This window comes from Quercus lobata, chromosome 10 (assembly GCF_001633185.2).
Source record: "Quercus lobata isolate SW786 chromosome 10, ValleyOak3.0 Primary Assembly, whole genome shotgun sequence".
In the NCBI taxonomy this organism is placed as follows: domain Eukaryota; kingdom Viridiplantae; phylum Streptophyta; class Magnoliopsida; order Fagales; family Fagaceae; genus Quercus; species Quercus lobata.
This window is the reverse complement of record NC_044913.1, coordinates 54,608,794-54,680,882: the sequence shown is the minus strand read 5'-3', so window position 1 is coordinate 54,680,882 and position 72,089 is coordinate 54,608,794. Positions and strand designations below refer to the sequence as shown.

The following is a 72,089-nucleotide window of genomic DNA, read 5'->3' as shown; positions in this document are numbered from 1 at the left end:
ACACATAAACACAATGTACATATGCATGACAAAAAGACTGCATGATATTGATGCACAATAATACCCAATTTCAGGCAATTATACCCAATTCAACAAAACCCCAAATTCCACGAAGAACAAGATTGGCGAATGAACCAACATGTATACCAAGATGTTAAAATTTTGAATATAAACGATAGAGAACATCTCGCCAACATGCATACACAGCAACCCAACCAGTTCAGATGAAATGAAGCAATACATCAAAATCCTGAAATTCCCAATATGAAGACATGAACTCTAATTTTTCATTTCTCACAAATCATGCGTTCTTTGCAATTAAAGGGTAGAAAACGTGTGTACAACATCCATACAAAAAAACCCATTACCTATTTCATGTCAAAACACCAACACCCATGAAAATCCCCAAATTCCATATTAACACATGAACCCTAAATTGAATGGGCTTGTAGAAATCAGCTATGTTTATGTAATTAAAGGCTACAAATCGTATGAACAACATGCATATGTAAAAACCCATGACCCATTTCAGACCACAACACCCAAAATCATGAAAATCCCCACACTTGCATAGTTCGAAATTTCAGCTTTCACAGGGAGATTAATGCAGGATTTGAAATTAATTTCAATGGGAAGCAAGGGTAAAAGAGTCATACTACAGTTGAGGATCGATGTTTGGAACCCGGGAAGTCGCTTAGGAGCTTGAGGAATCGAGAGCAATCGACTGCTGCTACCGTGGGAGTCCAATGCATCCAACAGCTACTATTTTAGTTCTTTTTATGAAACAACAGGTAACACTGAACTGATATGAGAACCACATAACTCGATAATATAAGAATCGAGGTCCATAGTACTCGCTGAACGAAAAACCGAGTTATATAATTTGGACCGATCGTGCACCAATCAAGTAAGAATCGATTCTTCCAGACAACTTTGGCTGGAGTTGTGATGGATCGCAGATGTACTCGCTTTCTAGGATATCGAGTACTATATGTAACTCGATTATTATATTATCGAGTTACTTATTAACTCGCTTTCTTGGAGAGCGAGTACTTCTGGTTAGATTTTTCAGTCACCAGTTAGTACTCGAACATATTAGAATCGAGTTTTATGTTTTGGACCGATCGTCCACCAATCAAGTAAGAATCGATTCTTCCAGACAACTTTGGCTGGAGTTGTGATGGTGCTAAATGTACTCGATAATAAAATTATCGAGTTAATTAAAGTAACTCGCTTTCACGGATAGCGAGTAATTTCTACTCGAAAATAGTATCATCGAGTTTTATGTTTTGGACCGCTCGTGCACCAATCGGACAACAGTCTGTTTTTTCAGACAATCATGGCTGGACTCATGACTTACTCGATTGGTCGTGTAGCAATCGAATGACAATCGATTCTTACAGTCACATATTGCAACACACTCCTATGCATTTCGATGGGTCGCAGCCAGTTCGACTGATCAATTTTTTCTCCAGTAATACTCGATTTTTGTGAAATCGAGTTATTGATGGAACTCGCTTAATAGAAGATCGAGTAACGTGTTCTTGAGAGACGAATACATGATACTCGAATCTTGAGTTCCCGAGTTATTAATTGTACTCGGTTTTAATATAATCGAGTTTTATAGAACAGCCTTCCACTACATATTACAACTCGGCCTGCATGTTTTTTCCTGTTGCAGCTGGGTCAGTTTTTTACACCAGCAGGTATGTTCTGTTTATTACAATGTCCATGGAGCAACAAGTGGCATGCAACACACTCTTATATTGTTGCTTTTGAGATTGCCCCTGCTATATAAATATGAATGCAACAAAGTTGGAGAAGTTGGAAATCATACTAAAATAGCTTAGTGAAACCCCATTGCAATAACTTCGTTTTTAACTGAATTGTTTGCTTGACCGGCTTAGTAAAACCCCCATCAGTACATAACATTAAAGGCACTAACAAAGTGCATGACTACATAAGTACAAACTTTAATATCAACTTCTAAGCAAAAAATGACCAATATCATTTGTCTTCTCATCATGGGCCTGTTCAACTGGTGACGTTCGGTTGCTTCCAATTAAAGAGGTAGGGATCATCCTGGCTGCGCAACGTATGTCCGTTAGCTCCCATCCACCTTGGCTGCCGTACCTACTGTAAATAGTTAAAAAATGTTATGCACACTGGACTTATATAAGTTATTAACACACAACATAGGCAGAAGAGGAAAAATTTTAATGACTTACGTCGAATACTGTAACAAAAACAACTGAACAACCTCATTTGCCTATACATGCATGAACACCAGTGTTTGTTTCATGACTAGTCCATATACTTACGATGGCAATAGAGAACAAAGACACTACTACTGAGTTCTTAATAGTGCCAATTTATATATGACAAAAGTTGTAGGAGATATATGACCTTTACCTATGATGCAGCTCCACCGCTAGTTGACTCCGCATTTCGAGTAGGACATGTTCTACGGTTGTGCCCCTCTTGGCGACAGAACCCACATCTTGACTTGGGTCCATTCTCGATCCATAGGGAGGTCGGCAACTCCCTATCATTCTCGTCCATCTCATTGCGGATTCGTGTGGACTTTGGCCAACCTTTGTTCCGGATCAGGTGCGGATTGGGCATCACTACTCTAGTTTCTTCAGGATCCGGCCATGCTAATCTGTCTTTCAACGGTTGGAATACCGGTTCATAGCTATGGAACCTATGACTCACGCTATAGCAAGGATCAATAAACAGCTGTGCATCATGCTTATACTTAGCACAAATTGCTATTACGTGTGAACACGGCATCTTGTATGCTTCCCATTTTCCACATGTGCATGTCATACCCCGAAGATCAACCCTATGCGTGTGTCGTCCGCCCCCATTACCTAGAGGATTACCTTGTGTGTCAACCTGATATAACTGCGCTTGTGTGCACATCCGTGTCACCATATGGTCCTTTGCCTTCGTTTGGTTTTTTTCGAACTTCTCCATGGCATACTTGCACCATTGTTGACCCGCTTCCAATTGCTCTAGAGTGAGATTACGACGAGCGTCAAAGTAGGAGTTCAGTTTGAAGAAGGTGTACCTCACCATTGCCGTGATTGGCAAGCTGCGTGCACCTTTCAATACTCCATTAAAACACTCCGATAGGTTGGTTGTCATTGCTCCGTATCGACGCCCTCCGTCGTGTGCAAGTGTCCACTTTTCTTTGTTTTCATTTTCCAAGTACCTGTGTGCAGCCGGTTTGACATTGCGAATTAAATCCAGTGTGGCTTGAAACTTTCTAACTTGATTCGCGCTTGCGGCCCTCCATACCATGTTCTTCAACTCCGGAATTTTCCATTTTGTGTTCACATTGCTAACTACATGGCGGAGGCAATACCGGTGATGGGCCTGGGGAGGCTGCAACCAAGTCATCCTTGTGTCATCAAAGCAAGCTTTTATACCCGAATGTCGGTCAGAGATGATGCAAAGATTTGTCCGGTCCGTAACATATCGTTTCAGGCATGCCAAGAACCATCCCCATGTCTCCTTGCTCTCACTCTCAACAACGGCAAACGCGAGTGGATAAACCTCGTTGTTAGCATCCGTTGCCATTGCTATCAACAACTTCCCCTTGTACTTGCCATAGAGGTGCGTTGCATCGATGCTTATCACCGGCCTACAATACTTGAACCCTTCTATACACGGACCAAAAGCCCAAAAGGCACAGTTAAATGTGCAAGTTCCCGGCACACTACGATGGTCGCACTTCAACTGTGTCACTGTGGTTGGATCTGCATCTTTTAACGCTGCCAGGAACCGAGGCAATTCTGCATATGACTCATCGAAACCACCGTAGATGGCTGCAACGGCTTTCTGTTTTGCATCCCAAACCTTATAGTGAGACGCCCAATGGCCGTGCTTCGCATGAAGAACACTACGTAGGGTTGCTACTGTTCTTGAAATGTCTTCCCGTACGTATGACTCAAGTGTGATGGCAATGAACTTTGAATCCATCATCCTTCCATCATGATCCACTTGGAGTGTCGAGCAAGTGTGGGGACCCTTAGATGTTGTGATCATCCACAGCTTGTGCCTTTTGCTGTAGATAGCTCGAATTGACCATAGACATGCATCGTGTACACACGTTACAACCAGTCTCTCGGGGTCTGACTTCATGTACTTAAATTTTTTATTGAGCCCAACGGAGAACATGGTTAGCGCGTGCTGAACCGCAGCTTTATTATTGAATAGCATCCCCTTGCTCGGTTCATCCCCTGGTCGCCAACTCAGCAGACCTGTTTCCAGGGAAGGTGATGGGTCATTAATGTCATCCCATGTGTTTGACGTGAACCATTCGGGGTTAGGGTTCAGATTATTTTCTGGTTGTAGTTCATCTAACAATTCTGGATTCTCTACCGGTCCATCGTTATCAACGAACTCCTCATACACATCTCGAGTCTCATCCATTTCGGTTGCCTCGTCCAAGTAGTTTTGGATATCTTCATTTCGGTGAGTATATCCTTCATCCTCATGGGTATGGATAGACCCTAACACTTCGGCGTCTTCAGTATTGTCCATTGCAACCCCATTCCATGGTTGACAGTTATAGGGCAAAGATGTCTCGGGTGTAACTGATGGGTGCACAACGGTTACAGGAACTGATTCTTGCTCTCCAACTCTACTGCCATATTGCGAACCCCCGTCGACATTGAACCCAACAGTGTGGACAGTTACATACAAGTCAGAACCTATGAATTGCCCTGCCCGCTTTATCACTCCCCACATTATATTTGCATCATTGTCGCATTGTAACGGAATTGAATTGTAGAACACTTGGGTACCTACTAGTTGCTGCGGAGCCCGAAATACAATGGAGATGTCGTGGGTATCCTTGTCTAACCCCATAGTTGACATTATCTTCCGTTTAAGTTTTCTCGTGTGTATCCCACGTTTCACTTCAATAAGCGTCTGCTTTTGGTTCGGACCTTGGTATGATAGCCCGTGCAAATCATTAATATATGCCTCCCCCACGACCTCCCCCACCACGGCCTGTAGCCTGTGTGCTCGCCTCAGTCACCGTGGCACGCGCATTCTCCAATGCCGCTCGGCTCATCTCTCCGACAAGGTCCAGCGTCCTCTTCAGGTGATTGTACACTGCGGAGTTTGGTTCGCATTGCAATAGTAATTCCACAGTGGACTCAACCTGCAAAATAAATGAGTCCCGTTAAAACTTCTTTGTTTAGTTTTGTGTTGTGCAACACTAGGCCTTTAAGTCCACAGCACTAAATCTGTTTTATCTTTATTTTTTTTAAGAAATAATTTATATATATATAATTTTTATTGTCCCCCAAATAGGTTGTCTTTGAAATTATATACTATTAATATTTAATGAGACTAACACGGACCAAATTTGGGGTTATGCATACCCGTGAAAAAAGAAGTACGATCTATAAGATATTGAAAGAGCTAATCCTACTTGCAATTATCATTTTTACTATATTCCAAGGTATCGCACACTATTGCAGTGTCTTTAAAAACTAAATGAAGAAACAAGACAAAAGACAATCTTAAGGAACCAAAGAAGGCTTTACTTGACAAAATTTAAAATGCAACTTTCATTCACTGTTATTTGACAAAATTTAAGTAAATTAACATGACCAAGTAACTTACCACTACACACTCTTGGTGTGATGGTCACTCCACAAATTTACTACACTTAAATTAGGTTCATGTAGAATTTTTATCTCAAAAGAAGGGGGAAAAAAGATTAGGTTACTTTCTTCCTCTTGTCTCTCGCAAGAACTTTTTTAGGAACCCCATTATGATAAAAAAAATTATACAATCCTATGTAATTCAATCAACTTTTGCAAGATATGGACTGGGTTTTCCGAGGAAAACACCAAGCTAGCTAGGGACGATACTTTAAAGTACCCATAACTAATTGGTACTCATTACCGCATGTTCAAAAACAATTTGTCAAACCTAAAAATAAATAAATATACCCTAATGAATATGAAAATGTTCTCTAAAATGAATATCAAAATATTGATCCAATGGCTCCATAAAACTTAAATTCTCGTAATGCATGCAGCAACACACATATATTGTCAATCCATAAAAGAAGCATCAAATTGTTGCCTTACCATGATTTCCCAATACGCCGAGTCGCGTGTAATGTACCGTCTCGTCGTCTTTCGGTACGACTCCATGTAAGCAGCAAGGTATGTCGTGTCCCCATCCAATGCCGGTGCGTCAGCAATATGTTCCTCTCTATGGGCCCATCGGTCAATGTAGACAGCATGCTCTTGCACCCAATCCTTATCTAGTTTACCTTGGAGGGAGATTTTGTGGAGATGAACGGACGTATCTACAATATCCGATGGCACTTGCTTCATCTCGAATTGACGAAAGACACGTTCGGGATGATGATCCTCTACTATCCAAAAATAGATCAATGGCACATCGGCCCTCCATATTTGTCGGCCGGCAGTGCAATATGGGGGCAACAACTCTAGGACATCGCTGTAGGGCTCCCAAACAACCTGCAGAAATGGTCAACAATAAGATGCCTGCCAACAATAAGAGAACCTCAGAGTGCTACCGGTGTGGCAGCCACATAATAAAAAGCTATGATGTTTGAATCAGAAAATATGATGAAGGAGAGAATTACTTATTAATTATGGCTGTCACCTTATACCTATGTATGATTTCAGTTCTTTCTTAGATAGAGTTGTTATTTCATGTCATCAAAAACATTTTCTTCTCTGTATACGTATTCCTTTATTGGCTCGAGCTATAACTTGGCATCAGTAATATGTCTGCAATTATAGCATGCATGCTTACTTTTTATGTATCATTGAATTTCCAATAATTTTATATTTATGGTCATGACTCATGATATGCATGAATGTGGTTCCCCACTAATTATCTCTGACTTTGGCAAAGGTTTGTTTGTCGGATAAAGTGAAGGTGACTTGAGAAAATCCTGATATATAATTTAGACTCTCAGACATTGATTCACAATCAAAATTAAACGTAATTCTTCTCCAAGAATTTCTTATACTGCTGGATTTATGAGTTAACATATTATTCTTTGCACTTCAATTAGAACAAACAGTATCACTTGACGATCATATGTGGACAACGTGAAAAAAGACAAATTAGTTGTACTTGTCATGATGACTACTTTGATAACTCAGCTAGTGTGTCCTACATCTTTATCATGCACTTCAACTTTATGAAAGAATTGATGGTTCTTGCATTTATATGATTGTAACCAAATCTAATACTATATATAATAGCAGAAGCCTTTAACCACGTGCTGACACATTAGCAAAAAAGCCTATCTAAAAAACTGACACGTATAGAGTTAAACTTAAAAAAACCCGGACGTTGCAATGTTTAACTTTAAAAAGTGGTACATTGCAATGTTTGGTAACGTTATAACACTGATTAAAAGCCCCTTGGTACAAAAGGAAACTAACCACTTTAAAAAAAAAAAATTGCTACAGGAGAAAGGAGAAAGCGAGGCGATAGATACAGTGATAGAAATAGAGAGGCGATGAGATTTGGAGAAAGAAATAGAGAAAGAGGCAGAGTCATCTCAGGTCAGTACCACCGTCGGACTCTGACCACCAAAATCCGTGCTTCCTTCAACCGGCAATGTACTGTTACAGAATGAGTTTTCTTTTTTTGGCTTTCTTTGTTTTTTGATTTTTTATAAATTTTTATAAGTAAAAACCTAAATCTTGTGATAGCTATGATTTCATGTTTACTGCAATTTGGGTCGCTCGCCAGACTTAAAACGTCGGAACTGCAAGCATACAGAAAAAAACCGTTACTTTAATTGAGTTTTTTTTTTTTGGTTTAATGGGTTTAGATTTAATTCATTTTTCTTTTGGGTTTTTGGGTTTTCTATCCAAATGTTTGTTTGCTCAATTTTAGATATTTGCTTTTGTTTTGTTCTTTGTTTAAAGATTACTGAAATAACTTCATTGAGATTAAATTAAGTGTAAGATTGAAATCATTGGTTATTTCCATTTCTAAAATTTATTTTCCCTTTTCAATCTTATTTGAAATGTGGTATCGTGATTAAATTTGGGCATATTGTTTTATTGTTGTTAATCTTGCTTTTTGGATGTATTTGGGATATCCTTGGTCTACGAAAACCAAATCCTTTGCCAACATCTTTTACTGTTATCCTTGATGATACTTTATCTTTCATTTCTAACATCTTTTTTCTAATTCTGCTAATAGAACAACTTAATTTTTCATATACAATTTGTTTGATAAAATTACTGATTTTTTGTTTTATTCTAGAACTCTTAATACATGGAGGTGGAAAGAAAATAAGGAGCATGATCTTGCAGGTTATAATGATATACCATTTTATGGTAGACACTGTACATGTTTGTATTTTAACAGAGAGAGTTTATTTCATTGTATTGTATTATGTTAGACACTATTTAACTAAACAAAAAAGGATTCATTGAGAAAAACAGAGATCAATGGAGAGAGAGAGAGAGCAATTTGCAGGCAGGCACTACCGTTGCTCTCCATACAACAAAAAAATGGCCTCCCTCCACTGTTTAACTACTACAGGTAAAGGTTTTTTTATTCATTTTTATATTACACCATAACTTGATTTTTATGTTTAGTCATTTGGTTGGATAGGTTTGGATTTATGTATTTGAGTTAGATTTGGATTTGGCTACGGTAATTGGGTTAGAATTGTTTTCTACTTAATTTAATTTTTTTAGATTGATTTTGGTAATTTTTCACAGGGAGTATTTTTGAATTCTTGCCTTTTGGAAATATGAATTCTAATTTGTGATTTCTTTTATTGATTTTTTTTTGGGCAGTAATGAGCATTTTTAAATTTGTGTCTTTGGTTTTTTGCTATATCCTAATTCGAAATCTTGGTTTCTCTATTTGTGTTTGCCTTTTGTTGGAGCCTTCGCACTTGTGGAATTATAAGGGTGTGGACATAAACCTATTAATGTTCCTTTAAAGTTTTTTTTTTGATACCTCATCAGTTCTTTCTTTGTTTTAGAGTTATGATTGAATTTCAACCTATGGTATCTACTGTTTATGTGTTATTAGACAACAAACTTTCTGTTTGTCTTATTAATATTTCATTCTACGCAGAGAGCAAAATACTTTATCGGGGGCAGAGGAACAAAAAAAGGTTTCAGAAATACCAGATTGTAACTGTTAAATGCTGATTGATTTTGAGTAACTTTTATGATATGGGTCTGAATGATTATTGTGTAGTAATTATTATTATTGTTATGGTATCCTTAGCTGTCCCAGTAGACATTCATGATAAAGAAGAAGCTGGCTAAGAAGATGAGGCAGAATAGGCCTATCCCTCACTAGATTCGCATGAGGACTGACAATACCATCAGGTTCTCTCTATTTCCTGCTTCTTCGTCTCTGATTCTTTGTTTAACTCTTACTCTTCCTATTGGTTATGTTTGTTTTTTGTTTCAGGTACAATGCAAAGCACAGGCACTGGCTCCGTATGAAGCTTGGATTCTGACTGAGGTGTTTTTGGTTGTTTTATTGTCATTGCTTCTTTAGCATACTTTCAAAAACAATGTGTTTGCAAACATGTTTATTTACTATTTATAGTGGGCTTTCATGTTTTCCATTTCCTTTGTATGGAATTCATAAGAGTCCCTTCCCTTCCCAGATCTTTATTTACTGTTTTTGACTAGATAGGAATAAGACTGAAACTGAATCAGTCACCATTTGCTGTTATGTAGTATTTTAGGATTATAAATGTTATTTTGAGCTATGAATCTAAATTTGTATGATGTTCAAAGGTATTTGTTTTTCCACTACTGTAAGTTTAATTTTTTCCCCTTATTTAAAGTGTGTTAGTATATGTAACTATGATGAAGTATGATTTGATTTACTTTTGATGATGTTAAATAAGAAAGAAAAATACTTTTGAGATGCTATAAAAATGCAACAAAAAAATTTTAAAAAAATATTTAAATAAAATTCCCGTGCATTTGCACGGGTTAAAAGCTAGTAAAAGATAAAAGACAAGGTATCCATGATGAAATTGGTCATAGGTCGGAGTACAGTTTATCATGAATTAGATTATGCTGATGTTGTGAGTCCATATGAACTCACCACAGTGATTATGTTATGTTACCAGTCAAGGTTGTAAATTTCTATCAATGACATCCAACTTTTTCAGTGGATAGCAAATACACAGTTATCTAGGTTTCCTATAGAACAAACTGCACTCCTTTTTTGAGAAACTATATTTTTCCTTACACCTTTTTGAAGATTTTGATCGTATAAAACTGTGGTTTAAAGCTAGCTAGTAAGGACATCATTCAAAATCTGCACACATAATAACATGAGAAATTTTCTTGAATTTAAATATGAGAGGAAGTCGTTTGAGATACTTTGATTATTTTAGAGGAAAATGATTAATGCACTAATTACAACAAGTGACTTGTTTGAAGTTGGGAAGTAAAAAAAGATAGAGGAAGACAAAAATGACATTAATAGAAGTTGTAAACTTTGATATGTCCATTAAGGAAGTAAGGTAACAAATAGTATGATTTCGATTCAATAAAATGACCAGCAAAAAAGAGTTCATATGGTCGACCTGACTAATTTGTTGAGTATATCTAGAACCGACCCAAAAATTTTGAAACTAATGCTTGATTGTTGTTTTTGTAAAAGGAAAAAGGATTAAAAAGGACTAGAACAGATTGATCTTGTTGAAACCACAAGCATTGAACAAATGAAAAGGGTGTTCTTAACTTCTTTTTGAAGTTATATTAGCAACAATTGCTGGTGGAAGGAAGAAAACACCAGTGGTTAGGAGGTGAGAAACTAAGTTGTCTTTAGAACCTTAATTAAGATTGGCAGTTAAGAAGATTCTGGTTACCAAATTAAGGATATGACTATATATAAATATATATACTAATAAATAGTTAGATCAAAATCACTTTTTCTTTTTCTCTTCCCATGCTTTCTTAGCTGCACCCAAATGTACTTTTCAAAAGGACCTAATGTTGAGACTTTATGATCCATTGCCCCACTAGATTATGTCATGACCTCATCAAAGAATCAAATTGTGTATTATTGAAGCCACTTCTTGACTGATTAACTGTATTTCAGTAATATGTTTAGAGGTTGCTGACGAATCAAGCTAATGCTATTCTCATGACAACTAGAAAAGGAGCACTGCTCACTGCTCTCTGATTGATGCTTTTAGCAGAGTCATCCTATCCAAAAAATTTTCTTTTCTGTTGGTTCACAAGACATGGGTAGTGGGTGTTTGGTTTCTGATGAGCAAAAGTTTTGAAGTTGTTAGGCTAACTATACAGCTATCCTGTCTTGTTCTTGATGAATTTAACTCGCTTTTTGTTCTGACTCATTTTCCTTTCTATCAAGTCAAGGTTCTGCAACTTGACCACCATGTTTGACTTGTTGAGGCAGTGTCGACATAAGCCTAGAGTTGCAGTAGCATTCAAAATTTTAATTGTTTCACAAAGGCTAGCTAATTCAGGATGCAGCTGTTTAATTAGTAGCAAATGATCATATGTTAAAGCATATTTGGGTGTGCCGACACTTTTTCTTAACAAGTGAAATACGTACTTATTTGTGTCAATCCTCAATGTGAGCACACATGTATAAGACCATTGAAGAACCACTTCACTAAAAATCGTAAGACATTCTTGACCTATTTCCCCCTCTTATTCTATTTCCCCCTATTATTGGATTTGACATGGTTAGATGCACCCGGATACTACTGGTTGCAGTAGCTAAAACCGAGGAAGAAAATTGAAGCGTACACAACTAAATATATGTGGAATCAAATTAGTGTAAAATTACTAATGAAGGTACTTTATAGTGATTGCCCACCTTCAAATATAATTCGTAACTAATGCCTTGTATATCTATGGTCTAATCGACCAAAGTTACATTATTAACTATACACATGCAGTAGTTGACAACCCTAGAAAGTCAAAACCAAAATAAAATAGAGAATTATATCCTTGTGACATGAAGCGGTAGAATACCTGGTGTGCCCGTATACTCGACAGTGACGCACGATACGCAACTAGCACATGTGTCGCATGCTCTGTCGTGCTCTTCGGCCCCTTCCATCTAGTAAACATATAATTTCAAACAGTGGTCATTAGTTATCATGCAAATAATATATTCCAAATAATTATCATGCAAATATTCGTGCCACTGTAGTACATTTTCAGTGTACTTGGGTTGGCTATTCTTTAATAAAAAGTTCTAACGTTATATATCAAAAAAATAAAAAATATCATGCTAAGTTTGGAACTTTTCTTCTCTACAATGAAAGACAGAAAAAGAGTGGCTCCTTTTTTCAATCTTGGATTCCCATTGGGTGCACCTATAACTTACCAGTTTAAAAAAATAAAAATAAAAACAAGTCAAAATCAATGAGGGACAAAACAGTTTTGTAAGAAAGACTTATTGAAAGTCCCAGATTGAAATGAAAGGGGATACTATACTTCCTCCTCAATAAATACCTCTCCATCAAGAATTTCAAACATGAATACATTGTTTAGTTTTTGCAAGGGCCTGACATTCTTTAGTTTTTAATGTTGGGCTAGCTTATGTGTAAACCTAACATATAAGGGTTATTTATTTATATATATATATATATATATTTGTTTTCATTAGATTGTTACTTATGAAAAAAATAATATACAAGGTTTTCTTTTGTAAGAGAATAAAAAAATTTAGTAATTAAAAAAGGGGCCAAAACTAATCAAACTGCTCAAAACCAAAACTAATCAACTCGTCACACTGGCCGCTCTGGTCTGCTTCAAAAATTTAAGCTCCTTCAACTTTGCAATGTTGGATAAGTGAATATGGTGTTTTACTCAGGGAAATGACCAATTGTGGAGATGCCTTCTGAGAATTAAATATGAGCAAGATTCCCAGTGGACTACAGACGGAGTAGAATTTCCACACGGAGTGGGACTGTGGAAAGGAATAAGAGCAGGTCTTGGGAGTCCTATAAATTTATTAGATTTAAAATTGGGGATGGCATGAGGGTGAGGGTATATGGCTTGATGCATGGTGTGGGAACAAGTCTTTTAATTGGTTAGCTTACGTTAGTTTATGATCCTTTCCAAATTGCAGCTAACAAACATGCTAGGGTTAGTGATTCTTTGGATGTTAGGGGTAAAGTAGTGCATTAGTACCCTATCTATGTTAGGCAATTGCAGGATTGGGAATTATTGTCTCCCTGCCCTGTTTGATTTACTGTATTCTCAATGGGTTCAGCTTTCGACAGAAGACAGCATATTGGAAACTAGATAGAAATGGTGACTAACTCCATGTGAATGTATTTTCAATTTCTTGAATTTTCTTTACCCTTTTCGTTTGTAACATTTTCATTCGACAATGGAACCCCACAATCACAAAACCAACTTGTGATTAGGGAATATGGGTCGTTCATGGTGGTGGATAAAGTTGGGATTTGGATAATTTGGTTGGGGTTGGTCTGGTATTTGTCCTTCACCGGGTAGTAGAGCAATTATAGAAATTGTGGATCATTATAGAGAAATTGGAGAAATTGTCATATTGAATAATATTTTATATTATTTATTGACAAAATATAAATTCTCCAATGACATAACCGTGCATAATTTCATTTAGTATAATTACTTTCTAGTAAGTGTTTTAGCATGATACCAAAATTTATTTCTCAAAAGAATATAGTCAAAAAAATTTATTTGGACTGAATTCATTCTACCAAAGTTTAAAATCTATTTGCAGTTGTCTCCTCAAATGCTGCATTAGAAGCTACAAAAGGTAGATTGAACCTATGGCATTAGTAAGCATCTCATGACCATGGACCCTTTTAGGACAAGAGGCCAGTCCCTAAGCTAATAGAGGCAATTTTGATTTGAAACAGGCCTATAGCTTCATTAACATATCAAAGTTACCATCAACCCCAAAAAAATCCAAGACTCTCAAACTTACCAGAACTTCCATTACCTTCATAACCATTTACCAGGCAATGTATGCAACTACCAATCCACATAAAATGTTTATGCTACACATCAAAAGTGATACCAAATAATTCATGAGGTCTTTAACCTTAGACTAAACAACAATGACATACGGCAGAAAAATATTCTACCACCCAATCTAGAGACTGAGATAAAGGAATTCCAAGAATAAGAATCATCGATGGAAAAGCTAAGAGGATTTAAATTAATTTCTAAGCTCTTACTAACCCACCGTGATGTATATTGGTTAGCCAAGTCCTACAATTAGTGCCAAGGAGCTCTTGACTCATGTACATCTCATATATCAATTTATGTATATTCTATGATGAATGATTTTTGAAAACCAAAAAACCAATACTTCATTTCTATACACAATTATCAAAAACACATTAGATTGAAATTTGAAGGAAGAATATTAAACCCAAACCATCTGAGAAGTGAAAACCCAAGGTTATCTATGATATCGAACACAAGTCATTATGGGTTTCCACCACTTATTTTACTAAAAATTAGAAAGATCTAGAGATAGAGAGATTCTTGACTTGGCGATTTGTTGAAAGTATATGATTTAATCTCTTCTTTCTTCTTCTGTATTAGAGGTGTTATATACATGTAATATATACTTATTTGTCTTACCATATAAAAATAGTTAAGCATAGGGTAAAGTTAAGTTATGGCCCTGATTCTATTTTTTATTTTTTCATAATTTGATAGTTGGAGTGGGGGATTTGAACCCTGCATGTCTACGTCAAAAACACTAGGAGGTGCCAATTAAACTACAAGGCTCTTGGCTAGGTTATGGCCCTAATTATCTTGCAAATTCAGAACTACTACCAGGCAGAAAAGGACATTGGCCAAAACAACAATGCTTTAGCATTGCCAATACATTTTAGCATTTCTAATATTAACTAAATGCAGTAAGATATTGGAATTTAAATTGGAATCAGACTAACCAAAATAATAATCATGCAAATATAATGATTGACATAAGGTGAAGAAATTTGTCTTTCGCAAAATAGCATGCTTTAATCATAAAAGCAAGACAGTCTTACAAATATATGTAGGCACCACAAATCATACCAAACATTTATTGAAAAAAAATAATAGTACTTGACAATTGTATCAAACTACTCAAATAACATACCGATTGGCAAAGGGACCTGCCTCCACTGGCGGTAGTGGCAACCTCATAACAGGGCATATCAGTGGGAACCTCGAATACGCCCACAGCTGCACCAACATCACTGCTCCTCTAATCTGCTTCGCCTTCGACTCCAATGCCTTGCATAAGTGCCTGTACAACCAGGCTAATGCCTCACTACCCCAACTGTACCTCTTCGCGTTGCTGATTGGGTTTAGGAACTGTAGAGGCAGCACTGACACCCGGTCTGCCGACTTATCCATAAACAAAATCGTCCCCAACCGATCGAGTATGTGATAGCGCGCATGTTGCTGCACTACCTCATCAGTAGCATCCGCAGCTAGGGGACCACTAAATAGTGCATCCAGCCACGTGAATCTGAGCCTCGCCCCAGCAAGGATAGAGGTGTTCTCATGGGGATGCGGTATCGGGTCTGGTGGACGATGACCCAATAACTCAAGACACAACGTAGGTCACTCCATCTTCACAGCCCCAGTAATTGGCAACCCATCAACAGGAACCCCTAGCATCACCTCAATATCTTGTAAGGTGATGCTCATCTCTCCATGCGGTAGGTGGAATGTGTGCGTCTCCGGACGCCAACGCTCAACTAGTGCTGTGATCAACGCATAATCCACTTCCAAGTTTAGAACCTTGAATAACCCTTCAAAACCCGCCTCATTTATGTACCGAGCAATCCGTGGGTCAAGCCCATGCTCGGGTAACTTGCAACTTCGGCGTCTGCAGTTTAGCACGCCTGGCACTACCTGCACACGAAAGAGCATTGTCTTAGGATAGTGCACACGAAATTACTATAACAATGCTACATAATAATAATATGCAAGAAACAGTAGGCTAACTAGTTAGTCCCGAACATTTTGCAAAACGTTAGTTACAATGTTAATTGCTTATTCGCTCTACCTCAATAGCAGATAGGATCAAATTCAACATGAATGACATTGTTTAAAATTAGCACTAAGGTGATGGGCATCATGTTTTGAAATGAATGAGCAAAGTGCCTCACTATGTCAAATGGAGTAGGGAATTAGGAATCAAGGTCGTTAGTTGTCTTATGTGTAGCCACGCGTAATTCTGTGCGCATGTTTGGAAAAAAGAATAGTAGCGGATTCAATTTTTTATTGATTACTATAGCTTCTAAATGACATGTACTGACTTTGAACATTTCTGCTCCATACAATGTTCTTGATTATTTATGCTTCATGCTATTTTCTCTTTGGATTAAATACAATTCTGCGTAAACCAAAACATTCTACCATGTCCAACGTCTATTTGCAAAGAATCAAAGAACCGTACAGAAATAAAATTAAATGATTTCGACATGTCAAAAGTTCAGTACAACTACACACCTGACCGGCTGGCGTCTCCCAAAGCAGCGTGGATCGATGAACCGGCTGCCGCGTCAACTGTGTACCAACCGTCGGTCCAGGATCCACATTTCCCACTTGCTGCATATCTAACACGCATGCAATCATGTTAGACACGTAAACACAGGCAAGTAATAGTGAAGAAAAGCTTGGCTTTTGCAAGTAAACACAGGCAAGTAATTGAATGTTCTACAACAAACTCACAAAAACAAATACAGAGAGACAGAGTGAAAGAGAGATTTGACAGAAAATTGAAAACATATAATTGCTAAACTGAATTATACATCATGCATCTATATACACTGATTTTCAATCGATTTAATCATATTAAGGAAGAGTTAAAGTAAAACACTAAAATATAAACAAGGAATAGTTCGTGAAGCCTAATATGTTGACAGTAACGCAAAAGATTGTCGCTTTCCAAAAATGTTTTCATTGTTTTTATGTGTTTCGTGCAGGTGAATCCTAGTTTTCCTGAAAATATTTTAGGTTGGGTGGGAAAACACAATTAAGAGAGGCCTAAAAGGTTTTAGGCCTGGCCTTAAAACACATAAAACATTTTCAGAGAGCACAACAGAACACCTCCAACCCCCGAGTAAGTAGCCAACTCCCTCCCCCAAGCTAACCACTCCAAACCACAAGAGAAAGCATTGCACGAGCCCACCAATAAAGCTCTTCCAACACAAAAGATTAGACCAGCAATCCACCAGTTATAGCCAAGATAACTCACAGTGAACATTTTTTTTTGTAATTATTTTTGCTGTTTTTCGTTCCCAATCCATTGACCACCCCCATCCCCCCACAGCAACCAACCCACCCTGCCCCACTATCACTGCCAACCTACATGACCTCTCTCTCTCTCAAATCTCAATTTAATTCCTACTTTTGTTTCTTTATTGCAATTTTCCATCTGCATCAAAAGCCTAGTGGCAATTCATATTCCATTCTTTTCCATTAATTAAATTACATATCAAACCCCATTCAAAAGCCTACACTTTATAGAGTCAAAAATTAATTCTGACACACAGAAATCAATACCCTAGGGAAATAAGTATAGTAGGCCAAACCACCAAAAAAATAAATAAATAAACAAAGCCCTAGGTCCGTCAGAAGCACCCTAGAGGATGTACTATTTCCATTCCCAAAAGCCACCACAAATCTCAATGCTCCCTAACCTAACCCAACCTATTATGAAAGGATTGGGTGACCCTAAAAGGCCACTAAGGCCACTAAGTTCCCTTTTCAACCTCAAATGTAATAGATGATAATAATAATAATTCGATGTACTTAGTCACCAAACATAACCCACAGAAGCTGCTAATCTGACACAAGACAGGAGCTTAAACGGGCTTTAATACCAAATTTGATGTAGCCTTTTTAGGAATTTCAACACTAAACTAGATTCTTGATAACATATTGATTGTGTTGATGGCTGTTTGGTATTTAAACAATAAAAAGAACATCAAATAAACAAAGATAAAACATTGGGCAATCACACCTAGGCCTAGGCTTTCCTAAGCACTCACATTTAGGTACGAGATAGCAATTGCGATTGAAAAAAGTTGGAATGTTCATTATATAGGCTACTTCTAAATCCTTTCTTACAAAGGCTAGGAATACTAATAACCAAAAAAAAAAAGTACTTTAAGAACTTCTAAGACAATTCTAGTCTCTTAAGACAATCAATTATGCATCTGTACACAAAATGTAAGTGACTTTCAATTGATGTGGTAAGTAAGTTTATATGTTCCCGTATGATATTACAAGGATAATGACATGAAACAAAAAATTACAAACCAAAACTTAGATGTTGAATAAAAACAATATGGCACAGTTAGAGCCGTAAGCAGAGTAAATGGCAGCAAAGGTTTTAGGATGTCCATGGTCTGTGTGTACATATATGCATGCATATCCATTATACACACATTATATCTATTATAATAAAAACTAAACAGAGTGGAAGCTTGTAAAAGCCAGTAACTTTGAAGCTTGTAAAACCAATAGCTTCCCAATTCAACATCATTCAGCATTGAATTAAAAAGAAATTTTCCCTAATTCAAAATCATGACATAACTTGTGACATAATTTCTGGAAAAAATAGAGATTGATTTGATACACTTTCAAACTATATGAATTACAAACCAATTTCCCCTAACAATGAACACCGTTATCATGCTAACTGTATTTTACATGAATTCCTGCCCTAGATGTGCGTCATAAAACACTTCAAAACCAAACCCACTTCAAAACCAAACCCAACAAAGCTAAAACAGAAACAATAATTATGAATACAGATAGACAACAATCTAACAGCGAAAAACTTAGGAAGTGACACTCAAATCAGATTACATGCAAAGGGAAAAAATTAAAATTTGAACTCAGCATTTACAAATTACCTTAATACGTTTGCAATCCTTTAACTCCGAAGACAGATTGGGTTGAGCTTCGGCCGTGCTGAGATTGAAAAAGTGTGGGTATGGGTATGGGTTTCGATTTAACTTCGGAAAAGGTCTACTGAACGATTTGGTTTGGGTGCGGGTAGAAATAGGAGAATCTGACGGTGGCTATTGACGGTGGCTACTGAACAGACTGGCGGTGGCTACAACTCGGACTGAGGAAGGGAGAGAGACTGTAGACTGCAGAGGAAGGAAGACAAACAGTTTTAGAGACGTTACATTCAAAAACTGGATCATATTCTGCATATAACTCGTTTTCCCCATTGACGAGTTCCAAATAGTAACGCGGGAATATTTTATTGCCCAAAAGCCAAGCTAGAACACCAGCGTGGCAAGAACCAGCCTACAACTCGGTTTCTTCATAATCGAGTTACTTAAGTAACTCGCCTTTACGAAGATCGAGTTTCAAAACAGGGGCACGCCCCTATATAATTTCGAAACAAGGGCATTATGCCAAATATGTTTCGCAAAAAGGGCAAAAGGCCAGAATCCTCTATTTTTAAAAAAAAAATGATGTGACCTCATAATTAATTAGTCCAAGAATTAAATCAAATAGGTTGATTTATAAAAATTAGCAATAACATTTTACAAAAGGCACAAGGATTCGGCCAAAATCTGAGACTTGTGATTGAGACATTCAAAATTTCAAATAGCCCACTCCCAATTGAATGTATAAAAGAAAAAAAAAGAAAAAAAAATTATGGGGTCCAGCAGGTAGACCCACGTGTTATGATCATAGTGGCATGAGGAAACATTCATGGAAGATCAAGCAACGCAGAGCAGCTTATCCTAATTCCCACTTTTTTATCTCTGAAGTCTAATCCCAAACTCAAATTTTTTTTTTTTTGCGGGCGATTGTAGTTCATAGTTCATACTTCACACACTCAAAGCTTTGCCGAAATCAGGTTAGAGAAAATAAACTCTCTCTCTCTCAAAATTTGATTTTTCACTTTTTCTCCGTTTGGTTACCGAGAAAATAACATAGAAAACAACATTAGGGTTTTCTGCTGTTTTTTGACTCCAGAAAACAAACCCTAAGAATTTCACTCACTCAGTGGCTGTTACAAACTTCTGGCTTACTTTTTGGTAGGGATTTCCGCCAGCACACAATTGAAAAATATTAATGTTCTAATTTTCCCTCAGTTTCTCGGCAACCAAACTGCAGGTTTCAGTTAAACCACTAAAGAGGATTGTTTAAGAAATGTACCAGATTTTATATGTTAGGTAGTTGAGTGAATGTTGGAACTTTTGTAAGAAATTGCTTAGTTATGAACATATAGAGCCAATTTTCGACATGTAGGTTTGGGTTAATTATGCCTTTTTTTTAAAAAAAATATTCACGAAAACGAGACTTTGATTTGACTTGGAAAAAAATTGTTTTTTTTCATTGGTGGAGTTTTTTGGTTTAATTTTCATTTTTACGCTATGTTTGGTTGCCTAGAACCCACAGGAAAAGAAAAGAAAATGTATTTTAAGACCTCATATTATTATTGTTTTGGTTCTTGAGAAAGTATAGTACTTTAGGTAACTGAATATCTTATAGGAAATAATTAATTTTTAAAAATTGTTATTTTAGTAGGGGTTTTTTTTTTTTTTTCATCATGTATTATTCCATTGTTTTTGGTCATTTTATCGTGCATGTAATTCTGATATGGTCAAAATCATTGGAATTTCAAGGCATTGCAAACATTAGAGCATTAGCATTGGAAAATGCTAATGCTATCCTATTTTATCATTCTAAAACACTACTTTATCATTATGCCATACCATTTTACTTTTCTCCTACATTCCAAAATTCTATTTTTATTAAAATATTATTTTTTAACCATTTTTTATTATTTATTTCCAACCGCTATATATTTTCAGATTGCTGGAAGCTTCTTCATTTTTTCATCCTTTTTTCACTCTATCTCCCACGCTCTCTGTCTCTTTCTCGCTATATATTTTCAGATTGCTGGAAGTTTCTTCATTTCTTCATCTTTTTTTCACTCTCTCTCCCATGCTCTCTGTCTCTTTCTCGCTATATATTTTCAAATTGCTGGAACTTCTTCATTTTTTTCATCTTTTTTTCACTCTCTCCCATGCTCTCTGTCACTTTCTCTCTGCCCCTCCATTTCCCTTTCTCTATGCCTGACTGCCTCTCGAGTTTGTGGGTCTCTCTGGTGCTGGGTGTGGCTGGGCGGTGGATCGCGGATCGTGGGTCTCTGCGGTGGATCGTGGATCGTTTTTTGGTGAGTTTTAATTTTGTTGGGTTTTGATTGATTTTGGTGGGATTTGATTTTTGTGGTTGGGTTTGTGGGTTGATCGGAGTGGCTTTGGGTGCTGGTTGTGGGTTGATCGGAGTGATTTTGGGTTGGGGTTGTGGATGGGTATGGGTTACGGTATTGGTGGCGAATTGATTTTGGGTTGGGGTTTGATTTTTGTGGTTGGGTTCGTGGGTTGATCGGAGTGATTTTGGGTTGGGGTTGTGGATGGGTATGGGTTACGGTGTTGGTGGCGGATTGATTTTGGGTTGGGGTTCACGGTGATGGAAGGTAGGTGGGTAAATGGGTTTTGGTTGATGGTGGGTATGGTTTGTGGTGGTGGTGACTAGTGGTGGGTTGATTTTTGGTTGGGGTTTACGGTGGTGGCAGGTGGGTGGGTGAGTGGGTTTTGGTTTATGGTGGTTGATGGTGGTTGGGGTTGAGGTTGTGGGTGGTGGTGGTGGTTGTGGCGGCTATGGCTGTGGTCGTGCCTGTGGTTGTGGTGACAGTGAGTGTGGGTAGTGATGCTTCAGCAGTGGAGATGGGTGAGAGGCTTGGTGAAGCTTCAGCGATGGTGTTTGGGTCTGAAGAGAGGAGAGCAACAAACGGAGAAACAGAGAAGGAAGAGAGAAGATTTCGCGGGGAAAAGCATAATAAAATATTACTATTTTTTTACAATACTATGAACAGTACAATTCTATGTTTAGAATTGTACTGTAGCAGTATTGCAAAAAAATTTGCAATAGTGCTGTATACCATTCTCTGATGCAGATGGGTTTGGGGATAAAAATGTTAAATTTCCTTTAGATTTGGCATTAGCATTTCCCAATGCTAATGCTCTTACAATGTAAGAGCAATTACATCAGTGGGTGGAAAATTTTTTCCATTTTACACGTGTAAAACCTACTTTTTCTATTTTACACTTCTATTTTTACAAAATGCCTACATCAGTTTATTTATTATACACCTTTATTCAAATAAAATATTCATTTTTTTACCATTTTTTATTATTTTCTTCACTGCCTCTCTCTCCCTCTCAAACCCAACCACCATCATCTTCACTACCCAATCAGCGAACCACTTAAGATCAAACCAACCCAAGATCAGAAACCCATTTAGGCCGAAACCCGCTCAATCCAAGTCAAATCATCACCCACTAACCCGAAACCCACTGATCAAACAACGAGAAATTAGTGAGTTGACCGACGGCGATTTGATTAGGCTTTGTGCGGCAGTGTTTTGATGTTGATCAACGATAGTCGTTTGATCTTGATCAACGAGTTGATTGGTGGCAATGGTTTGATTTTGATCAAATGAGAAAAACGAAGAGTGAGGGGAGAGTGATCGGCAACGATTTGATCAGGCGGCGTGTGGTGTGATGTTGATCAAAGGCAGTGGTGTGTTGATCAGGCGAGTTCTTCGTGCAGCAGTGGTGTGATGTTGATCACGGAGAGTGAGGTGAGAGCAACAGAGACAAAGAGAGAGAAAAAATTAATAAAATATTTATGCAAGTGTTACAATAACCGTGTATAAATGCACAATTTTACACCCACTGATGTGGGTGTTTTTTGGCCAAAATGTGTAAAAGGACTACCTTTTTCTATTTTGCAAAACTTTCCACCATCTGATGTAATTGCTCTAAGGTTTGCTGCCATGAATTCATGGCATCCTATCAATCTTCGCTTGTCCACATTCATTCCTTCTGGAGCAGCTATGAATCACGGGTGCATTTTCAGATTCAGATGCAGGTACGGGTGTGGGTGCAGGACTCAACAATTTTTTTAAAAATAGGGTGCGGGTGCGGCGGGATGCAACGATTAAAAAATTATTAAAAATATTTTTATTTATATATTTTATATATTGCTAAGCATGCTTTTTTTTATATAATAATAATAGAAAACTCATAATATAATAATAATAAATAAATAGATAGTAATAAATCCATAAAAGTTTTTGACACTTGAATTATTGACAGAAATATTAAAATAAATGAAGTTTTCTATAAATAAATAAATAAAAAAAGACGTGCAGCCCAAAAACAAAATAAAGGATATATGTGGTAGGTATTAAAATAGGTGTAGTTTTCCATAAAAGAAAAATAATAATAAAAAAATAAAAAATAAAATAAAAAAAGGGAAGATGTGGCTCACATGTTTGGTCAATGGTCAGGCACAAAAAAACAACATAATGCCTTTTAAGAAACAGAACAAAGGCATTAAGAAACAAAACTAGGGGATATTTGCAGATTAACATTGTGAAGGATTAGAATATAGTAAGTTAATACGGTTTGAAAGATTAATGGAAACTAGCATCTCAAGTTTTTTACACTCGATTTCAAACAGTATATACCCAGAAAAAGAAGGAAGAACCCGACCGAAGAAAGAAGAACCCAAAAAAAAAAAAAAAAAAAAAAAAAAACATATTCATCAACAAACCCAGAGAACAACAGACCTGAAGAAGAACAGGAAGAACAATCTGACGATGAAGAACAGAGGAACGATCTGACGACGAATAGAGATGAAGTCACTCTATGTCGCTTGCGGCAGCAACGTCGGCTACCGGATCGAGAAGCGGCTCGGATCGTGGCTGATGCTCTTGTGCTTTCAGACGTCGGCGATGTTCTTGGGTCTCTGCTTGGGTCTCGGCGATGTTCTAATGGAAGAGTTGGTGGGGGATATTTGCAGACTAACATTGTGAAGGGTTAGAATATAGTAAGTTAATACGGGTTTGAAAGATTAATGGAAACTAGCATTTCAAGTTTCTAAAACTCGAGTTCCATATCAATCTCGAGCCTCAAAGACTCGCTTTCTACTTGCTGAGTTTGCTGAGTTGGACACAGTTATGCCACATAGATCTCGAGTTTCTAACAGTCGAGATTAAAAAAATGAATCTTGAGTTTTTTAAACTCGATTTCAAATAGTATATACCCAGAAAAAAAAAGGAAGAACCCGACCGAAGAGAGAAGAACCCCAAAAAAAAAAAAAAAAAAACCGAATTCATCAACAAACCCAGAGAACAATAGACCTGAAGAAGAACAGGAAGAATGATCTGACGATGAAGAACAGATGAACAATCTGACAACGAACAGAGACGAAGTCACTCTGCGTCACTCTGCGTCGCTTGCGGCAGCAACATTGGTGACCGGACCGAGGGGCGGCTCTGATCGTGGCTAATGCTCTCGTGCTTTCAGACGTCGGTGATGTTCTTGGGTCTCCGCTTGGGTCTTGGCGATGTTCTAATGGAAGAGTTGGTGGGTGTCACTGCTTGTGTTCTTGGAGACAGGTTGCCTCCATTTTTGTTTGAGGGTTTAAGATACATTGAAAGAAGAAGACGAAGGCTGATCTGAAAAAAAAAAATGGTGGAACTCGAGTTTCTAAAACTCGAGTTCTACATGGAATTTTTTTCCCACATCGGATGTCACCACTTGGGTCTCTGCTTGGGTCTCGAGTTTTAAAAACTAGAGATGCTAGTTTTCCAGTTTGTTTTGCAACCTGACAATTAATAATATTCTTAGAAAATTAATGCTAAATGGAAAAAAAATTCAACAGAACTAAGTTTTGTTAAAAGCAAAACTTATCAGTTATCAAACAGTGGAGGCGTGGAGCTGGAGGCGCACAGAGAGATGAGAGTAAGAGGAGTTGAGCTGAGACGTGAGACGAGAATGAATCGGAGAGAGTGAGACGTGAGACGGTGCGTTTCTCACCTTCTTTTTTTTTTTTTTGAACTTCGACCTGAATAGGCGGTTTCAGCGTCCATGCATCCCAGGCTTTACATGCTTAGGGAGAAATTCATTAAGGACGCTGACCATTGGAAATTATTTATGCAATCTAAAGAGATCATATGTGATTCTTCCTTCCTACAAGCTATCGAGAAAGGTATACTTAATTATATGTATCTATTATCTAATGATTATTACTTATTAGATTCTCTGAAATATAACAAGCTTTCTTCCTTAGGATTGGCAGTTTCAACAATGGATATGACATTACAAATTTTAGGGAAATTTTCATTTTTAGAGAACAGACAAGTGATTTTAAATGTTGTGTTTGCCATTCATTCATCTTATTTTGGTACCCAATTCTTGTGTTTTCAGGGCTATTGTAATTTATCCAATAATGCTTAGTCGTCTTTAACTGGTGTTGCAAATGCAACTTCTCTTAATAATGTAATCATTCCTTCTGATATCTGCGTCAAGATGCACAGCTTAATTTAGCCAAGTGTGAAGAAAGGGCACTGAATACTAATCCTTCAGATGGTAGAGTAATGCTCATTGATGGCACATCAATCATCTACCGGGCTTACCACAAGCTTTTAGGTATGTTACGAAATTTTCCTCTTGGCTTATATATCAAATGATTTTTATATAGGACAAAGTCTGAACCTTTTATTTTTTATTATTAGTAATTACACACATTCAGTGCGTCTTGAACCGATGACGTTGCTCTCCACCTTGCTCTTACAAGGGGAGGAGGTGTTATTTGAGCTAGATTTCATTGGCTTAAGACAAAGTTGAAACTTTTGTCTTGCTTCTTATGTCTTTTGGACTAGATTTAGCATACTTGTGCGGGATGATGGGTTCTTATATTTAGTAATTTTATTTTACTGCATGAACTAGGATTATTTGAAGCATGGTTACTTTGTGCTTAAAGTGGACTGTTTGGAAGGAATGTAACCGGTGCATATTTGAAAATGTGGAGTGTATGGGGAGTAAGTTGCTAGCAGCTTTTTCTAACTCCTTATTTGATTGGTTTCATACATGGGGGCTTTATGAATTGTGATTCCATTGCGGTGTCTTTAGAGGTCTTTTTGTACATAATTTTTCTTTGTAAATCTTTAGGCTTCTTCATACTTATTGTTTTTGAAGTAGTCTTTTTTTAATAAATTTTTTCTTACCTATATAAAAAATAAGGAACTTGGATATAAATTCTTAGGATGACTTCTCTGCCTCCTCGCCCTACATCACTACCACCACCATCACCATCACCATCACCACATACACAACCCCGTCCACCACAACCTGTCCAACTTCATTCTCCATATACACAACCACTACCACCACCACCACCACCAACTTTCCATCCTTACCATCCATATCACCCTCCTCTACCTTTTGGCCCTTTTTTACCTTTTACACCATCACAATTCTTTTGGCCGACATTTGGTCTGGTACCTCAACCACCACTCCCTGCAATACCTATACCTAAAGTTTCCTATCCTCAACACCTTTCACACCCCTCAACCCTTCAGCCTAAACCTACCCCACACAGCCACCCAAACCTCTATCCTCACAGCCCAAGCCTAAATCACAATCAGGGGAGTTAGAGAGGTCTTCAGCAGTCTTTCGAATTGATTCAAAGGCTTTTTCTTTAGCTTTCTATGGTGGTAGAATAGGTTCTTATGCTATTCATGAACGTCGGGGTAAGTTCCACGGCTCAATTAGGGTGGTTCGTTTGGGTTTCGATTGGATTATTGCTTGTTTGGCAGATCTTTATCATTGGAATTTTCAAAAACACTTTTTCAAACGTGAGAATTCTAAACTTTTGGAGATTACGAGTAGATCAAACAAGGGTGGCTTATTTGTGGAAATCTCTGAGTACCACAATGGTGCAAGACGGGGTTGCCTACAGGTTCCAGAGGGGACCAAGATAGGTGGTTGGGCTTTGTTTGGAACGAGATTACGTGACCATTTTTTGGGAAAGACCACCTCTGGGCTAGAGAAAAAGGTGGTGGCCGTAGATGGTGAGTTTGAAAAAGCAGTTGACATGCAAAAGTCTCGAGTTTGGAAAAAATTAAAAGGCCATGAAAATAAAGGGAGTGATTAATGTTTTGTGAAGCAGTTTCCAAATAATTAACCAAAAAAAAAAGAAGTAGTTTCCAAATATAACTGATCAGATTAATCAGACTGAGACGTTGGGGGGATTTGATTTTACCAAAAGTCAGCTAGTGCTAGTGTGTCAACAACTGGCAGACCTGTACATGCAAATCACCCGAAATGGACCCAGGCCCATTTTAATTTAAAAATATCGGTTGATTTGGTGGGTGAGGGTAAGCGGGCTGAATTTTTAGTCTCTATTTCCTTTAGTTCTTGATTATATTGTATCTGCCTCTTGTTCAGAGTGTTCACCATTGTGAACATAATGTTCAATTTTTTTTCAATAAAAGTCTTATTACCTATCATAAATAAATAAAGAACTTGGACAACTTCATCCAAAATATTGAAAAGACTGCTTGAGTTTCAGGCTATGGGTTTATGGTTATGTAGCTAAGCTAATTTATAGTATATGTTTTACAGTGCATATGAAATGGGGGTGTATTTTTTTTTTTTTTTTTATTGATAGGTAATAAGAAGTATATTAATCAAGATGAAAAAAATGAAGAAAGCAAATACAAGGTGTTCATGATGGTGAACACAAGAAAAAAGCAAAAAAACAAAAAGGAAAAAAAACTTAAGGTGCAATACTAAGACAAGAAAGAAACTGAATGATAGAAGAACAATTTGAGGAGCCCCAACACCTAGACCAATCACATAGAGTCCTCTGCATAGAGCTTGTAATTGAACTAGTGATTTCTCAGTATTCTCAAAAGAGCGCTAATTTCTTTCCGTCCAAACAATCCACATCAAACAGCCAAGAACCAACTTCCAAATGTCTGAATTAAATTTTCCCAGCCAATAGTTCCAACAAAACACCAAGCTTTCCACGAATCCTGGCATGACCTTTTGGATCCCCAAAAAATGAAGCATATGCACCCACAGCGAGTGAGCTGCAGGACAATGGAGGAAGAGATGATCCACAGATTCCTCATTACAATAGCACATACAACACTGATTCGCCAAAGAGCCCTCCCCAAAGTATAAGATTATCCAAGGTAAGGACTTGCCCATGAATTGCTGTCCGCAAAAAAAAATGCCACCCTCTTAGAAATCTTAACTTTCCAAACATCCTTCCAAGGAAAATTGGAGATAGATGCACCCCGAATCTTATTGTAATAGGACTGAATATCAAACTTGTCATTCCCATTGAGGCGCCAATAGGAAATATCACACCCAACACCCCTAGGAATCCAAGATTGAATGAACTCAAGGAAAGAGAAGACAGCCTCTAATTCTCTTTCATGAAAATCCCTATAAAATCTCAAATTCCAAATTCTATCATTTCCACCCTCCTGATAGCATAGAACATCAAAAATGCAAGCTTCCTTGTCATTTGAACACGCATACAACTGAGGATAGAACATTTTAAGTGAGTTATCCCCAACTCACTTATCATGCCAAAAAAGAATACGAGAGCCATCACCTACCACTAGGGCCACATGTTTGGAGAAACTCTCCCATCCATCGTGAATACCACACCTGTGGGCCCTTCTACAGACTTTAGTATTCCACCCCCCTTGACACTCTCCATATTTAGTTGCAACAACCCTCTGCCAAAGATGGGTGCCTTCTTGTCCAAACCTCCATAACCATTTTCCTAACAAGGCTTGATTGAAACACTCCTCTGAAGACCCCATAAAAAGTTTCTTTGAATACGCTCCAACCTATCAGCCACAGTTATAGGGATGGTAAATAAGGATAGGTAGTATGTAGGAAGACTTGAAAGAGTACTCTTCAACAGAGTGAGTCTACCACTCTTCGACAAATAAAGACGCTTCCAACCTGAGAGTTTCTTCTCCATCCTCTCCAAAATAGGATTCCAAACAAATGCTGTTTTATATGGAGTACCCAACAGTGTTCCCAAGTATTTCTTAGGTAGACTACCCACCCTACATCGAAGTATGGTAGCCAAAGCACCTATATTTCCAAACTCCCAATTGGAACAATCTCACTCTTCTCCACATTTACTTTCCAACCAGTAAACACTTGAAAGCAAGTCAAAGCCAGCCTAATGACAACAACTGATCTTTAGAAGCATCACAAAACAAGATGGTATCATCTGCAAACACCAAGTGTGAAATGCATACCCCAATAGAGTTAACTGGCCCCACATGAAAACCACGAAGAAGACCACAATTAGGTAATTGACTGCATATATGGTATCCTGACAGTGGTTATATCTAACAATTAGGTAATTGACTGCATATATGGTTCATAAATGATGATGGTGTTATCTGCTGTCAGGATAAAGTTATTAGAATATTTGGGGCTTTAAAGAGAACTATTCTGTTTGGACTGGTTGTCCAGTCACCATAATTGTCTCAAATATCATGTGAAATAGCCAATGGACCATTCGAAATTTACAGTAATGGCCATTGGTAATCTTCACTTATTTTTATCTGAAGTTACTTCCTTAATCCATTAATTAAAAAAAAGGGGAAATTGCTCAGTGTTCCTAGCACTTATTTGAGTTATTTCATCAGAAAATAGAAAGGTTTGAGCTATTATTTTTCCTTTACTTTGGTGGAAACTAAGTTATTTAGAAGTTGAATAAGTTTTTAACCTTTGATTGCATAGGCCAATTTTGAACCTTCATAAGACAGTAGTGAAATTCATCTTGTTCCAATTTGGTAGAGCTGAAGTGTTGTCCCAGCCTGAAGCTGGACTAGTTTTTCCATTCATTTGCACAAAGGGAGAAACTTCACCATTTGACTTGTCCTGTTTTCTGAAGTCTTAGAGATTTCCTTTTGGGGGAGGTCATGGGTTCAGGACCCATTGGGTGCATGTATGTGTAACTTAGCAATTTTTTTTTAAAAAAAGCTTCCTATGTAACAGCAACTTTTAGCTTCAGGGTGCAACTAATGTTAGCATAGTATAATGAAAATGTGTTTTCTTCCTTTTTATTATTGACTATAATATAATTATACTTACCATTATTTCATTTTCTTAAATTTCTTTTGATTGAGAGTAGCAAAATTGCACCATGGCCATCTATTACATGCTGATAGAAATGGAGATTGGGTTTTAACTATATTTTCAGCTTTATCTCTTGTAAGTAATGTTTATGCTGGGTTTATAGATTTTCTTTCAGTTTGTTTCTTCTACTGTGCTTGAAATGACTTTATTAAAGCATTGACCTGGTGTAACTCCTTTTCTTTCAAATCCTTGTTAGAGTTATATTTTCTCTTAATATGAAATCTAGTGGCAAACACATAATTTTGTTATTTTCTCTTTCCTATTAGAAATTTGAGTATCCAATATGCGCTGTGTTACCCTGAATATCTTCTGCTGAGCCTGAATATGTATGTGTTTCTTTATATATTTATATATATATATATATATATATTTGATAAGTAATAAACTTTTATTGAAAATGAGGATTTACCTCATGTACACAGCATGTATACATAAGGTATCCTAAAGAATTACAAATGAAATGGAAGAGAATTAGTTTAATCTACAAAAAGAAAAAGAAAATAGAGAGTAGCTCTAGAACTTAAAGCGGAAGACTGCTTATATAATGATGTAGTGAAACACGTTATCAATTGAATTGCCAAGTTTTCCTCATCATCAAAGTGCAATGATTCCTCTTCCTCTATGATGTCCTAGAATGGCTACATTCCAAACAAAAGAAGCATTCTTGCCAAGCCAACTCCTCCAACTAAACAAAAGATCACCAACACTTCTTGGCAAGACCCACTGGACTCCTAATACGAAAGAAAATACAAGTCTGCAGAGCATATGCAGTATCACAGTGCAAAAACAAATATGTCCACAGACTCACCACCACGCCTACGCATGCAACGCCAATTTACTTCATCAATCCTCTTCAATGACCTACCTCCACAATTCATTTTCCCAACAGGGCTTGGTTGAAGGTGCCCAATTTTCTTATCCTGAAGCCTCCATTTCTTATTGGAGAGCACATAACATTCCAATCCACAAGATGGAATTTAACTCATCACGCTGCCCTCTCTAAAAGAAATTAGGCTGTAACCCTTTTATTCTATTAGTCACAAAAGATGGTATGGTAAATGGAGATATGTAGATGTTGGGTGACTCAACTTATTTTTTTTCAAGTATTGTACCAAGTATGTTTAGTTGAAGGATTATGGAGCCCAAGAAATACAATTGCAGCATTTTCATTTGTTTTGCTGATGAACCGTATTATCTTTTCAAATTTTATTGAATAGTAGGTCTAGGACATTTCTCATTGTTCTTGTTCTTGCAGATAATTGATGTCTTGGAATTTATTCCTTCCCATGTGGCGGCATGATTTCTTTCTATTGTGTGCGTGTGTGTGTGTGCGCGCTCACTCACAAGTTGATGCATGGTTGCATTAACATGTAGTTGTTTATCTCCCAAAGAGTTGCTTTATTAGAATGTTTGTTCTGTTAAAGGATTCCTGTTTTGCGTACAGTTTTTTTATTTTTTTATTTTTAACCTATAAATAAATAAATAAAAAAGATATCTTTTTATCATTTTCACCTTCTGTCAGACTTTGCTTATATTATCTTAATTTTGGATTTCCTTTTAATATCCTTTTTCTTTTTTAATTATAAAAGTTGGCTCATCATTTTTCTTTTCCTATGCAGGTGGTATTTGACAATGATGGTGAGATATTTGGCCGCATTTTTCTATTCTCTATATTTTATAACTATGTTAGCTGTTATGCATGCCATGCAGGATCTCTTTCTGCATAAATTAAACCTTTTAAAATTGCTCATTTTTGTTCTGGAGTTCATCTTCAATGTATACATAATTTGATAGTGATGTGACTCCAGATGTTCTTGGGTTACCTCAATCTTGTCCATCCATCTTGACAAATTATATCTGCCTTTGGTTCTGGGTTTGGTATCAACCTTTGGGATGGTTGTGGTTAGACAGAGAAATGAGGCTACCCAACTGGTGTAGTGCCTGTAGGATTCTCAAGAAGGGAGAAAAAAATTGGATAGCTTTTTATATTCTACCTTAGTGGAGTTCCTAGATTTATTCACTTTTAGTTGAAACTTTGTTGCCTCCTTTAGTACACTGCCTGTGTACCTGGGGAGCACTTTAGTTGCTTTTTTAGTAAAGCATTATTGCTTATATAAAAAATAAAAAATAAAAATAAAAATTCCATCTCCTGTGATTCTTCTAGTCATTGTTGCAAACATTTTTTCCAGTTGTCTCCTGTGATTTTACTTTTAAAATAAAAGTTTTCTCTGGTGATTTCCTCTTCTGTCTTAAGTACTGAGATAGTAAATGTGACTAGACTGGGGAATGCATTATAGAGTTCCAGACTGGGGAATGCATTATAGAGTTCCTCCAAGTACGCAATCTTTACCAATATACTCTGAAATAAGAGTGGAAGCCACTCAACCATTAGGGATTTGGACACCTATGTGGCAAGCTTCCGGGTGTGGGATGCTTATTTAATATTTTTATTCATCTCATTTCATATATACTTGGGTGCATAGTGTTGTGTTCATATAAAGTCTGGTCTTAGGTGTATCAAAAAACCAATCATGAACAACCTTGGACCATGTCTACCCAGAAGAGCTTCATATCCTTCTTGCTCTTTGTCTAAGATTGGACAGGTATTCTTTTCATAGGTTTCTTTTATCTAAAAAACCTTAGGTTGCATGCTAGCCTCAATATTAGCTGAGACCATGTCAAGAGAAAATTTTGGGGTTGTGTTTGTTACCATTTGGGATGATTTGAAATCAATTTTCGCAAATTAAGGCTCTAATCAAATCTGATTGTACTCACTGGAGATCAAAAAGAAAATAAGATAATAATTATTAGCATCATGCCAGTAGGTTCCTAGGAATCACTCCAAAGAAGAAACCATCATGCTTTCTAGGTTTAAGAGAAACTATAAACTGATAGCAAACTCCAATAAATACTAATAGTAGTAATAATACTGTTCTTAAACTCAATTAGGCTTCATGATGACCTAAAAATCTAATTCTTGACTTAAATAGGCAAATTTGGAGAATGTATTATTGCTAAAGAGAATACATATGAAAGACCAGAAACCCTTGCTAACTGGACCCACAAATAAATAAAAATTAGACTTGTAGCAAACAAAAGTTGATTAACCTTCTGTATAAGATGCACATTATAATCATCTCACTAGATCTTACTTAAGATTGATAAATATTTCCCTTCTTATTTCTCCTTTAAACTTTAGACGTGGGAATTTTCTCCTAAAGATCATTTCCCAGATTTGTTCAGTTTAGCAGTGGATAAAGAAGCCTCAGTGGCATCCAATTTGGGTATTGTATATGATCGAAATTCATGGAGTTGGTATCGTGAATTTATTCACCCCTTCCATGATTGGGAACCATAGTCTGTGGCTAAGTTTTTTAGATTGTTGTATTCAAACCTTTTGGCTATTATGAGTTTTTGAAAGGGTATGAAGGAGAGTTCTTCCCTTTGGGGATTTATATGGGGTGCCAAGGTGCCTCACAATGTATATGGACTGTGGCATTGGGTGAAATCATCTTGACAATAGATAATCTTTGGAAAAGAATTCATGATTATTGACTGGTGTTGTACGTGTAAGAATAGCAGAGAGTCAATCTAGCATCTTCTCCTCAATTGTTAAGTGGCAATAGAAAAATAGTTGTTTGTGTTTCCATTAGATTGTGCTCTAGTTGCTGTAGTGTTGGCCAAATGGATAACCTTGCCATTTTGGGTTAAAGGTTTGGAAAGCAACTTGTATGTGTGTTTTGTGGACAATTTGGCGAGAGAGGAATAGAAGAATTTCTTATGGTGTTGAATACCCAAATCATATTATCAAACAACTTTTGCTTAGATCTTATTACGAGACTACGAGTGGATGGCTACTTTGGGTAGCATCACTTCATTGTGTTATTCTGATTTCATAGATCTTTTGAATCCGACTTTGAAATTCTTTAGGAGTGGTTCAAGTGCACATTTTGTACATTTGACAAGACTCCTCTTTTGAATAAAATTATTTTTACTTATTAAAAAAAAAAAAAAAAAAAAACCTTTAGGTGGCTAATTTCTATCAACATGTCACCATCGTACCCCTTGATGTGAGGCTTGAGTGAATGATCATATTGGTCAACTTTTATGTATGATTATCCATTTCTCTCTCCCTGTCCCTGTTATGCGCATGTGTGTGCAAGTGCTTGTGCTTGTGCTTGTGCTTATTAATTCAATCTTTGTTCACATTGTTCTTGCAGAAACATATTGGTGTTCAAGCTTGTTCTCAGTCAAGGCACTTTCTTAAAATGACGAAGACAGAGTATATAATTAAACTTATTGGAAAAAATAGACGAGTATATGTTTAATCTCTTTATGCATATGGCTGACTGACTAATCAAATAAGGATCCATTGCCGACCAAAAAAATTTGGGACTAAAGTTTAGTTGTTATTGTTGTATGTCTAACCTCTTGGATGGGAATGGAAGTGAACATTTATTGCCAAATTTGTATGTGCAAAGCTGAAAATAGTCTCATAGCTCTCATTTTGGGATGTAAGATATTAGCTGTACTCTCATGTTAACATGTTGAAAGTGGGTAGTGTCTCATGGTAACATGTAAGATATTAGTACTAGTTAATATCTAGGTAGTATCTTATGTTAATATGTTGAAATAGGATTTTTAGTCTTGCAAACCTTTTACACCAAACAGTGACTACTTTCTATGGGTTTTCGGAAACTTTTGTTTGTGAAGATGTTCCTTCAATCAAAATTTTTGATTTTCAGGATTTCCATTTGGTCATACTTGTAATTCATCCAAAGAAAGTGTTAGAGCGAAAGGTATGTATTTTTCTTTTCTTGTCTTTTCTTTTTTTCCCAAATAAAATTTTCGTTTACATGATAGAGTTGATAATATAAGTTAATTTGTAAGAGACTAGGAGATCACAATCTCTCTTAGAAAAAAAGAGAAAAAAGACCAGAATTTCAGAGGTAGATGCGGGTGATTATGGGTGACCCTTATGCAAATGATTAGAGAATACAATATTAAAATATAGGGTGAACTAAATTTTCGTACCTCAAACTCAATGAAGCATTAGTTCTAGAACTTTTGATTTTGGAAATTTAATCTTAAGCTTGTGCATTTTAAAGTGAACCTTCTATTGGCCCTATTTTGATTTTGACCAATGTTATGAGCATGTGACCAGATATATAACTTATGTTTTCCTAATTGCTTACTGGTGAAGCTGTATTTTGCCATGTGGGCTAATTCTACACTATAAATGAGAGATTTAATGTTCAGAGAGAGAGAGAGAGAACTAATGGCAGTTCGCCATGGAAACTAAGTCATATGTTGAGTCAGGTGCTCATAATGTTAATCAAAATTGAAAGAAAGCTAATGGAAGTTCCTCGCCGAAAATAAGTCATACGTTGAGTCAGGTGCTCACAATGTTAGTCAAAATTGAAAGAAAGCTAATGGAAGTTCCTCGTTGAAAATAAGTCATATGTTGAGTCAGGTGCTCACAATGTTTAGTCAACATTGAAAGTTCTTTTTTTTTTTTTTTTTTTAACAAGAAGTAATGATCTTATTAACAAGAAATAAACATCAAGTACATGGGTGGTATACTAGATTTACATACAACTATGATTTAAAAGAACAATAATCAATTAGTTCCATCTAGTTTGAGAAAGAAAACTTCCCTGAGGTTGATAACCACTAGAACAAAGTCCTCAGAAACTGCGACTTCAGATCTAAAATTGACATCTCACACCCGTCAAAATGTCTTGCACTTTGCTCCCTCCAAATACACCACATCAATCAATGAGGAATGGCCTTCCTAATCTCCCTATTGTGATGCCGCCCAAAATGGCCTTGCCAACTTGCTAGTAGATCAACAACCCTCCCAGGCATCACCCGCTATACCCCAAATTTATAGTGCATAAACCTTTTCCCATAACTCCTTGACAATAGGGCAGTGCAATAATAAACGATCCACTGCTTCCCTATCTCCCTGACACATACAACACCAACTCATGAGAACAATATGACGCATACTTAAGTTTTCTACTGTTAGAATTTTCCCCATTGAAGCTGCCCAAAGGAAGAATGCTACTTTTGTCAGTGCTATTGGCTTCCTGATGCTTTTCCATGGGAACATTTCATCACCCTTACAAGCTAAAGCTCTATAATAAGTTTGAACCTCAAAACCCTTCTGAATAAATGACCTCCAACATAGCGGAGGTCTTTTTATTCCTTTTCTTGAACATATATGTTTATATATGGTGAAGAAGAGTCATTTGAGATGGTTTGGTCATGTGCAAAGGAAAGCGCTTGATGCACTGGTGAAATAGTTATTTTATTCAAGTTATAGGGAACAAAAGGAGATATAGGAAGACCTAAAATAACTTCAGTAGAAATTGTAAAAAATAGCACCTTAATTGAAGAGGTGATAGAGAGAATGATTTTGTATAGGATAGAATAGTGGTGAAAAGTACATGCAGCCAACCTAATCCGTAGTTGACCCCAAATTTTTTGGACTATGGCTTTGTTGTAGTTTTGATATGGTATGTATATTGTGTGTCTATGTGCTTTCTTGAATTACTGGTGCATCCAATGACGAGAGAGGTTGTTTGCAACTAGTAATACTAGAATTGCAGGATGGTACAAATGACTCCCTAGTATAAAAATTATTAGCAAATGACTTTGTACCTGATATGCATGATAAACCTCATTTATTACATTTTATTGAATTTCTGTGTGTGCATGTTGGAAGGCATGGCCTCATGTCTTGCCACTTGTCATTTTCACTGAATGCATTTGATTTAGGTTATATATTTTTTATATTATGATAGGCTGCCAATTCTCTTCACTCTTCCTCTCATAAGACAACATTCTTTGAAGAATGTTTCTCTCAAAGTAGATTTTATGGATCTCTATCTCTCTCTCTCTCTCTCTCTCTCTCTCTCTCTTACTTATTAGTAAGTTACACGTACCGTTTAGATCTTGAACCCACAACCTCCGCCTGTATCCATTATTATGGGAGAAGAAAGTACTAGTTGAGCTATAACTCATTGGCTAGATTTTACGGATCTCTTATATTTCAAAACTCTTTTGGAGTCATTATTACTTACCTAAATGAGGTTGAGCCTGAGCGTGTTTGTCCTTTTAGTTCCCTTTTTTTTAATAATGATCTAATCATTAATTTAGCTAAATTACCAAATCAGCCATTTTCAGATCCAGCCAACTTGGCTTTTCACCTCTTGCCATAAGTTGTTTTACTTGTGTACATGCCACTTTTCTTTATTTTTACATGGATTGTTACCTTGACTTTCCATGTTGACAAAATGTCATAGACACTAGTAGGGGTTACAGCTACCATTCCCCCAGTTATGGAAAGGATGACAATAAATGGATAGGTAAAAAGATGTCTTTTTTCCAATTTTGTTGTTGGCCAAGGGTTGTTGTGGGAACAACTAGCTGGAATGGTTAATTTTTCTCATAATTTGTGAGAAAGGATGGTTGGCAATGATCTTGATAGGATGAAAATAATATGTATCATATATCCTTTTATGCTTTAGCAGTATTTAAAAATCTACAACATACAATTTTTTAATATTATTTTAGTTAGCCTCTAATCATCTGTTCTTTTGGCATCTTAAACATTTCTAAAGTTACAATATAAAGCGTCTCTAATTGATTCGTAGACAAGGGGCACATGCGTGCCCCATGTCCATGTGGCTTGGCTTTCTAGTTAGTGCTATTGCTAATTTCCTTTGTGTTTGTGGTACCTAATAATTATGACCAGTGTCGATACTTGAAATCAGTGGGTGCTATTGTATAGAATTTCGAGACATATCCTGAACAATATAAGGAGTTAGTGATGTTAAAGTCAATGTTCAAATTGCATTTTTCTGTTGAACCTAATGGGGTCCTGTGTCCCAACCACTTGGGGTTGGCTTTGGCTTCAAAGACATTTTTTCCCATTCTGCTCTTTTGAGGGTCTTTGATGCAGGGCATTTCAAGCAGCTACATCCTAATCTTCTAGAAACTAATTACTTACTTAGATGATTATTTAAACATTGGCCAATAGGTTTTAGACATTTGTCAATCATCTAGAGGTTGCTACTAGTATAAGTACCATAATATAAGCACTTTGTAAATCAGTCTGCTTATGTGAATGAAAATAAGCCTTGAGAGCTTTTATTTCAGAACTTTGTGTTCTTTGCAGAGGTGCCTAACCCCTATCAGTGTGTTCTGAGCAACTCACTTTCCATCTAATTTTAAATCATATCACAGTCCCACCACTTTCCCTGCATCAGTCTTATATTTTGTTAATTGATGGTTTCTTAACAGCCTGACACTTGTTTATCTGTTTGTATGTAGTTTTTTCTCTCCTTCTCTTTCTTGCTCCTTCAGTTGACTTAAATATTTCTTAATGTAAGGATAATTATTTTTACATTTGTATAATTATAGACATATCTTTTATCGCCTTGTATTGTCAAGGCAATACATCTAGGTAGGTTAGCTCCCTTGGAAGTTAGAACTGACGTGCCTTATTTCATGTGCTTTATTATATTCACTTTTGTTTCTTCTTTGTTTGAAGGCCTGAATGTTCGTCACCTTATATCCTGCACACAAGAGCAACCGCCCTTTTACACCTGACACTATTTTTCAGGGACTGCATTACTTGAAAGCATCCGTCAAGGCAATGTCAGTAAAGGTGATCGAGGTAATAGCTTTTTATTGCAAATTTTATGGCTACTAGACCCTAGTCCAATTTGGTTGTTGATCGTGAGTATACTCCAAGGCAGGTAGCGGGTGTAGAAGCTGATGATGTGATTGGAACATTGGCAGCACAGAGTGTTGATGCTGGGTACGAGATGATGTTCTGAATCCTTATTTGAGAAAATGGAAAAATGTCCTTGGAACATAACCAATATTCTTCCAGTAGGGATTGTTGTCTCCATGGTTGTCACATTTGAGTATCCTATGAGTTAGATTGGATACTTCAGACTGTTTTGGAAGCAAAAAATACAGCTTTGTGAATAAAAGGCTACTCTTGCTGTAAGGATGACTATTGGTTAACTTTTTAGAACTCTAAAGTGGTGTTGATGAGTGAAACAAATGGCTAGTGACAGATGAGCAAATGTTTAAAATCAATAATCGTGTCTGCAATAATGGTTTTTTTATCTGTAATTTATACACGCATTCAACGGGCCATGATCCAACAATCTCAAACTCCTCATTTTTGTGGGAGAGGAAGTTTCATTGAGCCAAAGCTCATTAAGCGGTTTTCAATAATTTATTGACACAAAAAATGAGTGAAATTACTTTTCAAAGAAATGAGGGAAAATAGACATGTTGAAGAGGCTTGAATAGCTATGTCATTGTTAAGTAGTCAGTTATGAGTGTCTGCTTTTCAGTAGTTCTAGCTAAATGCATTATTATGTTCAATTAGGGTCATTTTGAGTTTTCGTTAATGGTCAATTGCTATTATAGTGTAACATAAGTGCAGGTCTACCCATAGCGTTCAGCATTAAAAATTTTCTCAATTTTAGGATAACTTGAAATTTGAAAGCCAATGAGCTTTAGCTCAAATAGCACTAACTCCTCTCACAAGATTGGGTGGATGGAGGGTGAGATCGTGGGTTCAAAATCTACTTGGTGCATGTGTAACATCCCTGCAAAAAAATTTATAGTCGGTTCTGTGGATGAATTTTCCATGCAAAATATGTACTCTTGTTTTATTCCTTATTCATACAGGTCAATGACTAGCATTCAGCATATAAATTCTTTCTTTATTTATTATGCCTTGAAATTTGAAAGTCATTTCTTTGGATGAGTTTTCCATGCAAAAGATATATATATATATATATATAAATGGGTTCAAGTTACACATGGTGTAACTCTAAACGATATTACATCACTTAATAACATATTATTAGATATGAATTTTAACAAATCTATCGTTGGATTATATTATATTCATGTACTCTCCATGTTTGCAAAATTTAACGGTGATCAAAGATTAATAATCATATTATCAATCAATTGTTTGAATTTAAGTTTTTGTAGTTTAAAATAATTTATAAGAGATGAGTTTATGGATCACATGGTAAATATCCAATTAGCATGAAAATTGACACGCATGTTAAGCACTTTTTTTTTAAAAAGAAGAAATATAGAACCACTTTATTAATCAATGAAAAATTATAGTGTTACATCAACATAGACCAGGTAGGAAATGTATGGTGGAACAGATTCTATCCATATAGATAAAGGGGAAGAATTCCTTGCTTTCCGGACTAAAGCATAAGCAACACCATTGCTCTACCGCCTAACATGAGTGAAAGAACAGGTTTGAAACAAACCCATTAAAGACTTACAGTCTTTTACAATGTGTCCAATACTAGACCGGACTGGACAGTCACCCACTAAGGCTTTGACAACAATCTCCGAATCTCCTTCAAATTTAGCTTTTCTCAAGCCCAGCTCCTCAGTAAAAATCATTGCTCTCCTTGCAGCCAACGCCTCAAGCACTTCCACTATTGAAGGCATTTCTATTTTTTCTACTAATGAGCCCATTACCTGCCCCAAGTCATTTCTTACCACAACTCTGATCCCAACTTTTTCCTCCTCCACAAAATATGTTTCGTCGTAGTTCACCTTGTAAACTCCTTGTTCTAGTGGTGTCCAACATTGAGTTGAGGCTGTATTTTTTTCCTCTCGGGTTTTGCTTCAGCTTTCCCTTGAAATTCCGTTAGTAATGCTACTGCTGCTTCATGGAGCTTCTCAGGTGGCAAACTTGGCTCCTTGTAGTCAACGGTGGGATTGTTAAAATATGAATTTGATAACAAGTTATTGGGTGATATAACATTGGTTAAAGTTACACCAAATGTAACTTAAACCTAACTCATATATATATATATATATATACTCATATATATATATATATATATATATTTATATATTTTTTTTTTTTCGGTTGGTTTTGGGTATCTTCCAATTAGTGTTTTGGCGATTTGTTAGATTTGAGCTCAAGTTTATTTGTGGACTTTTAAGACTTTGCTTGCTATCTAACCCCTCTGATAATGATAATGGTTATAGAGGAAAGAAACTCTACATGAGTTCTAGGACTGCATTTTATCCTAGAAGGCTAGCTATGCTTTATTGTATGGGATGTTGGTGATTAAGAGATAATATATCCATCACATGACTAGTTGAGATAAGTATATTAAGATGGAAAAACACACACACACACACACAAACAAAAAAGATTAAGGGAGGAAGATTTGAAATTTAAAAAAATATTTTGGTCATTTTTGAGTTCTAGAGGTATTTGTCTCATTTTAAGCATCTTAAGGGTATTTTTGGCCATTAGGGGGTTAGTTTTATACATTGGAGTATAAAAAAACATGAAGGACTAAATTACGTGGTTTTCTTTTTAGAAAACACCTATAGAAGCAATTTAAAATAACACTTCAAAATAAACCATTTATAGCAGCAGTATTACTTTATAGCAGTGATTGGGCCAAAATGGCTAAATGGCCATAAAATCATAAGTATATAGTTAGTAGACTCAGTTTGCAAACATTATAATTTACTAGCATCTCGAGTCTCAAAAACTCGATTTTGGCCTATAAATCGAGCATCATAGACTCGATTTTCATGCTCTAATTACATCTAATGTGGCATATTTTTCCACGTGGACCACATAGAAATCGAGTCTCTAAGACTCGATTTCTAACCCCTATAAATTGGACCAACTCAGAGCAAACACCAGAACATCAAAGAAAAAAATAAAAATAAAAATAAAAAAACCAGAAACAGAAAGAGAGAGAAGATCGAGATCGGAGACCCAGGCGCGCGCGGCATGACCAGAAACTGACTAGAGCCTCTGGCCGCGCGCGACACTGGCCGGCGCAAGCCCCAGGCCGCACTAGTGAGGTTTAGCGGTGAGGTTCTCTCCCTCTGAGCTCTTTCTCTCCCTCTGATCTGATCTGAGTAGCGGTGAGGTTTCTTAAATTTGTTTTGGGTATTTCAACATGTACAGACTTAAAATTTTTAAAAAAAAAGGTTAGAAATCGAGTCTTAAATACTCGATTTCCAGGTACAAACCACGTGGAAAAAAATACCACATCAGATCTGATCCAAACATACAAATCGAGCCTCAAAGACTCGATTTATAGTCCTAAAATCGAGTTTTTGAGACTCGAGATGCTAGTAAATTATGATGTTTGCAAATTGAGTCTACTAACTATATACTTACGATTTTATGATCATTTGGCCATTTTGGCCCAATTATTGTTATAGGGGTGATTGGAAAACCGCAAAAAATAAAATAAAATAAATAATAAAGAAGAGTTTATTTTTGCGGTCACAGAAAAAGCGCTACTTCAAAGAGACCTATAATAGCATTCGAAAATCTGCTGCAAAACCTTCTCTAGTAGCATTTTTTCTAGCAGTTGCTAAAAAGAAGGCTGACATCTTGTTTTAGTGAAGTAAGCTCACCATAATATAACATACTGAATTTAAATTGTTCAGCAAAAAAAGATATATAAATAAAACATACCGAATTTAAATTTTTTTTTTTTTTTAAAAAAAACACTGTATTATTATTACTGAGAAGTAAAATATTTTTTCATTGGTAAACTCTTGGCTGGAAAATGCTGTCTTTCAGCGACGCACCAGCCCAAGGCAACCGCAAACACAAATTATCACTAAACAAACACACGCCTCATTTCACGGAAATCGACAGTTGTTCATGGAATGAATGATGCCAACAAAGCCATAGTTATCATTGAAATGAAGCCCAGAAGAGTTGCAACATATCCAATCCAGCTCAAAACGCTGGCTAGCCTTGGGTTCGTACCGCGTTGCCGGATACAAGCAGACAAACAAACGAGAGCCACTGAAGTAAAACCCAAGGAAACAACTCGTACAGACCTGACTCTAACAGAAAGCCCGGTGATATCGAAGGACTCGACAGTAGCAAATACTTGGAAATTGAATGAAAGTAGTATCTCTGCCATTCTGACCGGTCCTTGTCTCCCTTCATTTAATATGTAACCAAACTGGCCTCCATGGTCATTGTCATCGTCGTCTCCGCTACCCCCTCCATGACTACGTCCACGGCTGCCTCTCTGTTCAGTTCCACTACCCTCTCTATGCCCACCTCCTCCTACACCGCCTCCTATTCCTTGATTTCCATCCCCTCCTCCACCGTTTCTTTCTTCCCCGGCTCCACCTCCCGAACCCGAGCTCTCACCTTGATTTGATAGTGTTGTGGCCAACAGGGGTCCGGCCCTCAGAGAGGCTTTGGCCAGCAGCTCAGGAAAGAGTGGGGCCCACAGAGAGGCACTATGGGCTTGGACCAGCCAATCACCAAGGGGTGGGGTCCACAGAGAGATGCTAAAGTCACCAAGAAAGGGTAGGGCCCACACAGAGTCTCCATGGGCTTTGGCCAGCAGATCACCATCGTGGACGCCACTACCACTAAGGGCTTCGGCCGGCGGATGAGCATGATGGATGGCCCACACAGAGTCTCCATGGGCTTTGGCCAGCAGATCACCATCGTGGACGCCACTACCACTAAGGGCTTTGGCCAGCGGATGAGCATGATGGAAGGGAAAGGTAAGGGCTTTGGCCAGCGGATGAGCATGATGGAAGGAAAAGGGTAGGGCCCACACAGAGTCTCCATGGGCTTTGGCCAGCAGATCACCATCGTGGACGCCACTACCACTAAGGGCTTCGGCCACCTCCCACAGATAACCCGAAGAGACAACTTGTGGGTGAGGAATAGAAGCATTAGAAAACAGTGGTATAAGTGTTTTGGAAAATTTCGCGGACTTCAAATCCGCCATGACTCGGAGAATTTCTGTTGTTTTTTCTCACAGAAGGTTTCTGTTGTTTTTCCTCACAGAAGGAAAACGGCACAGAAAAAACCGAACCAAAACCACATCCAAAGAACAAGAAAGTATTTGAGGAACCGAAAAAAAGAAAAGAAAAAGTAATTCACTATCAGTGGTGGGGTGGGCCCATAAAAGATGACTCTTTTTCTCTCTTTCTTTTCTTTGTTACTAAGTAATTGATTTGAGTGGGTTGAATTGATAAAATTTTGAGGGTAGTATAAAAGATTTTAGGGCGAAAAACTACTTAGTATTTTAGTCTGATAATATCATCAGACATTATAAATTTATAAATTGAAATCCTAAGAATAAAAAAATAAAATAAAATAAAATAAAAAAAGAAAAGAAAAGGGTAATGGATTCGATGACTTGTCTCTTGCTTTTCTGTTCGCTAAGCCATACTTTTGTTTCAGACACCGTAGAGCTCCTTCTACTGATCTACAAGCAAAAGAGAAAACCGATGAGCTCAGTTTCTTCTAAACCATGGCTTCAAGAAAGCCTTCTTACCTGAACAAAGTTGGGCTTCCAAAATCCATTACCGCTCATGAAATTAATATTTTGAATATGTATTTTGTTTTAAAATTAAAAAAAAAAAAAAAGATATATTCTATATTAATTTTATTTTATAATATTTTTTAAATTTTTCTTATTTTTTTATTATTTTAATGAAATAATTATAATAAATATATGTGTATAATTTATAATTATTATTTTTTATAATAAATATATTTTTAATAAAACTCTATAATAATTATATATATTATATTAATACATATATAAAATATTCTCTAAAATTATCTTACATAAAATATTATAATTAAATGATAGGATGAGTCTCTATACTCATAACTATTTTCTCTTTTTTTTTAACCATTTCTTCGTTGCTAATTAATGGGCCACTTGTTTCTCTTTAATTAAATACATTATTTACGCATCATCATATTGTCTTGCTTGATTTTTTTTTTCTCAAAATATATAAATATATATATATATATATATATATATATATATATATATTTGTATGATGGGTTGGTGTGCCGGTGATGGAATGACTCCGTAGATTCATGACTATTTTGTATTTTCCTTATATTTTTAGAGTCTTTTAATGGACCACTTGTTTACACGTCATCATTTGTCTTTTCTCTTTCAATTAAATATGGTATTTACGCATCATCATTTTATCTGTTTTTATTTTTTTCTAAAAAGATATGAACAAAGTTTCTCTCCAAACTAATTTGAAGAGAAACTCTTCAAATTTATCATATATTTTTACATTGAGTGAGAAATTTGAAAATCTAACCGCTGGATTGCATGTTCTTATTATATCCTCCATGCTTGAAAAATTTCAAGAAGATCAAAGATCAATTGCTATGTTATCAAATAAATGTTAAAATTTCAATTTTTTGTAATCTAAAATTGTGTATAAAAAATAAGTTCATTGATCGAATAATAAATAACATCTGAATTAAACGAAATTTGACATACATATTAAGAACATAAGGAATATAAAATTCAATGGTTAGATTTTCAAAATTTACACCCAAAAAAGAGATATATGATAAGTTTAAAGAGTTTCTCTCCAAACTAGTTTAGAGAAAAACTTTATTCAAAATATATAGATCCTTTTGTTTGATGGGTTGCTGTGTCGGTGACTGGTGGGGTGGGTCGGATGACTTTTTTTTATTATTCTTGTGTTAAAATGCGAATAAGTCCTCTAAATTTTAGATTTATTCAATTAAAATCTTTTCGTTAACTTTTGTTAAAAAATTTGAAAAAAAAAGTTAGAAAATATTTTTCAATCATTAATTAAAATTTTTAATTTAAAAAATTAAAAAAATATTAATTAATTAAAAAATTAGCCACAACATATAAAAAAATTAATTGAAAAACTTTAGTTAAATAAACTTAAAAATTAAAGAGCTGAAATGAACTAAAATAAAATTAAAGAATTGAGATAAAATTTTAAAAAACTTAAAGAACCAATTTTACATTCTAACATAAGAAGAATAATAAATAAATAAAAGTCATCCGGCCCACCCCACCAGTTATCACCGACACAGCAACCCATCAAACAAAAGAATATAAATATATATATATATATATATATTTTAGGAAAAAACCAAACCAGACAAATGATGACGCGTAAATACCATTTTAATTAAAAGAGAAAAGACATATAATGACGCGTAAACAAGTGGTCCATTAAAAATTTAAAAGACTCTAAAAAAATTAAGGAAAATACAAAATAGTCATGAATCTACGGAGCCACAAAACAAAATATTTATATATATATATATTTTTTTTTTTTTTGAGAAAAAAAAATCGAGCGAGACAGTATAATGATGCGTAAATAATGTATTTAATTAAAGAGAAAAAAGTGGTCCATTAATTAGTAACTGAAATGAAATTTAAAAAACTTAAAATGTGTAAGCAAAAAAAAAAAAAAAAAATTTAAATGTGTATATTAACTTTTATTTATTTATTTATTAATCTTTTCTTTTCTTTTCTTCGTTGCGAAGTAATGGAGCGATGACTTATCGCACTTACACTGTCATCATATTGTTTGATTTGATGGGTTGGTGGTGGGTGGGCCATACCTTAATGGACGGATCACGTTGTTCAGCTTTAGCTTTACTTTCTACATCTTCAAAGCAACGAAATTTCCTGAAATTATCGTCTTATTAAAAATATAGCCATTGTTACAAACGATCAGGCCACTTCTGTTCCTAACCCCTCCGTGCAAAAGAAAAGCGATGAGCTCAGTTTTCTCTAAACCATGGCTTCAAGAAAGCCTTCTTACCTGTTCGAACAAAGTTGGGCTTCCAAAATCCATTACCTCATGGCTCATGATATTAATCCTTTACATCTCCAGCACTACAGCTACAATTTTAATTGTTCTTCCGCAAGTAAACGTGGACGGAAATCGAGTTCCAGTCTTCTTCAGAGGCCGGCCGACATACTACCGTAAGTTTCTAGTCTCCACTCTGTTCGCTTTTATGGGTGCCTTTATTGCCCTGATAATCCAAGACAAGCCAAGAGTTGAAAGACTTTGCAGGATTACTGCTATGGCTTTCATGTTGTCATCAGTAGCAATAGTTTCAATTCCCCTCCTCTCGTTAATGTAGAAAAAAAAAAAAAAAAAATTCCAATGAGGCTTATCTTTGTTTAGCGAAGATTTCAGGCCCATTTCTGGAAGCTATGTTTGCTTGTTCTTTTTTCATTTTGTTATCAATCTTGCCATCTGCTGTTGGATTTGAAAGACAGTACTGAACGAATTTCAGATTTGTGTAAATAAATGCTATTGTTGTTTGGAAGATTACGTAAGAAATGCCGATAATTCATCACATTTACAATTTCAAATGCAATTTGAGTCATTGACAACACTTAAATAATTATGCAAATTATTTGAAGCCTTGGGAATTATTAAACTAGTTTGATATATATGTCATATCAAAATTTGGATCGGAGAAACAAACATGATACATGATCCAACAAGCACTATGCAATTGACAAAGTCGAAAAACTGAAACAAAGAAACAGTAACTAGTTCTTGAATCTAACACTCCGACTGGTTGCTAGATTAATTCCAGATGCTTCTCCAACATAAGGACCAACAGGTTTCTTGATCTCCTGCACCTGCCTGATCCGCCTATTCAACTTTTTCTTGTGTTGTTCCTTGCATAAGAGAGAGATTATTTACTAAGAGTACTCGCATCAATTTTTTCTTGTGTTGTTCCTTGCAAAAGAGAGATTTTTTACTGAGTACTAACATCAGTCTTTATATGAAAGAAAAATGCTTATAATTTACACCATTTTACCTAAAAATAACTTACATTAGTTCATGTATAATTATATAAATTTGCATATTTGCTACATTAACCATGAAAATTTACTTAAAAGACAATTTTTTTTTCCAAACTCTAATTCAACGTTAAAATCTAAGAAAGTTTTTTTTTTTTTCCCTAAGGTGAGGGGAAAAAGGGGGGTAAGTTACTGTGTTTTGGGAGGTTTCTATTTCAGTATTTTGTAGGAGTGGAGTGGTTTTTACAGTTTGGTGGATGATGAGTTTTTGTTTTTATTTTTTGAAGAGAGAGAGAAGAAGAAACAAGTCTTGTAAAACAATTTAAAATATATATATATATATATATCCGATTTGATGGGATTGCACGTTTATTTGTTGTCGGGATGAGGCTGGTAGTTTTCCTTCCGAAAAACTAAAATTTAGGACCAAATAGTTGGGAAAAAAAATTTACGTATTACAAATGCAGGTGTAATTCTTTTTTTCTTTTATTTTGGAGGGGGGTGTTAAGCAAGAATTTCCTCTAATTCAACTTCACATTTTTTCAATTGGAGCATCTCTCTTTATGTAGATGTAGTTATGCAGTTGTTTTTGGTCAAAAAAAGAACACAAAAATCAAAACAAACAGGCTTGAGATTTCCTTTCAAAGAACAAAACTGATTAAATGCAATGCACGAAATTGCAAACCAATTTCCTTACTTTTTGCAATTCATCATCTTCATCCTCGTAATCATTAATACCCTGTAAGCAACATTAGGACTACCAAGTGGGAGAGAATAAAGATGCAAACAAAAATGCCACTGCTTGCTACATGCTTATACAGAAGAGAACATATTTACAAAATAAGAATTCTGCCTTAACATGTTTGTTTCAGTTATGCAGAGAGATCTATTTAGTTTTTTTTTTTTTTTTTTTTTGATAGGTAAAAACAGTATAGAAGAGATTTTGCATAGTTTTCACCTATAGAAGGCTCTCTTAAAATTCACAATTCTTTTTATCAATCTTTTCCAAGATCCTTTTAATGTTAACAACAATTATATGCTTTCACAAAACTAAACAAAATGTAAACTTAATCCTAATGCACACATGACAAGGATTTTTATTCAACTAAAGTTTTTTTTAAAAAAAATATAAGTAACAACATTTAATTGAAAAAAAAAATTAAAGTAAATCCTACATTACTCTTAACTAGAAGAATCTATTTAAATTTACAAAGCAACTATTACAACTTGATATATAAGGGGGAGATAAAACCTTGAGAACAAAGGTATCCCATCATCTGAATCCACAATATTACCATTCGCATCTAGCGGAATAATATCCCTCTGCCTGTGAACTGCAAACACAAATAAACATTAGAAAACCCATCAATGTTTCCCAAAAACTAAAACAATAGCACGAATGCAAAATAAGTTTGTCACTAACTCCATAACATCGAAACTGTAAGCAACAGAAAAACAATAAATCAGAGGGCTTAAATATGAAATTTAAATAAATAAAAATAATAAAAAATAAAAAACATCAAGCTGAGTGTACTAAAATGCTCTCAGTCACATTGAAAAAATATACGCCAAAATATATTGTTTGTCTCTGAACTTTAACCCTTGAAGTTTAAAGTGATCACATTAGTCCCCAACAAACTGGAAGTGATTGCTTTAATCCCCAACAAATTGAAAGTATTGGCTTTTAATCCCTAAAATGCTAAAAGTGATCAATTTTAGTCCTTGAAAACAGAGTGATCACTTTTAGTCCTTAAAAAACATAAAGTAATCGCTTTTATGAATTGATGATGAATTATTTTTAGTTTGGCCAGGGACTAAATGCGATCACAAGACTAAACTTGCTAGTGAACTAAGCTTCACTGTGTGTTTAAGCCAAAAATATAAATAAAATACTAACTGCACAAATTATTCAAACCCATCAACTTTTTTCTCTCTTTCTCAACTAAGAATACTACAAACACAAAAAATAAGTGAAGCATCGATTTCCACAACATCCAAATTGTGAACAGCAGCACAAAAACAATGAATAAAGATTCTCAAATTCCTGTCTCCAAGTTCAAGTCTTTATCAATTACATAAAGAATTGGAAAAAAGAAAAAGCAAATGAGCTTGCTTACAGGCATCAATTTCATCTTCCATGTCATCCAAGGCAACACCACGGTTGTGTGAAAAAACTCTTAGGATTTACGATCTTTCCTCTCATACCCATTGCTGCAAAAATTCAATGAAGTAAAATTAATAAAATTAAATTAACAAAACCCCTACATCATAAATTCCTAGTTCTATTTATTTACATAGCTTAAAGGGGTTATTAAAAATAAGGTAATATGAATACAAGAAAAGTATTACCTGAAGTGAAAGGTGGTGGAGAGAGTAACAGAGAGTTTTATGGTTTGAAATTATAGAGTTGGTCGAAAGCAGAGGTTGGTAATGGGTAGAGCGTGGGCTGGGGGTGTTGGTGGTGGGAGTGATTTGCTGAATGAAGGAGAGACTGGGCGGCAGCAACAGTATGAAGGTGAGGGGTGAGGTGAGTGAAAAACAAATGAAAACAGAGAACAAGAGTGGCCTGGCTTAATACAGGAAAACCAAAACCAAAAACCTAAAAAAGTGTTCAAAGACCTGACCAATTGGTCGGTTTGGCTGGGTTCAGATTCAGGCTCGACCCAAGTCAGAGGAAGCATATCACCTGCAATTAGGTCAATAAGTCCTATGCAATCCCTGCAATATAACAGCTGGTCAATGACAAGGTGCCAAATAATTAAAATAATTCACATCACATACTGATCTATTGAACCCCAAACACAATCATCACGAATTACTATCCTTCGATTATAGAGTAAAATACTATTTTGATCTCTAAATTTTAATAAAAACTTGTTCTTATCCCTAAATTAAAAAATTAAAAAAAAAATTCTTTTTTCATCCTTCAATTTTGTAAATAGTTTTTTTTTTTTTAAGAGTTTTTTAAGAGATAAAAATATGGATAAAGAAAGAACTTCTTTCAATAGTTTAAGGATTAAAAAATATATCTTTTTAAAACGTTCGAGGACATAAATAAAATATTTTCAATAGTTTAGGGCTTTATCAGACTTTGAAGCCCTGGAACTAAGGATACCATCTTCTTTCAATCTTTCTTCAAGGGCAGCTCTTACTTTTAACATTTCCATGCTTTGAACACCAACTTGATCACTCTGCCATATTTTAACAGTTGCACATCAGCCAAATTGCAGCAACAAAAATTTATGTTAAAAGAAAAGATAAATAGGGAAATGGCCTAGATAAGGCAAAGTAGCATAAAAAGAAGCATGTAGCAGACTCAAAATAGTTAGGATTTATCTTAGTTGTGTTGAATTGAGTTAAAAAAGAAAAAGAAAAAATTAAGCTTAACAAAAATGATTGATATCAGTAAAGAAACATGAAAAGCATCAAACTTAGAATCTCAAATTTGTGATCACATCTCCATCAAGAATATTTCACCTGGCAATGCATTTTCCTGCTTTGTTCTCATTACCCTTCAAAGGTTCCACGTTTTCCAACTCAGCTGTGTAATGAGACTGCAGTATTAAATGAAAACTAAGACATGAACTAAAAAGAGAACCACATGAAAACAAAGCATGTATTACTAAAGTTATAGAAGTACAAACAAGCATATTTTGTCGTGAAAAAAACTACCACTGTTGTTTCTTGGGTTTCGGCTGAAGGATAGGGCCCCTGATCTTTTGTGAAAGAATCACTTGATAATGTAGTAATCTCTCTACCCAACTTTACTACCATTCAATCCCTTGATTGTTGTCCAGGAACTCCTCAAGTTCGGATGGAAGATTCCAATCAAGTTGTTTTGTCTGTTAGTGGAGCAAACATTAAAAAGAAGCAAGTTGTCAGGGAAACCAATCCACCTCTGAAATAACAAACCAGTATACCTCAATGACAGGAACTGCTATAATCATCTTTGTGCAAAAAATGTGAGGAAAAATATGGGTAGAACACAGGTACTCATATGATCACAGAGGTTAAACATGACACATATAAAGCAATTTGATAGACAAATAATTCATTTTTTCCCAATTATTAACCAACTAGACCAGACCAATTTTAAATGATAAGCTTAGATCCTATCCACATCTTTTTGAAATTTACCAAAAATATATGGTGCATACCATATCAGATATGAAAGTACTTAGTTTTAACTTGTACAACCATCTATTGCAGCTATGTTGGCATCGTTTTTTTATTTTTAAATTATATGCAGTTTTCATCAAAAGCAATAGATAGGCAAACTTAGAGACAACTTGATGGCCAACATTCAACAATTGTCCTCATCTGGAAATACACACACACACATTAATGTAGCAATTAAAGCATGAAAGTTTTAGATACATATCTACATGTAAGTTTCAGAAGCAACAGCCATCTATATAATGTTACAATAAATCCTAACAATGACTAAGATTAGCAACATATTTTTAAAATTCCATTATACCTGGACACTTATTTCAAATTTATCAAAGATGAATTAGTTTTAGATAGTGCATTATAATTTGGATCTTTCTAGCAGTAGAAGTCGACCTATCGGAGTGCCAGTCTATCAGAAACTGCAGCCTTACACTTTTTAGTTATAATAAATGAAGTGAACCCCAGAAAAAAGACATGTTACCCCTCCTTTTGCTAAACCATTTTAAGTGGGCTGCTGGGTTCTTAAGGCATTCTCTGGCCCAACAAGTAATAGCTCCCCCAGCAAAGAGGTGATCCAGCTCTTATACTCCAGGTTGCAGGAATTACATAGATCACTCAAGGACTAAGTTATAAATTTAATTTCCAAGGGATTGACTATTATTCTAAACATGGTAAGGCAGACAATAATAGTCACAGTGCACCAATTTAACTAATTTGAGAGGGGAACCTGATTCCTGAAAGAGACACAGAAATACAAAACATGTGTAAAAATATTATTCTACCATCAATAGAGAAACATAAGCCACATTGTGTACACACTACGCATGTACCAACTTTTTTAACAGATTAATAAAAACAAATTATTGTTTTAGGACCACAACACTTAATTGTTATAGTAAATAACTACCTACTTATCAAATAATAATAATAACAATAATTTAGCATTTTGATGGAGAAGAGAAGACCTTATCCAATAAGCTCTTGATCTCTACAACGTGAGCTAGCACAGGATGATCATGAATGGGCTGCCCTTCAGACTTGAGGAGATAGAAAGTTATAGCTTAGCAATACAAGAGCAAAAGAAGCTGCTCCACCTTCAAATAACGCACTCGTCCTTCCATCATGATTTCCTCCTTTTTAACCTTCTTACAACATGAAAGCATTTACAATGCTGAATGCTAAGAAACCAATCAATAGAATTTATACATGTTATGACCTTTTATGTGTGTGTGCGAGTGAGCAAGCGAGAGAGAGAGAGAGAGAGAGAGAGGAGGGGAGGAGAAACCGGGCATAAATGAAAATTGGTGCGAGGACTCTGGCAGGATGTACAAGGTGAAGATTAGGACCACAAATATATGAACCCAGTTGGGAGAACGTAATGAGTCAGATCTACAAGCATTTTAACATTCAAACATTTTAAAATCTTTTGAAAGCTAAAAAATTTTCGAGGAGCATCACATATCAAAGAGAAACTTATTACCAACCCCCTGCAGATACCACAGATAAACATAGAACAAAACATAATATAAGGCCCTCAAAAAGGAAAAATTCAGAGCTAACCCTATTATACCTCTTATTTTCTAGCCTATTTCCCACCAAACCAAACCCTAAACACTCAAAACAGAAGTATTACCAGATCTGCCCCCAACAGTTCTAAATCAGATTTTGTTTGTTCCCCCTTGTCCTACGTCAACAACCTATGTGAAAAATTCAATGCCTTCATAACAAAATAACCACATTATAAATACATCCAATTAACGGTTAACAAGGCTCAAAATTGCAAACAACATGGAGTAGGGGGCAAGATGAGGAGCTCAATAGAAACAGTCTAACAGAAGAGGATGTGGGTGGAGGAGCTCTTAACAACCACCACAAATACTAAACATCTTTAGATTTTGCAGCACCAGATGATTTCATAGAACCAAAGCCAAATGTAATATGATAACATCTTAGGGAGCCACCAAGTAAGTAGTTAATATAACATATAAGGGCACTACTTATCCTGAAAGACTTAAACCTATGAGTTTAGGCCCAACTATGTTATATTAATCACTCCCTCTTGACATTTTTATTCAATGTGGAACTTCACTCACACATGCATTCTCAACACACATTCTATTAAATGCAAGTCCCGCCTCTAGTAACTAGATGGAACACCTTTTTTTTACATGCGCTTTTTTTACTACTTATATTGGTGTTATTCTTTGTCTTCCTCTAACCTTTTTGCTCCCTTAACTTGAATCTCACCGGTGCATTACTTGCTGTCTTTTGAATGACCAAACAATCTCACAAATCTCCCTCATCTTTTCATCAATATCGGCCACTCCTATATTTAAAGGGGATTTCCTCATTTTGAATCTTATTTTTCCATGTATTTCCACTTATCCAAGCTACAAAAATCCATTAATCTAAAAAAATTGTCAACCCAACTATCTCAACACCTTCAGCTTCACTATGTATGGTGAATAATTGTTGCCCACTTGACATCAAGCAACAATTGCTATAATCCAACGGTATTTCAAATCAACTTTTAAAAACTTCATTGCAAGTACAAGGCCCACTAATAAATCCCCTAGACACCCTTATTTCCATTCTTAGAAAACCCCTACCCTTCCCCACCCTTCAAAAATAGATTGAATTTCTTCATATAGTTGAACCGAGTTTTTTCTATAGATAATATAATTGCAAGCACAATTTTTCCACACAATTTGGAGCTAGGAAAGCATAGGTAAAGGGGAACCTCCATAGTTGAAGGAAGCAAAATAAAACTGCAGACCCATCAGCAAAAATTCTTGTGGCATGTCATATATTGTTAATTTGAAATAAGAAGAATGGATGGGCCAATCTGGTTACCCCATCATGTTGAAAGACACAATAAATCTATTGTGCAGTTTGTTATTAGTTCCCTTCATCAGATTTCTACAAATTCTTATTCAACCTTTGGTTTTCTCTAAGAGAGCTAGAATAGCTCAGCAAGACAAATTTCTATGTAAAAGCACCACACACTAGATTTCATCTCTAATCATAAACTTCTTAAATTTCTAAGACCACCACCACCTTTTTGAGCTCTGGAATGGCTGTTACTTATGAAGCTACAAAACCTTTCTCCTCATCATTCTTTTCTGAGTATTGCATTTCAACCTTGATCAAAAAGAGTCAGCTCAAAAATATAACACACAAAAAAGTGCAGAAATATAAGAATTATACAAATAAAAATTGAAAAACCTTACCTATATAAAACATCCATTTGTTCCTCTTCTGATAGAGCACTCAAATCTTTCTTAACCTCCTCATAAGCTGCCCGTGTCATCTAAGGCTTCTTTTATCCCAGGAGATTTTTTCCTGCTTTTTCTTTTGGCTGACATTTCCTGTACAAGCAACGATGTTGGGCTATGTGTCATTCAAAAGAATTAACAGTCCATTTGTCCATTTCAAAGTAAAAAACAATAAAATATGGATAAGAAATGTATACTGGTAACATATTGGTGTTATACGTGCAAAGGGAGTGAACAATCTGTGGATCACTTATTGCTTCATTGACCAATAGCTTCTGAATTGTGGTGTATGGTATTCAAGTTGCTGGGAGCTTCTTGGGTGATACCAAAGTCAGTTGTGGATTTGATAGCCTCTTAGAAAGGTTATTTTCATAGACATCAGGATATTGTTATTTGGAAAGCCATTCCTCATTGTTTGAAGTGGTGAATTCGGCAGGAGCAGAATACTCAGTGTTTTGAGGACAGTGAAAGATATTTGCCTGATATTAAGCTGTTTTCTTTAAAATGTTGTTTGAGTGGATGTTAGTTGTGGGTTCTCCTTCTTTATGTTCGTTATCTAATTTTGTTGATATTTGTAATCTGTGAGATTGATTGTATATTTCTTGTACACTTGGGTATTTGCTTTCTATCAATAAAATTTACTTATCAAAAAAACACAAAAGAGGATAACCCAAGCTTGAAAATAAAGACCAAAGGATTAACTTACTTATCTTTGTACTTCTTTTTTCATTAACAAGGAGAGAATATTGAACCCTCACCTCTACAGTTAATTCCCTATCACTCAGATCACTCCAATCTTCATTAACATCATGGCCAGAGTCTTCATTTGTATAAGATTTTTGCATCTGTAATTTCAAAACCACTTCCTCCTCCCTCAAAAGTCCCTCATCATCACTTGATTGTGCCTTCATCAGAAACAAAAAGGTTAGAGCAACTACAAAGATAACCTCAATTATATACATATGATTGCCTTAAGAAATTAGTTTATGAATAAGATAGTTGTCAAAAAGGCAGAAAGCGATTGCCACTGAAAAATATATATTAAATACAAAGGGGAAAAAGGTGAGAAGGGATGTGGAGCATGATTGGAAAAATAGTAAATACTATTCAAATCATCACCTCGTAATCAGCATTATCAGCATCATAATATCCCTTCTTTTTTCCACCCCATAGAGGCTCTTGTTCTTCCTCATCTTCATGCATAGCATCCTTGACTCCACCAAATTTTTTCCCGTAAATATTTCAGTGTCCTAGCCACTGCAGACAATATGCATAATTAATCATACGAAACATTACAACAATTGCTGTAAGAACCAAAGGTAATAAAAATTGTGAGTTTTTTATGTAAGAAAATATGTAGAGAACGATTTAGAACCCATCCCCACCTTCCCCCCACAAAAAAAAAATAGAGATTCTCATCAGAGTCCGTGCTCTCATTTCAGCCAAGAGAATACCAAGTTATGAACCTAGTACATACCAAAACTTACTTGCAAGTGCCCCATAATAATTCCAAAAATAGCCTAATACAATTAGCCAACTTGAAAAAACCCTAAATTACACGTCGGAGATATGTAACCCTGGTGCAGGATTAAAATTATGATTACTTTTTCTTAACGAGTTCATTTACTTGTCCCAAAAAATAAAAGTTAATACGCATGAAACACAATGACATAGAGAGTTGGGTTGGTTTGCAATAACATTGATTTACTACGAAGCTCGTTGTTTTATTACTACTTTGTGTTTTGCAAATTTTTTTTGATAAGTAACATAAAGAATTTTATTAAAAAAGCTAACCAAGTACATTGGAAGTGTACTACAGTACCCAAATCAAGAACCCAACTTACAACAATCAATATGATTGGGGAGAGAAAAACAAGAATAAAATGGCAAAACTATTCCAATCAAGGAGAGTACGGAAAAAGAGACTTAATGTCAAGAAAAGACCGTTCACAATCCTCAAAGCATCTAGCATTCCACTCCCGCCATAAGCACCAAAACAAATTGTGTTTTGCAATTTGAAGCTATCAAACTTTTGTTTAATATTCATAATATGCATCTACATCAATATTACAGGCTCTTGTACAGAATAATGGTATTTTTTTTTAGAGCATCTCACTTAATGTAGATGTAGTCATGCAGTTGTTTTTGGTCAGAAAACAAAACAAACAACTTGAGATATACTTTCAAAGAACAAAACTGATTAAATGCAATGCAAGAAATTGCAAACCAATTTCCTTACTTTTTGCAATATCTCCAGTTTCATCATCTTCATCCTCGTCATCATTGATATCCTATAAGCAACATTAGGATTACCAAGTGGGAAAGAATAAAGATACAAACAAAAATGCCACTGCTTGCCACATGCTTTTGCTCAATCAATCAAACCTACAAAATAAGAATTCTGCCTTAATATGTTTATTTCAGTTATGCAGAAGATATTTATATAGTTTTTTTTTTATAGGTAAAAATTATATAGAAGAGAATTGTATAGTTTTAACATATAGAAGGTTCTCTTAAAGTTCAAAATTCTTTTTTGCATTCTTTTCCAAGATCCTTTTATGTGGCGTTTAGTACGGAGAATCCACATTACTCCTGGCATTCAAATTCCTAGGAATGTGATTTATTGCAATCTGGATGCCTAGGAATGTAGCTATTCCTATGTTTGGTTTCATTAGGAATGGTTTCATTAGGAATCTCTTGAGATTCCTAGAAATGTGAAATGATAATGTTTGGTTTATTCCAAGAAATCTTAAATGAATTATTTATTTTTCTCATTCTATCCTTAGATTTGAACGTGAACTATCAAGTCCTTTAAAAAAAAAAAATCTTCCTCTAAATAAATAATGAAAAACAAAATATAAAATATTAATAATTTGTTGAGCAAAACACACAACAGCAAAAGTGAATACCTGGCAATAATGAAGGGTCCCCTTTAAACTTTTTTTCCCCACACATGAAACCTAAATAGAACTTTGTTAAAGAATATATCAACAAAGTTGTCTATCCTATTTATGCTATTTTGGCGAGAAAAGATAAAGATAAGGGAAAAGATATTAATGATTTGTTTTATATTTTATCTTAATTGCTTAAATGATAAGGAAAAATGGTTAAAATTGTCAATTTATAAAAAAATACAATTTCCTTTAAAGATGGGAATCTGGATACCCACCTATTTTAAAGGAAATCCACACTCCTACTGAGAGGGGTTTAAAGGGAGAATCCATATTCTCCTGGCATCTAATTCCCTGGCGTGATTTGCAACCAAACATGGGAATCTTTAAACATTCCTAAGGGTCCCCTTCAAACTTTTTTTTTTCCTACACATGAAACCTAAACAGAACTTTGTTAAAGAATATATCAACAAAGTTGTCTATCCTGTTTATGCTATTTTGGCGAGAAAAGATAAAAATAAGGGAAAAGATATTGATGATTTGTTTTATATTTTATCTTAATTGCTTAAATGATAAGGAAAAATTGTTTAAATTGTCAATTTATAAAAAAACACAATTTCCTTTAAAGATGGGAATCTGGATATCCACCTATTTTAAAGGGAATTCACATTCCTATTGAGGGGGGTTTAAAGGGAAAATCCATATTCCCCTGGCATCTAATTCCCTGGCGTGATTTGCAACCAAACATCGGAATCTTTAAACATTCCTGGGAATCCTAAAACATTACTCTGTACCAAACGCCACATTAATGTTTAAAACAGTTATATGCTTTCACAAAAATAATCAAAATGTAACCTTAATCCTAATTCACACATGACGAGGATTTTTATTCAACTAAAGTGTTTTTTTTATAGAAGTAACAACATTTAATTGGGCAAAAAAAAAAAAAAAAATCCTACACTACTCTCAACTAGAAGAATCAATTTTAAAATTTCAAAGCAACTATTACAACTTGAAATAAAAGGGGAAAAAAAACTTTTGAGATCAAAGACAATATCACCATTCGCATAATAATATCCCTCTGCTTATGAACTGCAAACACAAATAAACATTAGAAAACCCATCAATTTTTCCCAAAAACTAAAACAATAGTACAAATACAAAATAAGTTTGTCACTGACTCCATAACATTGAAACAGTAAGCAACAGAAAAACAATAAATCAGAGAGCTTAAAAAATAAAAAATAATAAAAAAAGAGCATCAAACTCGGTGTACTAAAATGCTCTGTCACATTGAAAAAATATAGGCCAAAATACATTGTTTGTCTCTAAACTTTAACCATTGAGCAATTTCAGTCCTTGTAGTTTAAAGTGATCACATTTAGTCCCTAAAAAACTTAAACTGGTTGCTTTAGTCCCCAAAAAACTTAAAGTGATAGCTTTTAGTCCTCACCAAACTGAAAGTAATCGCTTTTAGTCCCTAAAAAGCTAAAAGTAATCAATTTTAGTCCGTAACAAACTTAACGTGATGGTTTTTAGTCCCTAAAAAACAAAAAATGATTAATTTTAGTCCTTGAAAACATAGAATGATTGCTTTTAGTCCTTAAAAAATATAAACTTCAGAGAATAATATTTCTTGCGAACTAAGCTTCACAGAGTGTTTAAGCCAAAAAAATAAAAATAGTAACTGCACAAATGATTCAAAACCCATCAACTTTTTTTCTTTCTCTTTCTCGATTAAGAATAGTACCAACACAAAAAATAAGTGAATCATCGAATCCGCAACACAAAAACAATGAATACAGATTCTCAAATTCCATCTCCAAGTTCAAGTCTTTTTTTAATAATTACACAAAGAATTGGAAAAAAAGAAACAGCGAATGAGCTTGCTTACAGGCATCAATTTCATCGTCCATGTCATCGGAGGCAACACCACGGTTGCGTGAAAACCTCTTAAGGTTTATGACCTTTCCTCTCTTACCCATTGATGTAAAGATTCAAAGAAGTAAAATGAATAAAATAAAATTGGCAAAACCCCTATATCATAAATTCCTAGTTCTATTTATTTACATAGCTTAGAGGGTTTATTAAAAAATAAGGTAATATGAATAGAAGAAAAGTATTACCTGAAGTGAAAGGTGGCGCAGAGAGAGAGAGAGAGAGAGTTTTATGGTTAGAAGTAATAGAGTTCGTCGGAAGCAAAAGATGAAAGGAGGGTTGGTAATGCGTAGAGCGGTGGCTGTGAGTGGTGGTGCTTTGCCGAATGAAGGAGAGATTGGGCGGCGGCAACAATGTGAAGCTGAGGGGCGCGGAGGGTGGAAAACAAATGAATACAGAGAGAGATTTTTTTTTTTGGGGGGGGGGGTGTAAGGGCTTAACACGGGGGAACCAAAAAATAAAAAAAACCACGTGTGTTACTATTGATTACACAATATTATATGTACACTTTTATTTTATCTACAGTATTTTCAAAAAATACAAACAACAATATTAGAAATCTCCTTTTAAGATTCTACTATGATTTAGATATTGTATTTAGCTGTTATTCTTTAGGTTATTCTTTTTAGATTCTACTATATGGATTTTTTCTCATGGGATGGAAATATATTTGTTAGTTAAATAGCCATATGTCTGAATTTTAAAAAGAGAACTTAAGAGACAGCACCAAAAGTATTATGCATAAGTTTTGTCCAATAAAAAAAAGTGTTTAAAGACCTAGCCAATTGGTTGGTTTGGCCAGGTTCAAATTCAGGTTCGACCCAAGTTAGTGGAAGCAGTTGGAGATTTCACCAAATCAAGGACTAATAAAGAAAGAACAAAATGAACACAAGAAGTATATAGAAATTATGATTGACTTGGACGCACAATTGAATCTTATCCTTAAACAATATTTGTCCTTGTACGCAAATTGCTAAAGAGTTTCTACAAATTTGTCCCCATGATACAACCAAGTTTATTAGGTTCTACAAATATAAATTTTGAAGAATCCCCACGGGATTTCTTGTGTTTCTTAGAAACTATTCGAGGGAGAGAGAACAAAAAATAGTTATCAAGTGAACATGAACCACTATTTATACCCATAGAGTTATAACCCTTCAAAATGCACCAATGGAGAGCCACAATGTTTCATAAAACAATTCACAAGACTTAAAACCATTTTCAAATGTTTAGAACAGTTGTCAAAAAATTCTACAGAAATTCAATTTTCACGTACCTCAATCAATCAAGAGGAATCGAACACCAATCGAAACAGGTAGAAACTTTTCATCATCGTAACGTTCGATTGAACAGAAGTCTTGACCGATCGAAAATCCTAGAACTTGAATTTTCACAAAGAAAATCCCAGAACTCGAATTTCCACTTTATTCATTTTACAAATGAATACTCTCCAACATTATATCATTATTACAACATGTGGAGGGGATGAGGATCCAAAGTAGTTAATTAAATGGGCAAGGGCATTTCCGAGGAGGTAAACTTCGTGAAGAATCCTTAAAAAGAACTTACATAACTTATAGAGAAATTAAACTATTACATTTAATAAAGGATCCGGGGACTCCCACCTGATCTCCAAATGATGAGAATCCATGGTAAAGGGAGCATAGTGCAACCTGAAGAGGGAGAAGAGTGACTTGGCACTGAACCAAAAAGAGAATAAGAAGGAAGGACATAGAAGTCATCCCCTCCGCATTAAATGCATTGCCACCACTTGCTTGGTTGCATTAATGGGGAAGTGACCATGAACAGTGCCCACACAACTAAAACTTTAGTGTAAGACCTACTAGTAAGGCCTTGATAGGACAAGTATCAAGGGAGTGTGATCCTAACTCTCCAAGTGTAGAGTCTAGATGCATTTTGGCTAACTATATAAAGCAAAGAAACATCTGGATCAGGGGAGGTGAAGAAGAGAAAAAGAAAAACGAGAGAGAGAGAGAGCGAGAACGAGAGATAAATTGATCAACTGTAAACCCTTTCCTTGGACTAAACCCAAGGATGAATACTTAGCCAATAAAGGGCCCTTTTTTTTAGTATGCTCACTTCATACTACAAATTGATCTGATTACTATTAGTTGTATTGTAGTTGGGTACTCAAAAGGTTGACCTTGCATCCTACCTTTTAAAATATATTGTGTGTGCAAAAATAACACATCAACATCCACTTGGTTTATTAGTTGTCTATTTTTGCCCTCCACACAACATATCATTGTATATACCTAAATATACAACAAAAGCATATCACCTGCAATTAGGTTAATAGGCCATATACAATCCCTACAATATAACAGCCGGTCCAATGACATGGTGCCAAATAATTAAAATAAGACACATTATCCTCATCATCATCATCACCGATTACTATCCTTTGAGTACAGAATAAAATACAATTCTAGTCTTTAAATTTTATTAAAATTTTTTTATCCATAAATTTAACAAACAAAAATTTCATCCTTAAATTTTATAAAGAGTTTTTTAAGAGATAAAATTTGGATGAATTTTTTTTTTTTTAAGTTTAAGGATATTAGTAAAATATTTTCAATAGTTTAGGAACAAAAAACAAAATTTTCAATAGTTTACAAATGGAAAACGAACTTCTTAAAGTTTAGGAATAAAAAACAAAACTTTTGGTAAAGTTCTAGGACCAAAATAGTATTTCACCTTAAATTACATATTTCTCAAAATTTGGTTCTATGGAAGGAGGAAGCCCGAAGATAAAAAATTGTCAAGTGGGATCCACCCAAGGTGTAACTAGGCCTAATTATCCATCAAATTGGGCCCAACCTAGTCAGGGCAATTAGGTCAAGGAAACTGAGGAGGACAACTAACCCAAGGAGCCTGAGGAACGGTTACTTCCTGGGAGATGGGAGATAAGCCACAAAGGCCATGCGGGTTAAGGCCGAGGAGGATCATAGTGACATACAAGTAAGAACATGAGGAAACTTCCAGATAAAGTATTAATCACCTCCACATTCAATGTACTATACCAACTCACCCTGCCGCATTGATGGCAGAATGACTCCTAAACAGTAACCCCATAACCTACAACCTACTCTACTGCCACCAGCATTGCAGTGATGAGACAACTATCTAAAGAAAGATCAACAATCCTCCAAGTGGAAGACTGGCATGCAGTCCAAGCAACTATATACAGGAAGGAAGGCCCTCCTTGCGAGGGGATCAAAATAAGTTTGGAGAGAGAAATAGGGAAATTGAGAGAGGATTTGAGTATTGTAAAACTAAGAAATGTATTCCTAAAGAACAGTTGCTCCTCGGCCTGCCCAAGGAAGGATTTAAATAAGAATTTCTCTTTTCCTGACATAACTCCTAACTTATATTGTCATTCTCGCTAATTTACTTTTTTCAATTACTAACCTGTGGCTACAAGAGATCAAAGTGTTGACCTTGACCGCCCACCTCTACAAATTAATTATATTGGGCCTCCATCCTAGCCCAGTCTCATTCGGGTTGGGCTAGGCCGACTATTTTGCCCCTACAAGTTCTATTATTGATTTTGCAACTAGAAAATTTATTTCAAGCCACTATGGTTCCTTTTGTAAACATACATCAACTACAGGTGTCTATTGGACATACTTAATGTACTTTACTTTTAAATATTAAATAAATTCTCCCTTGTCACCAAAAAGAAAGAAAGAAAGGAAGAATTGGATTAAAACAAGGTAAATGGAAGGGGGAAAATTGGTTGGACCAAATGGGTTGATACACCAACAAATAAAAGTAGAAAACTTTAATATTTGGAATCAGTTTTCTACTTCGATCCAAGATGAAGAGAGGATGATGGAAGAAGAGAACTTACTTGATTGACATGGATCTTTGTTTCCAAAATCTCCTTAACTTCTCTTCTTCTTCAGTTTCTCCTTTGGTGGTTATGAGCTTGGTAGTAAGGAGTGAGTCACGAATGTGATCAAGGTTTGAAACATCATTTATGGTCCATTTGGTTGGGGGATGTAAAAGTGAGAAAATAGAAATTAAGGAAATGATAAAAAAAAAAAAAAATTAGTTTTCCCTTATGTTGTTTGGTTAAAGAGGTGGAAAAGAAAGTGATAAAAAATCTTATACATATAAAAGATGAATTTATGGATAGAATAGTAAATAACATGAAAGTTGACATGAATGTTAAGAACATATAGATCATGAAATTCAATGATGGGATTTTCAAAATGACAAAGTTTAGCTACAAAATTGATTGTAACCTAAAGCTACAACCTTACTCAATATATTTTTATTGGAGATAAATTTTGAAAAATCCATCGTTAGATTATATCTTTTTCTTATATCTTTCATACTAGCAAAATTTCTAAAAAATTAAAGATTAATAGTTATGTCATCAATAAATTGTTTAAATTGCAAGTTTTTGTAGTTTAAAATTATGCATAAAATATAAGCTTATATATGATATAGTAAATAATATATAATTGAAACAAATTTGATATGTATGTGAAAAGTATAAAAAATATACAATTCAATGGTTAGATTTTTAAAATATGTAGTAATATTTATTTTAGGATACAATCAATTTTATAGATAAACTTTGTCATTTTCAAAATATGAATCCTATAACAAGTTATTAGGTGGTGTAACATTATTTAAAGTTTTTTTTTTTTTTTTTTTTGAAAGGGAAAGGTTTAACGTTTCATTAAACAGGGCTAAAACCCAAACCAGAAACATCACTAAGGATTTGAGAAACAATCATAGGTGGAGTATCCTCCACCCAAATGGTACAATATGAGATTTGCCTTGCATGTCTAGCTAAAGGTGAGCAGCATTGTTACATTCCCTATGGCTGCAAACAACTTTTGACGAAATGAATCTTGCCAAGCCCAATTTGACTCCCACAATCAGCTGCTGAATTGAGATTAGGGCAAGACTTGGGCCAGATATAGCCTGCATTACAACCTGAGAATCGCCTTCCAAAATGATCTCTCTAAGCCCCAATTCCTACGCAAAAATAACACCGACTTTTGGGGCCTTTGCTTCCACCTCTAAAGCACCAAGGGGATAAGGGAAGTTCTTGCAAAAAGCTCTCATTATTAAGCCTTTGTCATTTCGCACAACCACATCGATACCACAATGGCCAATGTCCTTGAAGACTGCTCCGTCAATGTTTACCTTGTACCAACCAATCTGAGGGGGGGCTCCAAGATTTAAGGGGATGAGGTTGCCGAGGGAGGGGAAGCTTAGAGACCCCGCAAAACTCCTCTAGATACTGCTTGGAGTCCTCGAGAATTTTGAAGGTTGACTTGCATTGACCCCCATGTCTGACAGAGTTTTTGTTGTTCCATAAGAACCATGTCGTTGTCGCGAAAGCTTCCAAGTCCTGTACTGGTTTAGCATCCATTACCAGCCAAAGCAAATCAAGGAAACCTTGGGCTACTAATACAATGTCGGTGATGAGTCTACCGGGTACATATGCACTTTGAGACTCACTAATGACATTGGGCAGAACGTTTTAAGCGGTTTGCAAGGACTTTGGCTAGGATCCTGTATGTCACATTGCATAAACTAATGAGGTGGTATTCAATAATTTTCTATGGGTTTTTAGTTTTTGGAATTAGGCAAATGTGAGTTTCATGTTCATTTCTAAAGGCATCATCCCAGTATTTAGAATGTTTAGAATACAATCAGAGACATTTTGACCCACAATATTCCAATACTTTTGAAAAAAGATTGGTGGCATACCATCTGGACCAGGAGATTTAATTAGGTGCATTTGCTACAATGCTGCTTGAATCTCTTCGGGTTGAAAGGCTTGTAGTAAACTATCATTCATCTCAGCAGTAACTTTTGTTTCCACCGCATCAATAACTAGAGAAAAGTGAGAAGGCTGATCCGACCAATAGATAGAGGAGAAGTAGTTGCTAATAATGTCCTGAATAGCCTTATCACTTTCCTGCCACACCCCATTAGCATCTTCAAGCCCATTTATCTTATTGTTCCTTTGCCGCTGACTTGCCATAGCATGGAAGAACTTGTGTTTCTGTCACCGTGCTTAATCCAAAGAGTTTGCGATCAAGAGATTAACATTGTTTAAAGTTACACAAATTGTAACTTGAACTTAACCCATATATATATATCAACCTACAAATGTTTGGAGGAGGACCAAAGTTGTGTTTGACATTGGCTTAAAAAGCCAGGCTTTTTTACTATTTAGCTTTTTTTTCTACTATTTAGCTTATTTTTGTTACTATTCATGGATTCCATTACACTTTTTAGTACTATTCATGGATCTTATTATACTATTTCAGCTACTTTTTAACTTTATCTATAATACTTTTAGTGTTGTGAAATTTTAAAGTATTCGCAAGTGTACGAACCGTATTGACGTATAGTTTGACAAGAATGAGGTCGAATCTATAGGGACTTGAATGAACATAGGAAAATTAATCAAATCTTAATCAAATTAATCCTAATCTAATTTAATATATATATATATATATATATATTTTTTTTTTTTTGAAATTAAATATACCAAACAATTAATTAAACTAAGCAAATATATAATATAAAGCAGTAAAGAGATGTAAACAATCTATAGAAAAGAATTAAGATTTTGGAATCCGCCTTGTTAATTCATATCAGCATATATTTACGATCATTAATTTTTTCCAACCATTACATGATAATCTAGAAATCAATCTTGCTACCATGGAAAATATTATCATTAAAAAATTATATTTAAATATCTAAAGTATGCTCTTCTTCGTTTCCTATGTATAAAATCAAATCATCAATTGTATCCGTAACCAAACAAATCATAAGAGATATCCAACTTTAAAATCAAGAAATAATAAACCAAGCATTCGATTAATTAAGACAAATCCTAAATCATGAGAAAAACATGAATGAACTTATATTTAAAATCCCATCTTAGTTAATTGATATGAAGTAATGACAATTTAAATTATTAAAGAACAAATATTGTGGAAAAAATCAAATCACCTAAATATTACTGATAAACCTTAACTAGGTTTCATCCTCAACCCTAATTATAAATTTAGCTACTCACAGTAATTGAAATTGTAGGGTCGGGAAGCTTATGATCCGGCCCACGCTCTATCCGAGCTCAGGGCCCGTGCCAAGGAGGTAGTGTACCGAGGACGAGTGATCAAAGGCCGAGGGGTTAAGGGGAACAGTTGAGGACGACCCTGTCCTCGGCACTCCAAGGCTTTGATGAGAAGAGCAATGTCTTAGTAAAGGCCATCCCCAAATAGTCCCCTGAAGGGGATGTGAGTGGAATAGGGCCCACATGGAGGTACGGTGCAAAGTAGGTTCAAGGAAAATACGTCCCCTCCGCATTAAATGCACCGGCCACGTCCTGATCATGATTAATGAGAAAAGACGCTTGGACGGTGTAACTTCGATCCTCGCGACTAAACAGAAAAGTAAGAGGGGACAGCTGATGGGATAGGTACAGAAGTAAGCACCTGCCTGACCAACAAGTGGAGGGTTAGGATCAACCAAGAAGGACTATATAATGTAAAAGTTAGTACGCGCTAAGGAGGTTGGGAAAAATGGCCAAAAACCAGAGCCTCCCAGCCCGCCTCCAAGAGAAAGACTCCAGGGGTGAAGACGACTTAACCATGTATGGATATCACGAAAAACCCGCCGCCTGGTGACCGAGGCCTAGCCTTTCAAACCCATGCTCTACAAATGATATTGTTTGGGCCTTTTTACATGTGAACCTAACATTGTTACGGTTCGTTACGAATCGTGTCCTTACAATTGGCGCCGTTTGTGGGAAAGGCTTGTGTGTTGACATAGGCAGTAGGTCGAGAGAGTTACTTTGTCATTTCTAACAGCTGGTTATAGAGTTCTAGTGTAAAGTTCCGCTTGGGGCTACGATTCTTGACTAGGGGCTACGCCTGGTAGCGTCAATCGCATGGACGGCTCTAGGGGCTTGGCCGAGGAGCTAATTCCCCTAAAGCCAAGGTCCCACGCCAAAAACTGAGTTTTGGACAGAACTAAGGTATTGTATGGTCCTCGGACTCAAACCTATAGGGAAACCAACTACTTAGATGAGAAAACTGAGTTTTGGACAGAACCAAGGTATTGTATGGTCCTCAGACTCAAACCTATGGGGAAACCAACTACTTAGATGAGAAAACTAAGTTTTGGACAGACCCAAGGTATTGTATGGTCCTCGGACTCAAACCTACTTAGATGAGAAAACTGAGTTTTGGACAGACCCAAGGTATTGTATGGTCCTCGGACTCAAACCTATGGGGAAACCAACTACTTAGATGAGAAAACTGAGTTTTGGACAGAACCAAGGTATTGTATGGTCCTCAGACTCAAACCTATGGGGAAACCAACTACTTAGATGAGAAAACTGAGTTTTGGACAGACCCAAGGTATTGTATGGTCCTCGGACTCAAACATATGGGAAAACCAACTACTTAGATGAGAAAACTGAGTTTTGGACAGACCCAAGGTATTGTATGGTCCTCGGACTCAAAACTATGGGGAAACCAACTACTTAGATGAGAAAACTGAGTTTTGTACAGAACCAAGGTATTGTATGGTCCTCGGACTCAAACCTATGGGGAAACCAACTACTTAGATGAGAAAACTGAGTTTTGGACAGAACCAAGGTATTGTATGGTCCTCTGACTCAAACCTATGGGGAAACCAACTACTTAGATGAAAAAACTGAGTTTTGGATAGACCCAAGGTATTGTATGGTCCTCGAACTCAAACCTATGGGGAAACCAACTACTTAGATGAAAAAACTGAGTTTTGGACAGACCCAAGGTATTGTATGGTCCTCGGACTCAAACCTATGAGGAAATCAACTACTTAGATGAGAAAACTGAGTTTTGGACAGACCCAAGGTATTGTATGGTCCTCGGACTCAAACCTATGGGGAAACCAACTACTTAGATGAGAAAACTGAGTTTTGGACAGACCCAAGGTATTGTATGGTTCTCGGACTCAAACCTATGGGGAAACCAACTACTTAGATGAGAAAACTGAGTTTTAGACAGACCCAAGGTATTGTATGGTTCTCGGACTCAAACTTATGAGGAAACCAACTACTTAGATGAGAAAACTGAGTTTTGGACAGACCCAAGGTATTGTATGGTCCTCGGACTCAAACCTATGGGGAAACCAACTACTTAGATGAGAGAACTGAGTTTTGGACAGAACCAAGGTATTGTATGATCCTCAGACTCAAACCTATGGGGAAACCAACTACTTAGATGAGAAAACTGAGTTTTGGACAGACCCAAGGTATTGTATGGTCCTCGGACTCAAACCTATGGGAAAACCAATTACTTTAAAGAAACCTGGGCTCTAAGCAGGACTTAGCTACTATGCATGACATCGAAAATGGCGCCTATATCTTCGTTGAATAAGGGTTAGAAATAAATCCGAGGCTCTGCGGGTGCAGGTAAGCTAGGGTTTTGAAACATGATGTTAAAATGTATCGCATGCGCAAATATTCAAACATGTTAAGATAAATTAGTTCAGAATTCATAAACAATAGCAAGTATTGACAAGGGCAACTAACAAGTAATTAAAGGGAAAAAAGGAAGAAAAAGATTTCATATATATACATATTCAACAGGTTCAAACTACCAGTAGATTACAAAGTTTTAAAAATGAAAAAGAAATAAGTTAATTGTTACACTGAAAACAAATACGGAACCTAGCCAGGGTTTATATTTCTTTAGTTTTGCGTCGGCCACGTCCTGGGAAGGCGGAATGGAATCAGCTTTGGCGCCCTAGAGGATAGCCACTTCTGGGGAAGGCTGAACAGGGTCAGTATCGGTACTCTTGGGGACCACAGCAAGGGGAATTGCCGGTGGGGGCTGGACAAGGGTGGTTGGCTCCCCAGCACTAGACATCTGAGAGCCAACCAAGGGCTCAGTAGTCTCTTTAGGTACCTCAGGATCCGTATGTTGAGATATTTCTATCACATCCTGAAATTCTCCCTCTTTGAGCATTTTGCCAGGAGAGCCGCTGACCTGTAAGTTTTCCGACTGAGTGACCCCTTCCTCGGGTTGGTCACCCGTAGCCACGGAGCTAGAGGAAGTGGCCTCACGGATGGCTGTAGGGTAGAATATGTTCTCCGCCTTCCACAGATCAGATGAAGCATCCACCCCAGCTCGCTTCAATGCCTCTTCCCAAACCTGGGAGCAATAAAACCTGCATACTCCAGGAATCTGGGCCTTAAGGATGGCTTGGGTTTCAGCCACTCCCGTATTATAACCATCATCCTCGGCCGTTTCCTTGGCAACCTCTGCCTCGTTTCTGGCAAACTCGGCCTCCTGCTTGGCCTTTAGGGCTTCATCACGGGCATATTCCGCCACCCATTTGTCATGCTCGGCCGCGGCCAGCTTCTTATTTAAACCCTCGATTAGATCTTTGGCTATTTGCAACTGATCCTCGGCTTCAAGGAGACGCTTTGTTTGGTCCTCGGCTTGTTTTTGAGCGCTAGCTAGGCCCGACGAGGCGCTATCCCTTTCGCGAATAGCAGCTGTTAGGTTAGCCTTGGCCTTGGTGAGTTCATCCTTAGAGGCTTGGAGAGTCTTCGAGGTTATTATGCGCTTGGTGCGTTCATTCTCGGTTGCCTTACTCTTATTGTTCACCTCTTCCTCCATCCTATAGGTGGCCTGGAGAGCCTGGCAAGGGAAATAAATGCATAGTTAATAACGAACCAAGAGCGAGAATTAATAAAGTTTTAGGTTTTAAGAAACCTTACCATGCCCAAGTACCTCTTAGTACTGAGGAAGACCTTCTGCATCCTCATTTTTCTCAGATCATCCATGTCAGTAGAGAGTAACATGGTTTTCCCTAGTGCATCTGCCACGTAGCCACCCTCGCCGTCTCCAGAATCCCTCATGGATGCAGTTTCCAATAGCGGACCCCCGTGAAGCATTGGGGCAGGAAGCCAGGCACTCGGCGAGGACTGGGCCTCAATCCCCTTTCCCTTGCCTTGAGAGGATTGGACTTCGGTTTCTTTACCCTTGCTCTGGTGTCCAATTTTCAGTTGTTTAGTGCGCGGAGCCTTCTCCTTCTCCTTAAAAGGTTGGGATTTTCCCCCGTCCATAACTTCCTTGCCCTTGGGGCTCCTCTTTCTCTTTGAATCAGTGCCTTCAGGTCGAGGAGGCCGAGCTGGTTGGGAGGAAGCAGGAAGTTCGGGGTAGGTGGATTGTGGCTGTGACTTGGTAGAAGATGACCTGGTCTGAATAATCTGAGGCCGAGGTGGTGGGGAAGGAGCATTGGGTTGTGGTGTTCCCTACATATCCTACCCAGGTTGGCCCTCGAGGAGTTGGAGAAGGGGGGTCAGGGGCTTTCTCTTGAGTCCCATCTCGGCTTGAGAAGAGGTGCCTACTGACGACAATTCCGCCTCGGACAAGGTTGGGTCACCTATGTCACCAGAAGGATCCTCGGATTGGGGGGCTAGGTCAAATACCCCAAATCCTTCCTCGGGCCGATCTAGCTCGCCTTCGTCCTTTGCTACTTGATGAGACGAGGAGGGACCCACCTGTGGGATGTTCTCGGGGACAGATGGTTCCTGGGAGATTAAAAATCCTGTCTCAGCCATGGTAATTTTTGGAAGCGAAGGACGGCTGGCGCTGATCACGTGCCTTGCGTCCGCAAATGACTTCTGAACATGAGGATACCCTAGTATTTTGTGAGCTACTCGGACTTGACCATCTCCGTTATTTACGAAAACTACCGCTTGTAAGATGGTTTCCAAGTCTGCCCGGTTGACTAAGTGAAAATGTCGTTGGTAGGCGTTTGGATCTACAAAAAGAAAAACACGCATGCATGGTTAGTTACCAAACAACATCAGATTAGAATGGCGTTAAGGCTCATCACCCTTCCATTCCCAGTACCCCACCTGGTTCTCCTTCTGCTATAGGGCACGGATTGCCATCGTGCCATTCACCAGAGACGATAAGGAAATCTTTGTTTAATCCCTTGTTGGAGTCAGGGAGGCACTGGATTAATCGAACCTTTTCGTCCCTTGACTTCATGT

The 72,089-nt window shown here is 36.2% G+C and overlaps 2 protein-coding genes, 1 long non-coding RNA gene and 1 pseudogene across 3 annotated transcripts; 1 reads left to right on the top strand and 3 right to left on the bottom strand.

The window, feature by feature from the left end:
- Nucleotides 1–2,412: 2,412 nt before the first annotated feature.
- LOC115964992 lies at nt 2,413–3,987 on the bottom strand. The gene has a single exon (XM_031084205.1). The coding sequence runs from the start codon at nt 3,985–3,987 to the stop codon at nt 2,413–2,415; it is 1,575 nt and encodes a 524-aa protein (XP_030940065.1).
- An 11,405-nt stretch (nt 3,988–15,392) lies between these two features.
- On the bottom strand, nt 15,393–19,046 carry LOC115962593 (serine/threonine-protein phosphatase 7 long form homolog). Its single transcript, XM_031081453.1, has 3 exons — nt 18,929–19,046; nt 16,515–16,621; nt 15,393–15,914 (listed from the first exon to the last, which is right to left on the bottom strand). Exons 2-3 carry the CDS (start codon nt 16,617–16,619, stop codon nt 15,621–15,623), a joined length of 399 nt encoding a protein of 132 aa, XP_030937313.1. The 5' UTR covers nt 16,620–16,621; nt 18,929–19,046; the 3' UTR covers nt 15,393–15,620.
- Nucleotides 19,047–25,422: 6,376 nt separating this feature from the next.
- LOC115963386 lies at nt 25,423–31,376 on the top strand. Its single transcript, XR_004085809.1, has 3 exons — nt 25,423–25,546; nt 30,075–30,154; nt 31,335–31,376. It is a non-coding gene; the product is annotated as an uncharacterized LOC115963386 (long non-coding RNA).
- A 16,038-nt stretch (nt 31,377–47,414) lies between these two features.
- LOC115964991 lies at nt 47,415–60,069 on the bottom strand (annotated as a pseudogene).
- Nucleotides 60,070–72,089: the final 12,020 nt, after the last annotated feature.

Bases quoted from the DNA above. Each gene is read 5' to 3' on its own strand.
- LOC115962593 (XM_031081453.1), bottom strand. From the start codon at position 16,619: ATGCAGCAAGTGGGAAATGTGGATCCTGGACCGACGGTTGGTACACAG. The intron at 15,915-16,514 runs GTGTGTAGTTGT...TTTCGTGTGCAG, and splicing joins GGGAGACGCCAGCCGGTCAG to GTAGTGCCAGGCGTGCTAAA.
- LOC115964992 (XM_031084205.1), bottom strand. From the start codon at position 3,987: ATGGATTCAAAGTTCATTGCCATCACACTTGAGTCATACGTACGGGAA.